This window comes from Vidua chalybeata (assembly GCF_026979565.1).
Source record: "Vidua chalybeata isolate OUT-0048 chromosome W unlocalized genomic scaffold, bVidCha1 merged haplotype SUPER_W_unloc_1, whole genome shotgun sequence".
NCBI lineage: Eukaryota > Metazoa > Chordata > Aves > Passeriformes > Viduidae > Vidua > Vidua chalybeata.
In genome coordinates this window covers 793,258-865,346 of record NW_026530320.1, presented here as the reverse complement: position 1 = coordinate 865,346, position 72,089 = coordinate 793,258, and positions in this window count along the sequence as shown.

Sequence of the window (72,089 nt, the reverse complement as noted above, 5' to 3'; positions counted from 1 at the left end):
AGACTCGCAAAACTGCGGTTAACTCTATAATTTGTGAAGAACCTTCTACTTCTTCAATATCTGATTCCCATTTTTTTGTCTCTGGGTTTTGCCAAGCAATCACAGATTTTTTTAGACTTCCCTGAACCATCTGTAAAAAATATGATTGGATCAAGGGGTGCATGACTTCTTAAGGGCTTATGAATTAATTTTAGAGATGAATTTAGTAGCTCATGTTTTGGACAATTGACCAAAATTTTCCCTGTAAAATTTTCTAGGGCAAATTGCATAACCTCTGAATTTTGAATTAAGCATTCCAAATAGATGGATGTGACAGGCAGAAAGATCTCTGCAAAATCCTTTCCTGAAAGGGAAAACATTCGTGATCTGGCCTTTATAATCAATTGTGATATAATTTCAGGGCAAGTTGTTATAGTTTTACCCAGCTGACGAGATAGGAAAACCCATTCTAAGATTATCAGATGGTCCTTCTTCTCTAGATCCCACTGGAATATTAGACCGTGAAGATGTGGACTCTCCCCTAAAACTGAAAACAAAAAAGACAAGTTAAGATTATACCGATGAGCCTGGAGTGATTGGATGGCTCGCATCACTTTATCTAAAGCATTTTGGGCTTCTTTGTTGAATTCTTGTGGTGAGTTTAAAGCTGTCTCCCTTCAGTAGATCAGACAGAGGAGCTAAGTCCTGGTTTGAGATGCCTAGCAGTGGACAAAGCCAGTTCAGAGTCCCTACCAGCTGCTGCGCTTCATTCAGTGTTTTTGGATTTTTCTTTAGCTGGAGTGGTTGTGGAGTTACAGTCTGTTCTGTGATCCTGTATCCTAAATATTTCCAGGGAGGAAGTGTCTGTATTTTCTCCTTCGCTACTGTGAGTCCTGCTTTCTCCACTGCTGAGATGACCTAATCTGTTGTATCCTGCATTGATGCTTGGCCCTCAGATTCTGGGGGGCTATCTCCGGTTCCCACGGTCGGCAGAGTGAGGGAGTGCCGTCCCAGGGTGTGGCAGGGATTTCGGGCAGAGAGGCAGACTGAGCTCGGCCCACAAAAGGGGAGTGTCCCGCGTCTGATGGGCAGGAGCTTAGTGACGAATCGGAAAGGGAAACCTGGGACTCCGAGGATGGAACATGCCCACGAAGGCCAGAGCTCGACAGTTCTGAAATATGGCAGTGGCCACGTCTACCTTTGTTCTCACAGACCATGGATTCAGCTCGGCTTTTTTTCCATTGCACTACCAAAATTCACCGATTTTGCGCATCTGAGGTTACTTTTGCGAGGAAACTAAGGGGATTTCTTCAGGTTAGGTGTGTTATAAATTGAGGCGAATAATTTGTTCAGCCTTTCGAGAGTCAATAAGAAATTTATTGGTTACAGCAAGCGATGGCAAGCAAACAGCGCTGGGTGCAGCCGGGGAGTCAGCGCCAACGGCTCACTCTGGGTGTACTCTGCGCTTGCGCCCTCTGTTGCTAGGGGGTCTTCTTTTACTCTCTGGTGGTCGTTTGAGGAAGGCTCCTCTCTTCTTCCTCGGTGGAAGTCCACGGCCCTGTAATGGTCTTTTCCATATAAGGTTATATGTTATATGCGCCTAAGCTCAAATCCTGTTATCTACACAAGGTTTCCCCTTTGGTTTCCTGTTATTTACACAAGGCTTCCCCTTTTTGTCTTGATGAACAAAGAGTCTTTTCTAACTTATCACTGGTGGGTTAGGAGAGACGGGTTGCAGACTTGTCTGGCCAGGACTTGCCTGTGTCCCTCTCGGGGGTGGAGGAGGAACGGGACAGGGAGCGGCTGGCCTTGTCGGCTCCCGCCTGCCCTCCCGGGGTCTGTGTGCTTCAGGGCAAGTTGGGAACAGGGTTGGGGTCTCGGAATCTCTGCCTCCCCTCCTTTCTTTCTGCCGCAGCCTGCGGTCAGCTATCTCTCTGCTCGGAGGAGTTTTTTTGTTGTCTCTAGCTTGTTTTTCACTTTCCAATGTTACAAATTGCAACACTGTCCTGAATATTGGGCGTAACTTTAAGCTGGACTTCTTATTCTTTTCCATACTGTATAATCTAAGTCCCACAGTATCCCAGAACTTTAGGGTAAGCGTCTCAGATGTATTTAGAGTCGGGAATTCTGTGGAAACCCATCTAATGAGTTTCTTAAGCTGTTTCTTCTCAAATTTTACATCTTGAATTTCTAATTTGTAGTTCAGGAAAAAAAGATCCTGCTCAGCTACAGACAGCTTGTTTCCCGTTCTTTCTTACTCACCAAATGATGGTTTTCAGAGAAGCTGTCGTCCTTGATCTCCTCCCTGGGTCTGGAAATGCAGTGGTGTCTCAGCCTTGGCTCAGCCAATCGCAGCTCTCTCTGAAGACGTCCTTCAGACTTTCACAGGGCGTTCTCCAACCCGTGTCCTGGTTTCAGCCCCTTCTCACCGGCTTGGGCTTCAGTCTGAGAACCCCTCTGATGGCCTCAGATCCTCCATAACCTGGGTGTTTTTTTTTCTTTTTGGTGCCACAAAAGCCCCAGTCGCAGGCCTGCTCCCCAAAACGCCAGACCAAGGAAAAATGTCCTATTTTGATCGAGGGCAAATAAAAAATATCCCGAACTATGTTCCTCAGTATGAGAAATCATCTGTCCAGGCGCCAAATTATGCTTTTTCTCTTCAAGCCAGGTCTTATAAGCTCTCAGAGACAAGCATTATACCCTTGATAGCTCAGCTACCTCAGGTGGCATAAAAGTAGCAGGATGGCTCCTGTGACAGGGTTGGAAACAAAAAGTTTTAATAAAAGGCAAAATAAAAAAGCTCTATACAGAGAAAAACTGAGCCAGGGCAAGAAGTTCTTGCTCCTGCTAAAACACTTGACAAAAGCAATTTATTTCTTTTGTTTTCTTCTTTTTCTAGGGAATTGCTTAGGTGGGACTTTTTGGCTTCTGTCCAATTAGCTATCCTTAAGTTTGAGGTGAAGTCTCCAAGGTCCTATGAGGTGTCTTTTAACCAAATTGAGGAGAGAAACTTGTGGGCTTTTGTCTTTTTTAAGGAGACAAAGGGTAACTTTTTTACTCTGTCAACAGGGGGCACATTCCTACAGGCCTTAAGGCTAGTTCTTGCCCTCCCCTTGGTGTTTTACTCACGACCTTTTTATTTACTTGTTGACCTATCACACACCGTTCAGTCACCTGCTTAGCTATCCTGAAAATTCCAATACAGCCCCAGTCCCTGAGAAATTGATCACTTAGCACTTGGGTACCCCAGTGTATGTCCCATGTATGCCTTCCAGCATTTTCTTGGCAAGGTGTTTATTCAATATTTGCCTCCCATCTGATAATCTCCATTTCCCTTCTTTATCTTTCTTGGCTCTTATTTTAAGGAGTTCTTCCACTTCTGCCCCACTAAACACCGTGACTTCTTGTATTTCTCCCATGGGGGTTAACACTATCATTAGTTTTTCTGTCCCTGATTCAGCTCCATTTTTAGCTTCTAAATACACTAAATTGTTCTCTCATGCCTTTTGAGTCCCCCCTTTTTGATGTCCTTTAACATATACCACCTCTACTTCCTGTGGTAATTGTAAGGTTTCTAACACTTCTAAAACAAGTTTTTTGTGAATCAGTCCCTTTCCCTTTGAATTTAATAGCCCACTTTCTTCCCAAATTTTTCCAAAGGTATGCACTACTCCAAAAGCGTATTTTGAGTCTGTATATGATGTTCCCCTTTTCTGTGCTAATATTTCCAGAGCTGGTTTTAGGGCATACAACTCACATGCTTGGGCTGACCAGTTGGAAGGTAACTTTCCCTTTTCTATGGCTACCAACCCTTCATCTACTATAGCGTACCCCGATACCCAGTGCCCCTGGATTACCTGTGAAGATCCATCAATGTACAATCGTTTCCCTCCTTGGAGTGGTTGATCCATTAGGTCCTCTCTTTCTCTAGTTTGATAGTTTATAACTTCTAGACAATTATGTATTAATTCCTCACCTGGTTCTCTAGATAAAAACTGGGCAGGGTTGAGTTGGTTACTCACGATTAGCTCTAAATCACTATTTATTATGATGGCTTCATACTTCAACACTCGGGAATCTGTGAGCCATTTCTCAACCTTTTGGCTTAGGATACTTCTGAGTGAGGAGTATATACTTTCAGTTTTCCCCCAAAGGCTAATTTTTTGCTTTCCTCTACAAGTACGGCAGTTGCTGTCACCACCTGAATGCAGGTTGGCTATCTCTGGCTGACAGGGTCTAGCAGTTTTGATAAATAGGCCACTGGTTTCTTGGATCCTCCCCAGTCTTGGGCTAGTACTCCATGAGATACCCCTCTTTCTACATCTACAAATAGATAAAAAGGTTTGTCTAAGGCAGGAAGACTCAGTGCTGGTGCACTGACTAATTTTTGCTTTAAAGCTTCAAACTTTTGCTCATCGTCTTCTTCCCACCTAATCTCTTCTTCTACTACCTTTTCATACAAGAACTTGATGGCCTGTGTGTATCGTTCAATCCATAGCCTACAATATCCCAACAAGCTTAGAAACCTTCTAACTTCTCGCTTAGTTTTTGGCTGAGGGAGTGAGGCTATTCCAGCAATTCTCTCAGGGTTCAGCTGCTAGCTCCCTTGACAAATCACATCCTAAGTATTTTACTTCCTTCTCTACAAATTGGAGTTTCCCTTTTGATACTTGAAGTCCTTGGTTCCCCAGAAAATTTAACAATGCTATGGTGGATCCCCAAACTTTATTTTCTTCCTGTCCTGAGAGAAGCAAATCATCTACATACTAGATGAGCTTTATCTCAGGTTTGATGTAGAAGAGTTGTAGTACTTCTCCCAAGGCTTGGCCAAATAGGTTTGGGGATTGGGAAAACCCTTGGGGTAACCTAGTGCACCGATTTTGTTGCTTCCTCCCAGAATCGGGGTCCTCCCATTCAAAGGCAAGTATATCCCTACATTCCCCTGCCAGTGGACATGCCCAAAAAGCATCTTTTAGGTCTATCACACTAAACCACTGGTGTGATGGGGGGATGCTACTTAGTAGTGTATAGGGGTTAAGCACTACTGGGTACCGATTCACTGTTCTTTTGTTTACTTCTCTTAAATCTTGGACAAGCCTATAAGTCCCATCTGACTTCTTTACTGGTAATATGGGTGTATTATGGGGGGACATACATGGTTCTAAGGTCCTGTCCTCAAGTAGGTCCTGGATCACCGGCCATAGTGAATTGTGGTGAAAAATCAAGACCCCACAATTCTTATAAAGATTTGTAGGGACGGTATGCTTATTTCAGCGCTGGATGCATGTAAGGGATTTTTTTTCCCTTTCAAAGGACATGCGTGCCCCTGAAAACTCCTGATCCTTTTTTATTACTCTACCTAATTTACATATTCATAGAATTTCACAATAGGTTCATGCATATTCATTCTTCTGATTTCACGTTACACTTACAGCTAGTTACACTTGTACTCAGTTTTTGTCAGAAAGTACAGAGAGAACTCCTGGGTCACTCTGCGCTGTCTGTTTCAAGGTCCGAGGAGTCTTTCTTATCTGTTATCTCTTTAGCTTGGAAATTCGCATTCTTTCTCCTTAGCTGGGGCAGTTTTGCTAGTGCTGCAGTTACTAGCCTAAACAGCATATTTTACTTATATGTTAGCAAGCTCAAAGTGGCACATTTCACCTAAATCCAAATGGATTTTTACCTTGGTAAATTTTTACTCTGTCTCAATAGTCCTCATCTCCCCTCCATGGTGAGTGGATATTGTCGTACCTGGACTGGACGGCTCTCATTAACTATTTTTATTACTATTGGTTTCATGTTCAATTTACCTCGATTATTTGGTTTTGCCCTCACCATCTCATTAATTTTGTCCTCTTCCCTTAATTGGAGAAGCTTAACCACCACTTTTCCTTCTTCTGGGAGTACTCCAATGTCTAACTGCACCTGTAAATCCTGCCCTAATAGATTGCACCCTGTTTCTGGAAATAATAGAACATCCCCAATTCCTACTTTATTTGCCCCATCAAACTTTACTTCCTTTATAACTGACACCTTGAACCCTTCCCCTTTTGTACCTACTACTTGCACGTTATCTTGACTGTTTTTGCACCCCTTTAGGATTCTACAAACACAAGTTCTTTCAGTCCCCCATGTCTACTAGGAATTCAAATTCTTCCTCCTGGGGGCCTATTTTAAAGGTTATTAAGGGCTCCTGATGGTATTCTATCCCCAGGAGGGAGAGGCCCTAGCCCCTGATCTTCCGCTTCTCCTTTTTGCTCAGTCTCATAGACCCTCAGGTCCTTTTCCCTCTGGGGGCAATTCTTTCTGGTATGTCCACTCTCTTTACAGTAAAAGCAAACTGGTCCTAGGTTCTCCCATCTCCCAAACTCTCCTTTTTGTTTCCAGTCCCAAGGAGCTGCATCCCCCCTCCATCTATCTTCCCACACTCGGAGTCCCCTGCCTTACCTGGGTAGTTCTTTATGTGCTGGTTTCTATCCCTAATGGCAGTTACCATTACCTTGGCTTTTGCCTTGGCCTTCTCTTCGTCCTTCTTTACATACATCTTCTGTGCTTCCCTTAAAAGATCTTCTAACCTCCTTTCTTGCCAATCATCTACCTTTTCTAACTTTCTCCGTATATCTGGTCAGGCGTGAGTGACAAAATATATCTTTAGTAAGATCTGTCCGGCTACCGTGTCAGGGTCAACTCCTGAATATTGCCTCATATTTTTCCTCAACCTTTCTAACCACTCTGTTGGGGTTTCTTCCCTCTTTTGCTGCTCATCGAAAGCCTTACGGGCATTTTGATTACGTGGAGCTGCCTTTTTGATACCTCTTATAATCAATGTTCTATATTCCTCTATATCTTGCCGCCCCCCCAGTGCTGTTGTGGTCCCAGGCAGGGAGCACTATGGGCATTTTCAGATCCCCAGGAGGTCCTTGCACATGCTCCCTTTCCCATATCCGTATCCCAGCCGCCCGGATCATCTGTCTTTCCTCTGGTGTGAACAACATAGTAATTACTGATTGCATTTCTTTCCATGTATAAATAATGGACCCCAGAAACTGGTCTAACTGCTCCGCTAATCCAAGGGGGTCCTCTAATAGTCCTTTTAATTCCTTTTTAAACAGTCTTACATCAGAGGAACTGAGAGGTACGGTTACAAATCTAATTCCTCCCTGTACGCCCCCCAGGGGTACTTCCCTCAGGGGGTACAGACCCAATGCTTGGCTCCCATCCTCTGATCTGCTTTCTTCTCTTTGTGCTACCCTGCTCCTGGTGTTCTGGCTACGCCCATCAGGGGGTAGGGGAGGTGCTGCTGGAGCTACTGGAGGTGGGGGGGTAAGTGGTCTAACGGGTCCCACTCTGTATGTTCTGCTACCTTAAACATGCTCACCTTCGAGGGTGCAGTTTCCCCTTCCCAGCAAGCAGCATATTCCCGCTCTTCCTGATTGAATGGTTTTTTAGCTCTTACATAGATGTTTAATGTTCTGCATATCCATCCCTTGTCTGACCGATATCTCAGCCAGTACACATGATCACTCATAATTTCCCTTCTGGTCCATTCCAATACGCAGTACTGAACCATTTTGCTCTCGTCCTTATCTCTGGTATTGGGGTCATATTTCCACTGGGCTAGTTTCCTTCCCAGTGGACTATCTGGGGGTATGCCCATTGGTTCCTCTTCAATCTCTGCTTCTTCCTTTGGGGATTTGCTACTCACCCATGATCCCATCCTGACCAGCAGATCACAGGTCTTCCCCCGACAAAGCTCTCCTTTCCAACCACAGGCCCTCTCGACTGAGCCCACCTCCCCCAGTCAGTCAATTACACACTCTCTCAGCAAGGCCTGCCTCCCTAAGAAGGGCGAGGGCAAGAGGGAAAAGAAAGAAACCTGGAAAGGAGGAAGGAGAAGGAAAGGGAAGAGAGAGAGGAAAAAGGGAGGAAAAAAAACAGGAAAAGAGAGATAAAAAAACCAAAAAAAAACCACTTTAACTCTCTTCTGAAAAAACCTATGGTCCAGGGGGCTTCTGTCTCCGCCCCGGCTCGGTTCGGCAGCTCCGCCCTGACTCGTCATGGCACAGCTTGGCTAAGGTCCACCCCTGGACCACCCCGGCTAGGTCACCACCAGCACCGTGACCACTCAGCCCGCCGGTGCTTTCCCCGAAACCACCGCTGGCTTACCACCGCTTGGCTGGCCCAGAATACGGCAGTGCTTCACGTGGGCCCCTGTGTTGCATCCTGGGATTGGGTTTTAGGGGTTCTTATTTGTGTTAGCTAGCCGAGTCCTGTGTACCCCCACGCTTCCCCCGTGTCGTTTCCCCCCCCCCACGGTTTCTGGCCCCATGCTGCCTGCTGTTGGGCTATCCCCTCTGCCGCTCCTATAACCACTCCCCCATCCAGCCCCGGGAAACCCCGTGTCTGCCGCCCCATCCCCACGATCCCACTCAGCCTGAGACTCGGTGCCCACCCCTGCGGGGTTCTCTGGTTGGTCGCTGTTCTACATCATCATTGGGGGGCAGCGTCTGCCCTCCCTATCACATCCCCTATATCATCCCGCTCCCTCCTGGGTCCCGCCGCCATTTCCCCCACGTGGAGTGGGAAGCGCGGGTCGCTACCCCCCCCGCACCGCAGCTCTCAGTGACAATAAAGCCTTCCTGCTTTCCTCGTGGGTGATCTGGACATTCCCATTCCTTCCCTCTTTACCTCGGATCCCGTAGCGCAGGTGACAGAACCCGGCAGACCCCAACCCGCGTGCCAGTGACAGCGGCACACGGGAGAGAAGCGGCAAACCCGGAAGTCCAGGGGGAGGCGGAGCCGGAGGGCATCGGAGCTGCACCAGACTGGGGAGAAAGAGAGAACGCCACACCCCCGCTCAACCCCCTTTGTGTGCACTGGTTCTATGCTGCAAAACCCTTCACAAACCCTTCAATCTCACGCATCCCACCAGCCATGGGGGAAAATCCCCGCTTCCCTCTTCACCATGCGTCCCGCCGTTCCCTCCAATCACCCAATATCCTAAAACTCCAATGGACCAGGACGGGTCTGGTATAGTACTGGCATGTAGTTCGCTTTCCTATACCAGAATTATGGAGTAATTATCTGGCTAAAAATAGTTATGACTTACCCCTCCTCTTTTCTTTACTCATCTTCATGTTGTCTCCAGGCTTCAGCCTGTGACCACCGGTGGCTCTGGGAGTGTCCGATAGACTCCGCCAAATTTGTGGCATGAGCGCACTTCTTTTCAAAAACTCTTAGCACCACCGGGGCAAGGTGTGTATCCTGGACTACCCCCCAAAATTGTGAGAAATGCCTACTCACTTTTCATAAATTTAGAAAGGTTTATTAAACCTTATCAAAAATACAACAGAAGACTGAATAGAGAAAATGTTACTGCGCTGGGAGCAAAGGATTTTCCCCACCATGTGCTCACCCACACAATGGAGGTTTCGCTTTTTAACCCTTTAGCCCCTCCCAAAATTCTGTCTATCGACTCCTTCTTCATGGTCCAGTGGTGGAGTTTACTTCCTCAAATCCTGATTGGCGGTCAGATGTCGCCATAGTGACAAGCTGACCCTCCCAAATGTCCCCACCCCAGCTGTCCCTTGATAGCAACGCAGGGGGTAAAACATAACTATAAATCTATAAAACTTTTCTTAACCTCTATACATTATATTTGTCTGTTAATTGTGAGAGTCAGCCATCGCATTACTCATCTATCACAACTGTTCAGCTAATCCAATGGGGTCCTCTAGTAATCCTTTTAATTCTTTCTAGAATATCCTCAGATGAGAGGGATTGAGTGGTACAGTTACAAATCCAATTCCTCCCTTCCCCCCACCCAGTGGTACTTCCCTCAGAGGATACAATCCTGTTGCTTGGTTCCTACCCCCTGATTTGTTTTCCTCTCGCTGTGCCATTCTGTTTCTAGTATTTTGACTACGCTCAACGGAGGGCAAGGGAGGTGTGGTGGGTGCCAGTGCAGGAGGAGGGTGCAAATAGTCTAATGGGTCCCATTCTTTACTCTTTGTTACTTTAAACTGGCCCACCCCTGAAAGTGGAATTTCCGTTTCCCAACAGGCAGCATAGTCGCTCTCTTCTTGATTAAATGGTTTCTTAGCCCTTACATAAATGTTTAAAGCCTGACATATCCACCCTTCATCTGACCCATACCTTGTCCAAAATACATTATCAGGCCTAATTTCTTCTTTAGGCCACTCTATCAAACAGTACTCTATCATCTTGAGCTCATTCTTATCTCTGGTGTTAGGGTCATATCTCCACCAGGCTAATTTTCTTCCCAGTGGGCTATCTGGGGGTATATCTGCTGACATCTTGTCACTTTCTCCTTCTCCCCTTGGGGATTGCCTACTTGCCCATAGTCCCATCCTGACTGGCCAATTACAGAGCCCACCTTCCCAATAGACCAATTACAGGCCCTCCTGACAGAGCCGGCCTCCGGAAGGCAGAAAGGCAAGGCAAGGCAAGGCAAGGCAAGGCAGGAAGGCAGGCAGGAAGGCAGGCAGGAAGAAAGACAGAAAGACAGAAAGACAGAAAGACAGAAAGACAGAAAGACAGAAAGACAGAAAGACAGAAAGACAGAAAGACAGAAAGACAGGAAGGAAGGAAGGAAGGAAGGAAGGAAGGAAGGAAGGAAGGAAGGAAGGAAGGAAGGAAGGAAGGAAGGAAGGAAGGAAGGAAGGAAGGAAGGAAGGAAGGAAGGAAGGAAGGAAGGAAGGAAGGAAGGAAGGAAGGAAGGAAGGAAGGAAGGAAGGAAGGAAGGAAAAATAATAAAACCCCTTACCTTCTCCCCAGAAAGCTGGAACAAATAAAAACCTGCCTGCAGTCCGGGAACTCCCATGCGACTGGCTCAGTCCTTCCACTCTTTTGCCACTGAGGTCTTGCACCCCGGTGCCTTTCGGCGTGTTAGGGCAATGGCCGAAAGTCCCCCTTTATGTGGGCTCCCGTGGCCTTGTGACTTTTTATGACAGCAGATACCGCAGGTAAGCCAGCGCAGTTTGGGCGCCTCGGTGCCTTTTGGCATGCTAGGGCAACTGTCGAAAGCCCCTCGCCACATGGGTTCCTGCGGCCCCACGGCTTTTTATGCTGGCAGATACTGCAGAGAAGTCTCTGCAGTTTGGCGCTCCTGGGTCAGCCCTGCTGAGTGCTGCTGTTCTTGGTACCCCTGAGTTGCCACAGGTAGCCCCGCATAGGCGAGCCTACGGTGTCGGGGCTTTTGTGAAGAGGCACCGATTGCCAGTCATGCTGTACGTGGCTGTGCCCCATGCTATCAAGCCACCGCCCCCCTCCTAGCTGTGTTGGCGGAGCTGGAGATTACAGCACTGGACTTCGGCGCTCCAGTCTGGAAATCCTGCCACTGGGTCAGCCCCCGATCCTCAGCGGCGCCGCACGCAAACCGTGCTCAGCACCACCACCGCTACCACTGCTGACCCAGTTCCTGCCGGTCTAACGGGCTCTGAGAGTTGCTGTGCCAGGTCCCCACTGGCTGTCACCCATGCAGGTTCCCTCCCAAGGCCTCCGAGACCCTGCAAAACTGAGCCTGCTCCAGACCTTCAACAGTGCCGGGTCCCCATCAGCCGCCACCCACGTGGCCTCCCACTGGGGCCTCTAAGACCCTCCCGCTCGCACAAGCGTGGTCAAACATTCCCCAGATTTGACAACCTTCAACCTGGCATCCCCTGGTGTTCTTGAGCCCCCCTAAATCCAGTAACTCTCAAGTCTCACACACACTCCAAGCACACTCTCGGAGTCTCACATGTGTGCAAATACTCACAATTTTTGTCTGCAGTTTTTTCCCCAGGGGGCTTTTTTCTTCCCCCTCTTCTTTTTCATTATTTAGTCCTCTGTTGCCCCTGGGATGTCAACCTGCAATCACTGATGGTTCCAGGAGAAGTCGATTGAGCCACTAAACTTGCGGCGGGGCGCGCTTCTCTTTTGAAATCTCCTATGGCCATGGAGACGAGGTTTATTAAACCTTAACAAAAATACAGCAGAAGACTGAATAAGGAAAAATTATAGCACTGGGAGCATGGAACTAAACCACCATGTGCTTGTCTACAAAATGGATGCTCTGCTTTTTATACTCTCGGTCCCTTCCAAAGTCTTGTCAGACAACTCCTTCTTTGCCATCTATTGGTGGAGATCACTTTCTTATAACTTGATTGGAAGTCAGGTGTTGCCATGCCGCGCCTCCTAGTAACAAGCCTGCCCTCCCCAAATGCCCCGACCACTGACAACAATATAGGGGGGAAGGGAAAGAGGACTATGGGAGGACATATTACAGTAACATAACTATACATTTACAAAACTTCTTTTAACATATACATAATATTCACCCCTTAATTGTGAGAGCCAACCATTACATTACTCATCTATAACATACTCACTTTGCAATTAAAGATCACAATGAAAATATTCTGGGCTTAGATGTTTTGAACGGTCAAACCCAGCATCTGCCAGATGGCACTGTGTGTTCCTTTGGTTCTAATATCAACCCTTACTGAGCTGAGAATTTGGAGTTTACACTGTGTGTACTCCGCACAGCACCTGTGCTCCCCAATTCAAAAATTATGAATGTAACACAGTACCCAGTTCCTGCTGCATCACGAAAAGAAGTTTCTGAGGCTATAGCTGATTTGGAGAAATGACAAATAATTTCCTGAGCACATTCTCCATATAATTCACCACTGTGGCCAGTGAAAAAGCCATTCAGGCAGTGGCGTTTTACAGTGGATTACTGGCATTTAAATGTCAACACAGACCCACTAACAGCTGCAGTGCCTAATATTGCAAATTTAACAGCTATATTACAAGCAGCTGCACACCCATGGATGGTAGTACTAGATATAAAACACATGTTTTTTATGGTTCTCTTACAAGAGGAGGATAAAGAGAAATTTGCTTTTACCTGGGGAAAGTGTACAGTATGTCTTCAACAGGCTTCCTCAGGGGTATAGACATTCATCCACAATTGCTCATGCTGCATTTGCTGAATTATTACAGTCTCACTTCCCCCCAGATGTGAAGCTGTATCAATATACAGATGATATTCTAATTGGAGGAGATTCCTGTGAAAAGGTGGCAGCAGTCATATGGGAAGCATTGCATGAGGCAGGAATTGAAAATCCCACCTGAAAAATGTCAAGCATCAAGTAAAGAAGTAAAACTGGGGTACTTGGTGGATAGCCAGCTGTACAGTAGTTCCTCCAGACACTTTAAAGGAAATAAAACAAATACAGATGCCCCAATCAAAGAAAGAATTAAGTACAAGAATGCGCCAAACAGGAAGGAATTCAATGGGTATTTCACACTGAGTACTACCCTCAGTCAAATGGAATCACAGAAAGAGCTAATGGCTTATTGAAAAAGAGCCTTAAACCACACACAACTGGGTGGGATGCTCGACTCCTCAAAATACTACAGCAACTAAATAATTTGTATGGGCCTACTGGACGTCCTGTGAGCAGAGCATTCTTTACAAAACCCGAATCAGGTGCTTCACCTCCCATTAAGGGGAAACGTCTGACAGCACTACAACCAGGACAACCTGTTATGGTAAAATTACCATAAATTGGAACTGTGCCTATGACTGACTAAACCTCATGGTCCCCTTGCTTGGGAAGTGTGAAAAACAGAATTTTAAAAAGTTTAATAAAGGATAAAAGAAGGACAAATTTCCAGCGCTGGGGTGCTTTTGGCAAATGGCCAAAGAGCACAAAGGTAGCTTAAAACCATGTTCTCTATATACAGTTACATTGCTGGAGTTACATGCATATTCATTAGTTTATACATTATTCAAACATTCCTTTGAGTTTTTGATGTTCCAGGAACTCTCTTGTTTGATTTTAACCTCTGAGTTGTCTGCAGGACATTCTGTAGATTAGGTCCATATATTTTATTTCTTCCTGTAGTTCTATCCTGTTGTTTCATACTCCCTGATAGTGAAGAGTTGATAAATCCTTCCCAGATGCTTATGCTGTTTTCTGTCACTGTTATCACTTAGAAAGGCCAGTCCACAGATGTAAGAAATAAATTAATTGCTTTACACCATTCTCTGAGTTAGTTACATAGAAGTATTTTAGTCTCTATTTTAACATTTTGCTAAAGTCTATGATATATTTATCACACTACTATTCATATGAACTATACAATGCATACATAAACTGACAGATTATACTGTACAAAAGCAGTTAAAGGTAAGCATAAATTGTACTATATCAAAATACTTGTGATGTAAAAAGCTAATCTATAAATGCAAAAGTCAATATTATATTATCATCTATAACAGGAAGCTACTGACCATAGTGGTACAAAACATAGAATCAGTGCACAGTGGATTTTTCCTTCTTTTTAATTAGGTAACCTGTCTGGGCAACCCTCCTTCCCCCTCAGACCTGTTTTATTCTTATTTTTCAGGGAATAATACTGATAGTGATGCCAGCACATCTCTACTGGAGATGAAATTCTTCTCCTCATAGATGAGATCAATCAGTACCAGAATAAACCCGACTGGATACAGGCACACCAAGCCCAACCCATGGAAAGAAGACCCTCACTTTTCCTGTCTCTAGTAGTCACTATGGTAACAGTTGTACCCACACTTAAGCCTGAATGCATTTCAATGACAATTGTTAATTAAGTAAGCTATAATTGTACGAATTTAGGAATCCCACCTAATAACATGAATTTGGCAGAGGGAAATTTCACCATAATATACAAGACATAACCTCCAACCACTGAATTTACTTCCTCAGTTTGCAATATACCTCCTTTGAGGAACAGAGCAGATGTTACAAGAAGCTACTCTGTGAGCATTACATTGAAATTATTGTGAATGCTCTTGGTGCAGGCCAAGCCAACACTGCTTATAGTCCTCAGCTGCATCCAAGTTCAACTGTGAATACATTTTACCGTAGCAGCAATTATAAAGCAGGGCTATGAAAATACATTGCCCACTGAAACGTGAATGGTAATCTGGAACAAATGGCAACCTGTTGATTCATGTATTATGTAAGAATTACAGGGATTTATTTGTGAAAGTGACACTATCAAGGCCCAAGACATTTGACTTGACACTGAGCAGAATGTTTATAATTTAAAAATGCATACTAATGAAAGTCCTGAAACTGTACTTATATATGCTGTGTCTGTATGAGAACTATTTGTGATTCCATACTTATAGACTACACCACTATAAAAATAAGCAATCGCTTAAACATTTGTATTTGCAATATTTCCAAAATTAGGGGATGCAACTTCAACTTTTCAGTTCCTATCACAATGCATAAATTACTGCAGTCCACCTACACATCCTATCAAGATTTACTACTCACTCCTATTGAATTAAACTCTACACTGATGAAAAAAAATTACTGCAGCACAATGACCCATGTGGACTACTAGATTACGTGAAGTGATAGACAGAGAACTCTAATCATTGTTCATCAGGATACTGAAGAAATACACCGTGTCTTGAAAAGAGTGATAAGAGATGGAGAACATCACTGGTGGGATATTTTGTTCAGGTGGTTATGATTTGGGGAAAAAAACCCTAACTCCACAACTTCTAAAAGTTGTAAAGCAAGTATGTTTATTTCAGAGCTGGACGCATGTGGGGATTGTTCCCCGCAAAGGACATGCGCACCCCTGAGAATTCCCTAACCTTTTTATCCCCCTTATTTGTACATATGCATAGAGTTTCAAAATAGGTTCTGAAATGAACAGGGCTAATGCCTTTATTAATGTTCAGCTCTTTATTAAAAAGATCAGCCAGGCAGGGGGGCTCAACACGGAGCTCGACCCCGTGGTTGTAGCTTTCCCAGGTGGCCAAAAGGAAGGAGGCGTGCAGAGTCTGTCACTGAAGTCCAGAGCAGCAGCTGTCCCTTCTTCTTTCCTTGTGGCACACCGGTGGCCAGAGGGTGAGGAGGCGTGGCATGCAGAGTCTGTTGCTGAAGTCCAGAACAACAGCTGGCCCCACTCCTTCCCTGGTTGCAGCACTAGGGCTCTCTCTCTCTCCCTGCTTCTCACAGCCTAGCCTAGTCTATTCTTTCTTAGGTGATGGCGACGGGTAAAAGTCAATCAGGGGATGTGTTTCCCTCTTCCTCAGCTAGGGCATTTGTCTAGACTCCTCTACTGTGTTCAGTTTTTGATTTATATTCCTCTTTATCTCCTAAAAATACTCCCATGATCCTAAGGGGTTTTTTATTTGCATGTTAGTCCCAGAATGGCAGCATGGAGGGGTGGGAGGCCAGTTATCTCCAGGTAGTTTAGGGAAAACAAACAGAGCAATTAGCTAATTAACATTTCAATATCAGTACTTAGCTAGAGTTAGTAGTTTTTTGTGTTGCCATGGGAACTAGGAAGGCCCTGCCCTCGTCTCTGGGGAACACCTGGAAACTGTTCATTACAGGTTCATGCATATTCATTTTACTGGTTTCACGTTACAAGTTGCAACTAGTTCTTATCAGTCCTTGTACAGAGAGAACTCTCTGGTCACCCTGACGGTCCCTTGCAGCCTCAGCTTTGGCTCTCGTCTTTGTTTCAAAGTTCAAGGGGCCCCCCTTATCTTCCTTTTAGCTTGGAAGTATGCATTCTTTTTCCTTGGCTGAGGCAGTTTTGTGAGCACAGGCTTTTTGCGAGAACAGGCAGTCTTGAGCACAGCACAGTTAACAGAATAAGCAAGTTAGAACAGCATGTTTCATCTATGCAAGCAAGCTACAGACTAAATAATTCAAAACAGCACATGTCACCTAAATCAGAAATGCATTTCTACCCTGTTAAATTTCGACTGTTTCAGTCACTAACCACAAGAAGAATTCTAGATCTAATATTGCATTCTGTTATGATCATGCTGATTTTTGTCTTATTATGCTCATTGTTAAATATTGTCTTTTATGCTAGAGTGTGGGTATTAGCCAGACAGGTGACACTATTGTTATAAATTGAGGCGAATGATTTGTTCAGCCTTTCGAGAGTCAATAAGAAATTTATTGGTTACAGCAAGCGATGGCAAGCAAACAGCGCTGGGTGCAGCCAGGGAGTCACCGCTCCACAAACGGCTCACGCCGTTTCCCCCTTCCCACAGTCTTTTTATACTCTCTTTCTTCCATGTCCGCTGTATCTCTGGGTGTACTCTGTGCTTGCGCCCTCTGTTGCTAGGGGGTCTTCTTTTACTCTCTGGTGGTCGTTTGAGGAAGGCTCCTCTCTTCTTCCTCAGTGAAAGTCCACGACCCTGTAATGGTCTTTTCCATATAAGGTTATATGCGTCTAAGCTCAAATCCTGTTACCTGCACAAGGCTTCCCCTTTGGCTTCCTGTTATTTACAAAAGGCTTTCCCCTTTTTGTCCTGATGAACAAAGAGTCTTTTCTAACTTATCACACTATCATGCAAACCTCATGGCATATATAAGACTGTTCTGTCAGAATCAAAGAAGTCATAAAAGGTAACCTGATCAAAACTTTCCCTTGCTTTATAATTGGAACATAATTACATCTTCATTTATAGGCATAGCGGCAAGAGGCATCCACACTGCCACTCTGAGGAGAAAGAGAAGTTGACTTTAGTAATTGGGTGGATTGTGGTGGTGCATTCCCCCCCCTTCCTTTCCAGGCTGCAGTGTTGTGGCAGGACATCTACCCCCCCCCCTCTATCATAAATAATTGGTGCATAAAGAGATAACCCAGGCTGAAAGGCCCAGCAAGGGGTCATCTCTGGCAACAAAAGGGCTCAGGCCTCAGCTAAGTATCAACATTTTAGTCTGGAAAGCAGATGTGGGAAGAGATAAAAGAAATATTCTTGACTAAGAGACACTGTTTTACAAGCTATAAAAGACACGCAAGTTATCACAGAGGCAGAAGCCTTCTACACACACACCCCAAAAGTGTGGGAGACCTCTCCCCAGTGTTTGGACACAGATTCTGTGGTTACTTTCTTGGGAATTGAGGGAAAGGATCTCGATGTGTCCCCCACCACCAATTGGATGGTAATGTGAAAAACAGAGTCCACTACTTAGAATTTTTTAAAGTTTAATAATAATAGGATAAAAGAAGGACAATATTTCCAGCGCTGGGGTGCTACTGGCCAACAGCCAAAGAACAATTATACCATTACATCCCTGAGGTAGTTGCATATTCATGTGCTTCATGCATTATTCAAACATTCTTGTGAACTTTCTGATGTTTTAGGAGCCTTATCTGCATGACATCCTGTGTGTCAAGTCAATATATTTTATTTCTTCTTGCATCTCCATCCTGCTGTTTCACATCCTCTGATAAGGATTTAGTATGTCCTCCTTAAATTTAACATGGTATTCTTTAATTGTCCTCCAGTGCTTTGGTTTGTGTCATGGTTATCTTATCATTTGGATGGGTCAGTCAGTGGATGGCCTTACACTGTTCTTCTTAGTTACAAAAAGCCTTTTCACACTTTTGTTTTGCTAAGGTCTATAGTACAATACTTCATCACACTATTATTTCTATAAGTGATACATAGATATTATATTAATTACACTACTATTTCTATGAGCAATACAGGGCATAATTAAGCTAATTATGTTATATTAACAAGCAGCTAAAAATAATTATAATTTGTACTATATCTAAATACTTATGTCATGTATGTATGTGATAATTCGTGCAAATTAAAATATTCTTATAAAAGTTTCTAAGGAAAACTAAAATAAAATGCACAAGCCAGCGATGGGGATTGCAACACTGCCTCGAAGCCACCTGGACAAAAGAGGGAGGGCTTCATTTGCAAGCTAATAGACGTGGCCAGCCCAGAGATGGATCATCCATCAAGGTGGTCAGAGGAAGGGATGATGAACACGCGATAAGTACCCGAGATCGAGATAACCAGAACCATCAGGAAGATACATCTGAATACCAAACTCGGGGATCACGGGTGATCATCACTCTCTGGACGGGTTTTGTTCCACTTGCCACAGTGAAAGAACTCCACATGAATGGGTACAGCCCAGAAAAGAAGAAAGGGACTTTTGCCCCAGGCAAGAAAAACCGTATAAAAATCGCTCGGACAGGACAGTCAGTGTGAAGCATAGGGGAACCTCTGCTGCAGTGGTGGAACCTGTGTCTCACCCAGCGCCGATCCCGGGCTCGGCACTGACCTTTTTGATAGTGACTTTTCATTGTTATTCCCTAAATTTATATTTGGACTATTTAATAAATTTCCTTTCATTAATAAATTGGAGCATTCCATTTATAACACTTATAATCAATAACAACATGTAAAAGCTAATGCATAAATGCGAAAGCTAATATTATCTGGTCATTTTTAACAATCCCTTCTCTTTGTTTTTTTTAACTGTATTATTTGGCTTGAGCTACAAATTTTGAACTTCTGCACTCTTGACATACTGATACTTTTCATAGATCTTAAATGCCTTGTTTTTATCCTCTTCTTTTCTCAATGCCATAATTTTGTTTTCCTCCTATGGTGTCTGACTTTGGATTGGTGGGTACTGTCATTAGTTGCATATTTTGGACCACATAAGTAATTAATCAAATAAAGCATGGAATCAAGCATGGAAGAAAAATTAGACCTGTTATTCCACATAGCACTACAAATCCTGCCCTCTTCCACCAGGATATTAAAAACAAATCTTCTATCTATCCTTTACTCATTATAGATTCCCATTTTTGGACTGGCACATGGGTTATTTTCTGGATGTTTCTGGCTATATCCAAAACGGCATCCCTGTAACAGCTTGAATTGCTGCTAGTAAAGTCCAGGGTAAAGAAGCAGAAAGGGCCTTTGCATAATATCCACAGATGTTTAATTCAGCCGCGCGGTGAGATGTTCAGAGTTCCCCCAGCACACACGTCTCAGCTCTGACTACCCCGTCTGGAGGGGTGGGGGGGGGGGGTGAACCTGGTCTCCGGGCAGTACAAAGATGAGAGCCAAACAGGGAATAGGGAGGGAGTGGCTCAGGGACATAGGAACAGACATAGGAACAGGGAAATGGGGTCTAACAGCTTTTTGAGGGAAGCTTCTTGTGTCTCCCTAAACCAGGGAAATGCCCCCCAGGGTCTCCATACATCCCCATTATAATCAATTTGTAGACAGCAATCCGATGTGTTAAACTTTCCACAAATCCCTCCTTCTTCTGCTAATAGTCTAATGCTAACCAATTTTGATACACTGCAGCTCTGGTTTGCCTTTGCTGGTTGACTATTAATTCCATTGCCCTGGCCGTTTCATTAGATATGATGTCTACAACTGCTTGGAGACTTATGATGGGATTTAACACATAAATTTGGGTTCAATATCCCCAACTCCCATCTTGTGCCCAGGTAGCTGGACCATATGTCCATATTATCAGTTGAGGTGGCCATTCTTCATTGCCCCACTTTTGGTATCCCCCAATTTCTCCAATTAGTTCTCTCTTATTTCTTTTTAAGACATTGTATACTGGTATTCCCAAATCATGTCCATCTTGGTTTGGCAAGAAGAAAAATCCTGGTTGTATAATTCCTAGAGTGCAACTTCCTTTCCATAGGGAAGGAAGTTCTGGATAAGCCCTTGTCCCACATATCCAAAATAAGCCATCTGGTGTTTTCCAGTATTCTTTTCCTTGGTTATTCATGTTTTCCCAAAATTTGGATATTTCAGGGATCCCATAATAGGGATTCTTTCCAGGGTCATTGCATGCGAAAAGTTTAATTTCCTTTTCATATTTACAATTCTTTTTCCTCTCCTGGGTCCAGTATTGCATGGGTTTTTCAAGGATCCACCATGTGAATTCTGATAGGCATCATCAGAAGCTTATCCCGGAAATTTTCATCTGACAGGATTCCAGCAATTTTCCACCGGTTCAGGGAAAACGGGATAATATGCTAAAGAAGACCCCCTTCCAAAGCCTAAGAAACTGTATAAAAATGAACCCCTTAGAACTGACCCTCAGAGACCTACGGGGATTTTGGTGTGATAGAGGCCAAGTCCTAAGTCTCCCCGACACTGATCCCCTGGCTCAGAGTCGAATCACTTTTGGCTTTCTTTTTTTCAAATTTATACATTGGTCATTTAATAAATTTCTTTAATCATTAAATCGGAGCATTCATTTATAACAAACTCTAATGAAATTGGTCATTCAAATGTTGAATTGGATTCTATCAAAAGCACAAAACCCCTGTCTCTTGAAAAGGGAGAAATTTCAGAACTCATGGGGGGAACAGGCAATTCAAACCCTTACACTCACAGAAAGAAAACCCAACACCTCTTTACAGCAGAGAAAGAACAAACCCAAAGGGCTAGATGTGAGTCAGCTACCCCTGACACATTCCTGCATTTCAACAGTTTCTGATTACCTCTATTACTTCTTTTAACTGTAGGACGAAAAAAACTTTGAAAATTTGTAGCTAACACTAAAGTTTGAAATCTCTTTATATACTCCTACAGAAGCCAAAAAACTAAATTTATATTTTAAAGAATAAAATTAAAATTGGCTAAACTGACTCTAATGAAAAGTGTTATATCTTACACTGCTAAAATCTCTTGTGCTATGTGAAAAATGCGTATTTTACGATTGGCTCTTTGCAAATATTAAAATGAATATTATATGTATAATGTTAGAAAGTTATGCTGTATTAATTCTCTTAAGTAGTGTGTTAAATATAGTTTTAGGTTATAATATAATGTTAAAATAGAAACACTGTGATGCAAGATATTTTTTTACTAGCTCAAGAAAAGGGATAAGATAATCAAGAAACTCTTCGCACAGAGATAACAGCGACATGAAACCTGAAGAGTTACGGCCTCCTTATCGGAAAAAACAAGCATTCTTCCACCTTCTCTCCATCTTTATGGAACCACCAGGATTAAGGGGAAGAAGTTGACAAAAACCAGAAAAAAATCTTAATTTGCAGGGAATTTATGCCTCATGTATGAGATATATGAATATGCAACAGGCTATTGTCTAAATTTTTATTGCTCTAATTTTTATTACTGTTGTTATACTATTAAACTTTCAAAAATTTTAAAACAAGTGTTTGGCGTTTTTCACAATTATGGTAGCAGAGGATGGTTTCTAACACCTCTCTGCCAGTGCCTTAGGAGAGTCAGGGTGAGGAAGACGTGTCCTGCCCTGTTAGGCAGCCTCACTCTGTTCCCCTGGTGTGACCGACAGACGCAGGTTACGATCCAATGGACAAAAGGGAGCAATAAAACAAAGAAAAGGGAAAGGATTCCCTAAAACCGCGGTAATTAGCCCCTAAGACTAAAGTGCACACGGAGAAGAAAGACCCAAGCACAAAGAATAGGTAAGTATTTGTTGGGACGGGGCAGATAAGGGGGAGATGAATGTGTGTGAATGAGAGGTGGGCTGGTTATCCCAGACCTGCCAAGTGAATGCAGTAGTCTCCCATGCTGCGTTTCCATCTTTTTTGTGACAAAAGCGGCCAGTAAAGAGACGAAGCGAGTGATAAAAAGGAGTGAGAGAATCCCCCCCCCCCCCCCCCCAAGAAACTGGGACTGGATTTCAGGGAAGAAGTGGAACCCCGTGGAGAGAAGAAGCCGAGGGTTTTCCTGGCATAATCCACTGGGGAAAAAAAAGAAAAAAGATAAAAAAGAAAAAAGAAGAAATAGTGTGGAAGGGGCCCCTAAAAATTCTGCTGGATTGAGGGATAAGAGTGCCCAAGAGCATCCAGGATTCAAACCTGCTGTATCGAGGGATTAACATTCCAAGAGCATCCAGGGTTGAGCAAAATTCTGCTGGATTGAGGATATGCCCAAGAGCACCCAGGGTTGGACAATACAGTTAGATTGAGCGATAAAAAGCCCAAGAGCACCCAGGGTTGGACAATACAGTTAGATTGAGCGATAAAAAGCCCAAGAGCACCCAGGGTTGGACAACACAGCTAGATTGAGGAATAAAAATGCCCAAGAGCATCCAGGGTTGGACAACACAGCTGGACTGAGGGATATCCAAGAGCACCGGGACTGGCCAGTAACACCCAGAAGTGTAATAGGTGAATTGAAAGTAAAAGGTACCTTGTTGTCTTGTTGTGTGTGTGAGGGTGGGTCCCGCACCAACAAGCCGTTTCCCCTGCGGGTGGGGGCTGAGGCAGAACCCGCAAAACAAGCCTTGTTCCCCCGGGCATGAGGGGGAAGGTGTGACTACAAGGTGTGAGTCACATGCAGCCAGCCTCAAAGGTGAATTGGCACCAGAGGCAACCAAATTCAGGGCACTTCCCGGAGGCCTGGCGGTACTGAAGCCCAGAGAGGCTGACCGCAAAGTAAGGATGGCACAGTATTGTAGGACCTTTTAGCACCGCGGCTGCTCAGGGTAGTTGTGTAACCTATTCCCCCGGGGAGGGGGGAGGTGGGGGGGGGGGTGGGGAGTCCAGATTGGGCAAGGTGCGGAGGTCCAAACCCCTGACTCCGAGGCTATCTCTAGGGAAGAGGGATAGCCAAACCTCGGGGAGGTGGAAAGGGTCAGGGTGGGGGCTTACACGATCCGTGATTCTCTGGCAACAGAAATCCCTTTGTGTAAGTCTAAGAGGATTGCAAACGTTTCCTTCCTCTGTGCAATAAAATAAAGGGAAATGTATGAAGTGCTGAACCTAAGTCAGTGGGAAACTTAGGGGTGTCAGTACTTAAGGTTCTGGGGGGTAAAACGCACCTGGGGAACGCCAGGTTTGCGAGGTATGCCCCCAGGCTCCCCATGCTCATGCCTGTCTGTATAAAACCTTACACAGTCCAGGTGGGCGAGAGAGATACAAAAAAAAACCCAAAAACTCGACCAGGCAGAAGTCGAGAAGTATGAATGAACAGGCCTGAGGGTGTGAATGTGTGTGAGTGAGTAAGAAATAAATGTAATGTAATGTAATGTAATGTAATGTGATGCAATGTAATGTAATGTAGATTGTTTACTTTGAGCTTTACTTTATCAACTTGGAGGGAGGTGTATTGTGTTGAATGGTATTAGAAGAAAAAGGATTTTTTGCATGGGTAGTTGAAAGAAGGTGGCATTCAGGTTGTTAGGGAAAGTGGGAAACAGAGGCATGGGACGAATACATAAGATCTTGAAAAATGTGACAGAAAACCAGTAAAAAAAGAAGAAAAAGGGAGTAAAAGGGTACCAGCAGAGATACCTCAAGATAGCCCTTGGAGGGGGGGGTTATGTTAGCTAACAGAGATACAAATCCCCGTACAAAGAGAAAATATAAGGTATGCAGTAGTTGATGGGAAAAACATGCAAACTATTGAAAAAGGGAAATTAACCTTAAACTAGTAAGCTCAAACTTGTGAATTATATGCTCTAAAAAGAGCACTGGAATATGTAACACACAAGAAAGGAGCTATGGATGCATTGGGATTTTTTTAGAGTAGCAAGGCAAGTGACTAAAAAATGTATAATTTGCCAAAAGATAAATTAAAAGGTGATGAGAAAAACAACATTAGGAGGTCGTGAGTTAGCTCTTTGACCATTTCAAAGTATCCAAGTAGAAGTTTAGATTGGTTAGGCTCTAAAATTTATTTATAAATTGAAAAGAACCGTTCAATCCAGAAGAAAGAATATGCTGTATGCTGGATGGGAGATTTTTCAAGAATAAAAATCTTTAAAGTATCAGAAATCACCGAGACAATGCAAGAAAAGAAAAAAGGGGGGAAAGAAAAGGGCTGGGAAGAGGAGTGTAATGAACAGTTTCCAGGTGTTCCCCAGAGACGCGGGCAAGGCCTTCCTAGTTCCCATGGCAACACTAAAAAAAAACTACTAACTCTAGCTAAGTACCGATATTGAAATGCTAATTAGCTAATTGCTCTGTTTGTTTTCTCTAAACTACCTGGAGATAACTGGCCTCCCACCCCTCCACGCTGCCACTCTGGGACTAACATGCAAATAAAAACCCCTTAGGATCATGGGAGTATTTTTAGGAGATAAAAAGGACTATAAATCAAAAACTGAACACAGTAGAGGAGTCTAGACAAATGCCCTAGCTGAGGAAGAGGGAAACACATCCCCTGATTGACTTTTAACCGTCGCCATCACCTAAGAAAGAACAGACTATATTAGGCTCTGAGAAGCAGGGAGATAGAGAGACAGAGAGAGCCCTGGTGCTGCCACCACGGAAGGAGCGGGGACAGCTGTTGTTCTGGACTTCAGCAACAGACTCTGCACGCCACGCCTCCTCATCCTCAGGTCACCGGTGTGCCGCAAGGAAAGAAGAAAGGACAGCTGCTGCTCTGGACTCCAGTGACAGACTCTGCATGCCTCCTTCCTTTCGGCTGCCTGGGAAAGCTACGACCGCGGGGGCGAGCTCTGCGTCGAGCTCCCTGCCCAGCTGATCTTTTTAATAAAGAGCTGAACATTAATAAAGGCATTAGCCCTGTCCATTGCAGGAGGAAGGGAGGAAAGAAAAAGTTTGGGATCCTTTGCAAGTGTTGCCTCCTCCGTTCCCACTCGCCCCCCCACCGCCCACGACTGCGCCGCCAGTCCCGGTTCCTGGCCCGGCTCCGGCCCCGCCAATGAATTTGTCTGCCCCAGTCCTGGCCGCCTGGCCCACGGACGCTCCACCAGCCATGCCAGGGGTCCCTCCTGCCGTGTGATCTGGGGTTGCCGCGCTGACCGCGCCGGGGGGGAGTCATGTTGGTCCTGGCCGTCCCATCCCCGGTTGTCCTGCCCGTGCCAGCTGCGCTGGGCACTGCCGCTGCTGTCGGGGCCGCCCCGCCTGCTTTGTCTCTGCCGGGAGCTGCTGAGTCGGCCGCCATCAGCCATGTGCGACTCGGTCTCCACCGAAGATCCCCTTTGGCTGTTCCGGCAGTGGACCCTACCTGCGCCTTGGAGGACTAAGCCTCGGCACGGATCCCTCCCCTAAACCCCCCTCCTGCCCTGCATTCCGTTCCCTCGGTAATCACAACTCCGGCTGTTCAGGGAAACTCTCTAGAGGAAGCACCTCCTGAGTGGGGTCAAAATGATGAGGAGTGGAGGAAACATAAGAATAATTATCGTAATTTGATAATCAAGGGAAAATGACAGCTAGAGTTTTAAAACTTGGCCAGGAAGATGAAAAAAAAAAAAAAAACACTAGGTAATCTGGGCTGGGGAAGGACATTGGGCAGGATTAGATATAGACCCTATAAGGGTCACAGTTGAGAGAGAAGATGGTCCTATATGTGTCCTATATCCTTAGAACAATGGGAAGGTTTGAAGCCAGTAATAGAAGGACTAATAAAAAATGCGACATTAGAACCTTGTATGTCTCCTCATAATACCCCTATTCTCCCAGTAAAGAAGCCTGAGGGGAACTATCTTTTATTATCTGGGGAAGCTGAAGTTGAGGTTAGAGATGGTATTATAAAACTTTTGAATTTTCTGCTGGAAAGAGGATTAAGGGTATCAAAAGGGAAACTGCAATTTGTAGAACCAGAGGTAAAATATCTTGGATACTGAATAAGTAAGGGTAGCTGGAAACTCAAGTATGAGAGAATTTCAGGAATTTTATCTCTTCCCCCTCCCTCTTCAAAGAGGGAAATCAAAAGACTACTCAGATTATTAGGATATTGCAGATTATGGATTGATGGGTACACACAAGCAATAAAATTTTTATATAGAAAATTTAAAAAGGAAAATGATGCTAAATTAAAAGAGTTGAAGTTAAAACTGGCCTAAGCAACAGTTTCACTAAGTACCTAAGTTCAGGAGTAGGGAGGAGTAAAGAGACCAGTAACTTGTTTTTCAAAGGTGCTAGACCCAATAAGCCACAGCTGGCTAGTATGTATTCAAGCTATAGCAGCTGCTGTGATCCTAGTAAAAGAAGGTTGCAAGCTTACTTTTAGAAGTAAACTAGTTGTGTGTACACCTCATGTGGTCCAGACAAGGGAAGGAAGAAAAAAGTTGAAAAAGGGGGGAGGGGTGATTGGCAGACTCACCTCGCCGGGATGTTGGAATGTAGAGTAATGATGTCTTGGTGCTAGAAGAGGACAAGGGTTTGAATGCAGTCTCTGCATAAAGGGCAGAGAAGTGTCTTAACACATGGTTGTTAGAAAGTTTTGCAATGACGAACTGGGGTCCGGGAAAAGTTTAGCAGAACGGGCCCTCCTTGAAGGGAAAAGAGGATATGTAGACTGAAGAAAGAGAATGTCAGGAGCATCCGGGGATGCCAGGTTAAAGATTGTCAAGGTTAAGAGGTGTTTGGTCACTCTTGTGCAAACGGTAAGGTCTCAGGGGCAGTGGCAAGGACTGATTCATGGGGACAAACCGGAGAGGCCACTGCCAGTGTTCTCCCATCCAGTGGAAGCGGAGCACTGCGCGGTTTGCGTGAGACACCGCTGGGGGTTGGGAGCTTACTTGGTTGTGCCAGGGTCCCGGAAGGTGCGGGGTTGCTGGATGCACTAGCCGCTCTGGCGGCTGTGCTGGGTGCGCTGGGTGCGCTGGGTGTGGATCGTGCAGGTTTGCAGCTGAGGAGTGGGCTGGCTCTGTGGCGGAACTACCAGGGGTGTACCAGCCTGCCGGGGTCCTGAGACCAGGGGGGTAGCCTCAGCCCCAGCAAGTGAGTAGAGAAAGAGGGAGAGAGAGAGAGGGCGAAAGGTGTTATAAATTGAGGCGAATAATTTGTTCAGCCTTTCGAGAGTCAATCAGAAATTTATTGATTACATCAAGCAATGGCAAGCAAACAGCGCTGGGTGCAGCCGGGGAGTCAGTTTCCCCCTTCCCACAGTCTTTTTATACTCTCTTCCGTGTCCGCGGTATCTCTGGATGTACTCTGCGCTTGCGCCCTCTGTTGCTAGGGGGTCTTCTTTTACTCTCTGGTGGTCGTTTGAGGAAGGCTTCTCTCTTCTTCCTCGGTGGAAGTCCACGGCCCTGTAATGGTCTTTTCCATATAAGGTTATATGTTATATGCGCCTAAGTTCTAGTTACACAATCAGCTTAAGTCCTGTTATCTACACACGGTTTCCCCTTTGGTTTTCTGTTATCTACACAAGGCTTCCCCGTTTTGTCTTGATGAACAAAGAGTCTTTTCTAACTTATCACAAAAGGGAGGTGAGGTATGCCCCCAGGGTGCCCATGGCTGTCTGTAAATTCTCCGCCCCCCCCCCCCCCCCTCGGCAAAGTGGCAGCAGGGGGGGAAGGCTGTGAAAAAGAGGGAGAGACGACCACCGCTAAAGATAAGATCAAGGGAGACATAGGTGACTCTTTTTAAGCAAGATTTCTTTTTTCTTTCTGGTTTTTTTTTTTTGTTGTTGTTAAGAAGAGGAGGCTTTTGTTCTGAAGAATGGGTCTGTAAGGCTAAAACGGTTAAATGTCACCCAAAAAAGTAAAAAGCAAGAGATGTGATACATCTCGTGCTAAAATTGGCCTGGTCTTTCTTATTTAACTAATTATAGTTCACAGGAAGAAGAATTTGCCTCTGCAGCTATTAGCACAGCTGGATACAAGAAGAAGAAGAGGCAGCTGTAGAAAAAGCTTTTAGTTAAACCCAGAAAGTTTTGAAGAAAACTAATGATAAAAGTTAATGCAGTGTTGTCTTTCTTTTAACACTGTGTTATTAAGAAGTCCTTTCCGGGTACTACTAAAGCAGCAATGCGAACCACGGAAAGAGGGTGAATTCATGCCAGCAAAATCAAAGGACTTGTGAAGAAACTTGAGGAATGGACTATCACATCTAAACTGGGTGATACCAAATTGACTTTCAACTGGGACTGGATGGTAATGGTTTGGGAAGACCCAAATGATCCAAGGAAGGTACAAAGAATAACTTCTAACTGAGAAATAAGGCAAAGCTTACATCACTGGTTTTAAGCACTGCCTGAATAAGCCCTGAGACGCCTCCGACACCTCCTTGGGAGAGGAATACTGCCACTTCAAACAGGAAGATCAGGACTGTTTTAGTCAAAGAGTTCTTATATTCTGGCCTTAGCCTGTGACTTGCACAGGGAAGAAGGGAAATTACGGTTAGTACTATACTGTATACTTTGATTCATCCCAATACTGGACACGCTAGCTGGGTTATAAGTAAATGTTTTAATTGTGGGAATAATTAGTATTGTAGTTCACAAAATCTATGTTCTCGTTGCAAGAAGTATCGAGTACTGAATCTATCCCCTATACAGACAGAAGTCAAAACAACTGAATTAATAACTTTGTTTTGTGGATGGGAATTTTTAGTGCCTGTTGACTGAGAGATACCTGATGAACAGTGGGAAACCACAGTCAAGGAGTGACGAAAACTATTTGCCTGGAAATTAGCTAAGAGAAAGTGACAAGAAAATAGAAGGCAAGACCAGAGTGGCTTCTGTATTCGCCGCCAAGAAGATCAAATACACCTGCTGTGGGTTGCAATCCCACAGGCAGGGAAGGTGGGAGTATAAACTATACTGGACCTCTGTCATTCCTTCTCCTGTCACTCTTTTTTTTTTGGTCTTTTCCCTATTGGGATATTGACAAAGCCATGCCAAAGGTGTTACCAAAAGCATTACATGGAAAGAAACCAAAGTTCCTTTTTGTTACACACACCCATGTCAACAGTCACTGTTATAACCCATCCAAATTAAGTACCTGCAGGCAAAATGGGGAAAAATATTGGATTACAAGAAACTTAGGAAAAAGTGGTAATAGATGGGGCATTGAATGTCCGAAAGGAGAGAGATGAATTTGTTTCACATTTGATCTTAGAGATATAGTCCAAGATTCGGTAAAAAGGCAATTAGTAAACAAAAAGGAAAAACCAGCACTGCAATTTAGCTCTGTATTGACCCCAAATTATATACTGAATCGTATTAGAGGAATCCAAGCAGCTATAGAGAAGATAACAAACAAAGCTGCTCAGGCATTGGAATGAATATCAAGTCAGCAAAGCTAAACAAAAACTGTAGTGTATCAGAATAGGTTAGCCTTAGACTATTAATTGGCTAAAGAAGGGGGTGTTTGTGGAAAATTTAGTATATCAGATTGTTGAAAATAGATGACAATGGGGAGGTCATCCTGGGGAAAAAAAAAACCAAAACCCAAACAAAGGATATCAGAAAAAATAACCCAGGTACCGGTCCAAAAATGGGAAAACAATGTTAAAAACTAACTGGTGAAGTAATGTATTGAAGATGGGATAGTGGAAGAAATTAGGATTCTTCCTTTTATGTGTTACAACTGTTTTGATGTTTCTTCCTTGTATAATCCCATGTTTTATTTGATTACCAACATAGTCTAAAGAATTCAAGTGGATAAGAAATATTGCTCAAGCCAAATGATTTATAAAGAATAAGAGGGGGGATTGTGAAAAATGTGTATTTTATGATTGGCTTTTCGCAAATATTAAAATGAATATTATATGTGTAATGCTAGAAAGTTATGCTGTATTATTTCTCTTAAGTAGTGTGTTAAATATAGTTTCAGGTTATAATATAATGTTAAAATAGAAACTCTGCGATGTAAGATATTTTTTTACTAGCTCAAGAAAAGGAATAAGATAAACAAGAAACTCTTCGCACAGAGATAACAGCGACACGAAACCTGAAGAGTTATGGCCTTCTGTCCTAGGGTGACGGTATGGTGCTTGTATCCCCAATCATGTGTTCTGTTTATGCCTGATATTATGTTCTCTGCCTTCAGGACTGACTCTGAAAAGTGAAGGTTTGTTTTGTCTTGTTATCAGCCGGCTCACCTCACCCCATGGTCTGTGTCTAGGAGAGGCTTGCTTGCTTGTTTGCTTGCTTGCTGGCTTCCTTGCTTTCGCTTTGCTCTTGCTTTTCCTTTTGCTTATTAGTTGGTTTAGCTAGGCAGTCCAATTTTTACCCTGGACTGTTTCTTTTTCCCTTTCCCTTTCCTGAATATCATCTGAACCTTCTCTGGACCAGGACCTCGGAAACACCAAGAAACGCCGAAAGTCTGCATTTTGTGATCTGCAGCAGCCATCCCCAGTGCCGGAGACTGATACCTGGGAAACCACTTCTAGGAGAGACTTTCTGAATTTGTCATCTCTTCAGAACGGTGAAAGGGGTTTTGCCATCTGGTGTTGTTTTTTGTGCTGGGAAGTGTTTTGCTTGTTAAATAAACAGGTTTTTTTTCCACTTCTCTCTAAGGAAATCCTTCCCAAACCAGGTGGGGGAGGGGCCGTGAGGGGTTTACTTTCTGGGGGGCTCCTCCTGGAGGTTTTCTCCCAAATTTGCCCTAAACTAGGACACCTTCTTATCGGAAAAGACAAGCATTCTTCCACCTTCTCTCTGTCTTTATGGAACCACCAGGATTAAGGGGAAGAAGTTGACAAAAACCAGAAAAAAATCATAATTTGCAAGGAATTTATGCATCATGTGTGAGATATATGAATATGCAACAGGCTATTGCTTTTAAGGGTTATTCCTTTGTTCACAGGGCATGCTTTTCGTGGCTTAGTGCCCAAGAGCATCTGGACATCCATAATTCTTTGTTTTATTGTCCTTAATGGTCCTAACTCTGATTGTCTAAATTCTTATTACTCTATTTTTTTTTTCACTGTTTTTATACTATTAAACTTTTAAAAATTTTGAAACAAGCGATTGGCATTTTCACAGCTACTTAAAACTCTTCTGTTTGACTAATAAAAAAAGGCAAAAATAAGCCACTGTTTAAAACTGATTCTTAAAACCTGTTATAGATATATATTTGTCTTTGTTTGAAAAGACAAGAGCCTGTGAAGGAAGGCAAGGGCCTCCCGTGAAATGGAAAAGGTAAACTCCCTCCCTCCAAATTACCACAATTTCAAAATAAAAAGGCTCTCAGGCAAAGATATGGGAATAACAGTTCTTTACTAGGAAAAAACTAAATTTAAAAAAAAATTGTAATTAGTACAAACAAAACTACTGATAGAGTCACAAACCTGACACCCTGATGAGTCAGGGTGTTAGTGATAGTCCAGTTAAATGGTGGCTGCTCCTCCTGCTCCTGGAGTGGCAGAGGAAATCCTGTTGAAGCGCTGATCCAGTAGAAGGGTGTAGTTTTCTCTGAAGGTCTGGTGATAGAGTGGATGGGCCTGGTCTTCCTCTGGGAATCCAGTGAAGAGGCTGAGGCTGAGTTGCTGTCTCAAGAAATGCTGATTTTATGCAGGTAGGGATGCTTGGCTCCTCCCTCTGGGTGGAGCATCTTACAATGGGATGATGTAACTTTATCAGTCATGCCATTCAATGGCACATTAACAGAAGATATCTCTCCAGAGGGAGACATTGTTCTTGGAAAAGATAAGAAAACTGCCCAACAGATGGCAAATAGAATATATGCTTATTTTGCAAGCCAGGACAATATTATAATATTGGCTTTTCACAAATATTGAAATGGATTTTATATGTGTGATGGTAAAGTAACTTTGTTATAAAGATATAGTTTGTATTTCAACTGTTTATTAAGCTTAGACATAGTGAGATAGCTAGGCTTGTGTTAAAATGCCTGCTTGCATGGGATAACATCTAACTGTGAAAAATGCATATTATATGATTGGCTCTTCGCAAATATTAAATTGAATACTATATGTATTATGGAGGGCTATTTTGTAATATTGTATTAATTCTTTTTAAGTAGTGTGTTAAATGTAGTTTTAGGTTACAAGATAATGTTAAAATAGAAACTATGCAATGTAAGATTTTTTTTTACTAGCTCAAGAAAGGGATAAGATAATCAAGAAACTCTTCACACAGAGATAACAGCCACGGGAAATCTAAAGAGTTACGGTCTCCTTATCAAAAAAGACAAACATTCTTCTACCTTCTCTCCATCTTTATGGAACCACCAGGATTAAGGGGAAGAAGTTGACAAAAACCAGAAAAATTCTTAATTTGCAAGGAATTTATACATCATGTATGACATATATGAATATGCAACAGGCTATTGCTTTTAAGGGTTATTCCTTTGTTCACAAGGCATGTTTTTGGCAGCTTAGTGCCCAAGAGCATCCAGACATCCCTAATTCTTTACTTTTTATTGTCTCGTAGTGTCCTAATCCTCATTGTCCAAATTTTTCTTACTCTAATTTTATTACTGTTTTTATAACTATTTTATTACTAATAAACTTTTAAGATTTTAAAAAACAAGTGACTGGTGTTTTTCATAAAATGAATACTATATGCGTTATGTTGGAAAGTTATGCTGTATTAATCTCTTTTAAGTAGCGTGGGAAATAGAGTTTTCAAGCTATAGCATAATAATAAAATAGTAACTATGTGATGTAAGATACTTTTTGTAACAAGCTCAAGGAATGGATAAGATAACCAAGAAATTCTTTGCATACACATAACAGCAACAGGACATGGAAAATTTCAAGAGAAGCATTATTGCCTCCTTATCAGGACTATTCAGACTTTTTCCAGACTTCTAGGAGCCAAAAAAATTGATTTACAAGATGGGGGGGGGGGGGGGGGCAGGCAGAAACTAAGCGGAAGACATCCTTTGAAAAGAATTTTTGAATCATGTATGAGATATATGCATATGCAACAGGCTATTGCTTTTAAGGGGTAATCCTTTGTTAGCAAGGTGTGCTTTGTGGCATAGCAAAGCACCCGGACATCTGTAATTCTTTGCTTTTTGTTGTCTTTTATTGTCCTAACTCTGTCCAAATTCTTATTGCTCTAATTTTTACTACTATTTTTATAACGATTTTATTACTATTAAACATTTAAAATTTTAAAACAAGTGATTGGTGTTTTTCACAATTTGGTGCTGTAACTCAGATTCGACACCTCACTGCCGAAACCTCAGAGGATTACGAGTGACGGAGGCACGCCCTGCCAAATTTGGCAGCCTCGCTCTGTTTCTTCTGGCATGATCGGCAGACGCAGGGTCCAAGTGGTGGACAAAAGAGACAATAAAACAAAGAAAAGGGAAAAGGCCCCCTAAAACCCTAGTAATTGGCCCCCTAAGACTAAATGTACATGAAGACTCGGAAAGGAAAAAGGATTCTAAGTAACTTTTCTGGGGAGCAGATACAGGGGGATGAATGTGCGTGAATGAGAGGTGGGCTGGTTATCCCAGACCCGCCAAGTGAGTGAGAAGTCTCCCATGCTGCAGTTCCATCATTTTGCGAGAAAAACGGCCAGTAAAGAGACAAAGCGAGAGATAAAAGGAGTGAGAGAATCTCCCGGGGTCCCAGGGAGGGGTTGGACCCCTCGGAGGAAGGGAGCAGAGGAGTTTCCTAGCACAATCCACTAGGAAACGGGATAAAAGGGAGGGGCCCCTAGAAATTCTGCTAGATTGAGGGTCTAAAACCACACAAGAGACTCGGGAGTGCCAAACTCAAGACCATCTTGGCTTAAAAGCTGCTAGGATGAGAGTAGCAAACTCAAGAGCATCTAGGCTTAAAAGCTGCTCAGTTGAGAGTAGCAAACACTAGAGACTCAGGGGTGTGGGATCCAAGAGCACCTTGAAATGGCCAATAACATCTGGTACCATATTGTTGTCTTGTTGTATGTGAGAGTGAGTCACACGCAAAATCATCTTCAGCTTCCCGAGCAGGTGGGGGGCTGGGGCAAAAGGTATATGTGACCCACAAACAAGCCATTGTTCCCCGGGCGTGTGGGGGGCCATGGTGAGAGTGAGTGACATGCAGACAGTCTCACAGGTGAACTGGCACCAGAGGAGACCAGATTCAAGGCCCTTCCCAGAGGCCCGGCGGTACTGAAGTCCAGAGAGGCTGACCCCAAGGCAAGGGGGGCTACAGTATCACAGGACTTTTTAGCACAGCGACTGCGAGGGGTAGTTGTGTGGCCCACTCCGTCAAGGTATGGGGAGGGGGTAGGAAGTCCAACTTGGGCAAGGTGTGTAAGTCCGAACCCCTGACTCTGAGGCTATCTCTAGGGAAGAGGGATAGACAAACCTCGAGGAAGGTGGAAGGGGTCAGGGTGGGGGCCTACATGGACAAGTGATTCTCTGGCAACAGGGGTCCACTTCGTGTAAGTCTAAGAGGTTTGCTAACATTTTCTTCCTCTGTCCAATAAAAGAAAAGGGAAATTTACAGAGTGCTGAACTTAGGTCAGTGGGGAAACTTAGGGGTGTCAGTACTTAAGGTTCTGGAGTGTCGAAAAAAGGTACCTTACATAGTCCAGGTGGGCGAGGCACCAAAAAGCAAAAACTCGGCTAAGCAGGAGTTGAGAAGTATGAATGAACAGGCCTGAGGGCGTGAATGAATGTGTGAGAGTGAGTGAGAAATAAAAGTGAGTAAATGTAGGTGAATGAAAGTATATGTAACGTAGATTGTTTATTTTAAGCCTCACTTTATCTCCTTGGAGGGAGGTGTATTGTATTGAATTGTATTATGAGAAAAAGGGGTTTTTTTGTAGTGGGAAGAAGGTGGTATTTAGGTTGTTAGAGAAAGTGGGAAACAGAGGCAGGGGACAAATAGATAAGATCTTCAAAAATGGGACAGAAAACCAGTAAGCTGTTGTCCTAGTTTAGGGCAAAATTTGCGAGAAGACCTCCGGAAGGAGCCCCCAGAAAGCAAACCCCCCACAGCCCCTCCCCCACCTGGTTCGGGAAGGATTTCCTTAGAGAGAAGTGGAAAAAAACCTGTTTATTCAACAAGCAAAACACTCCCCAATACAAAAAACAACACCAGATGACAAAACTCTTTCACCGCTCTGAAGAGATGACAAATTCAGAAAGTCTCTCCTGGGAGTGGTCGCCCAGCTATCAGTCTCCAGCACTGAGGATGGCTGCTGCAGATCACAAAATGCAGACTTTCGGTGTTTCTTGGTGTTTCCCAGGTCCAGGTCCAGGTCCAGAGAAGGTTCAGATGATATTCAGGAAAGGGAAGGGAAAAAGAAACAGTCCAGGGTAAAAATTGGACTGCCTAACTAATAAGCAAAAGCAAAAGCAAGCAAGCCAGCAAGCAAGCAAGCAAGCCAGCCAAGCCTCTCCTAGACACAGACCATGGGGTGAGGTGAGCCGGCTGATAACAAGAGAAAACAATCCTTCACTTTCAGAATGAGTCCTGAAGGCACAGAATATAATATCAGGCATAAACAGAACACATGATTTGGGATACAAGCACCATACCGTCACCCTAGGACAGTTGTGTAGAGGAAAAAAAAGGGGATAAAAGGGTAGCAGCAGACATACCCCAAGATAGCCCTCTGGGCGTTATTAGCTAACTGGGATTAAAAAATCCTTGTACAAGGAGAAAGGACAAGGTAAAGATGATCCAATTTTATATGAATGGGCAAAGAAGGAAATAAGATCTGACGATGTTTATTGGCCTAGATACGGGGGTTTTTTAAGTTTGGATTTGTCAGGCTCTTAATTTATTTGTAAATTCTAAAGAACTGTTCAATCAAGAAGAAAGAGAATTTGCCGCATGCTGGACGGGAGATCGTAGTGTTATGAACAGTTTCCACGTGTTCCCCAGAGACGCGGGCAGGGCCTTCCTAGTTCCCATGGCAACACTAAAAAAACTACTAACTCTAGCTAAGTACCGATATTGAAATGCTAATTAGCTAATTGCTCTGTTTGTTTTCTCCAAACTACCTGGAGATAACTGGCCTCCCACCCCTCCACGCTGCCACTCTGGGACTAACATGCAAATAAAAAAAACCCTTAGGATCATGGGAGTATTTTTAGGAGATAAAGAGGACTATAAATCAAAAACTGAACACAATAGAGGAGTCTAGACAAATGCCCTAGCTGAGGAAGAGGGAAACACATCCCCTGATTGACTTTTAACCATCGCCATCACCTAAGAAAGAACAGACTATATTAGGCTCTGAGAAGCAGGGAGATAGGGACAGAGAGCCCTGGTGCTGCCACCACGGAAGGAGCGGGGACAGCTGTTGTTCTGGACTTCAGCAACAGACTCTGCACGCCACGCCTCCTCATCCTCGGGTCACCGGTGTGCCACAAGGAAAGAAGAAAGGACAGCTGCTGCTCTGGACTCCAGTGACAGAGTCTGCATGCCTCCTTCCTTTTGGCTGCCTGGGAAAGCTACGACTGCAGGGGCGAGCTCTGCGTCGAGCCCCCTGCCCAGCTGATCTTTTTAATAAAGAACTGAACATTAATAAAGGCATTAGCCCTGTTCATTTCAGTAGGAGAATAAAACTCTTTAAAATATCACAAAACCCCGAGACGAATCAAGAAAAAAAAAAAAAGGGGGGGGGGGGATAGGAAAGGGCTGGGAACAAGAGGAAAAAAAAAAAGAAAAGAAAGAAAGCTCCTTTACAGGTATTACCTCCTCCATTCCCGCTGCTGCCAGGGCCGCCCTGCCTGCTTTGTCTGCGCCGGGAGCTGCCGACCCAGCCGCCATGAACCATGTGTGGGCTATCCACGCTCTGTCTTGGTTTCCACCGGAAGATCCCCCTCCTTTGGCGGTTCCAGCAGAGGACCCTGCCTACACCCTCCCCTTGGAGGACCAAGCCTCGGCGCGGATCCCTCCCCTCATCCTTCTTCCTTCCCGTCCTGTTGCATCCCGGAGTTTGGTTTTAGATTAGGGTTTTTAATTTATGTTAAAATAAGTCAAGTTCTGTAATCCCGCGTTTCCCCCGTGTTGTCCCCCCCCGCGGTTTCTAGCCCCATGCTGCCTGTTGCCGGATTCTTACCCCTGTGCCGCTCCTGTAACCACCCTGCTGTCCGGCCCCGGGAAACCCCGTGCTGGCCACCCCAAGCCACACGATCCCGCTCTGGCTGAGGCTCAGTGCCCGCCCCTGCGGGGTTCTCTGGTTGGTCGCTGTTGCTGGCGTCACCGCCACGGCAGCCGCCCCTATTGGCCGGCAGGCTGTGGGTCCTCTCGCCCGGCCCCTCCATAAAGCACTATCCCGCCGGCAGTCAGGCGCCATTTTCTCCCATGTGAGTGCCGGGAGCGGTCGCGTCTTTCCATCGAACCGCGCCACGTGACCAATAAACCGTTCCTGCCACGCACGGAGTAAATGGACAAATTCCTTACCTCTTTGCCGGGTCCCTAGCGCACGGTAACAGAGGCTGGCCAGCCCATGCCCCCAAGACACGGAGCCGTGTCTGGGAACCCGCGTCAGCGAACCCCGGCAGCACGTGGAAGCTACGCCACAGCCGGGCTCCCAAGAGCCGCATGCAGCCGGGGAGAGCAAAAACCCACGCCGCACCGTCCCTGCCCTGGGTCCCGTTCCCTTGGTAACGACAGCTCCTGCTGTTCGGGAAAACTCTCCCTGAAGAAGATGTACCATATCGAAACACAAGAAGCTCAGTTAAAAGACAGCCCCCACCGATCTTTCCTCAAAACATGGGAGAAAGGTTATAGAGGATAAAGAACAAAAAGAGTGGGATGAAGAGATTGGTTTATTTCCACTAAGAGAGGTTCCAGTGGGAGGGGGTGGAACGAGGTTTGTAAATGCCCTTTTGACTTCTTCTGAGGTCAGAAATTTTAAGAGAGAAATAAAAGGAATTTTGGAAGATCCCATAGGCACAGCTGAGCAATTAGACCAATTCTTAGGTCCGAACATTTATACTTGGGAAGAGATGCAATCTATAATGAAAATAGTTTTTTCTCAGGAAGAAAGGCAAATGATCAGAGCTGCTGGGATAAAAATTTGGGAAAGAGAAAACCAGCAGCCCCCCCCCAGGAGATCAGAAAATGCCAATAGCACCTCCTAATTGGAGTCAAAATGATGAGGAAGGGAGGAAACAGAGGAATTATTATGGTAATTTGATAATCAAGGGAATAAAAGAGGCAGCACCCTGAAGGCAAAATGCTAAAAAGGCTTTTAAGGGACAGCAGGGGAAAGAAGAAATTCCAACTGAATGGTTAGACAGACTTAAGAGAAATATGAAACAATATTCCAGAAGAGACCCTGAGACTATTGTGAGACAAACTCTGTTAAGAATTAATTTTGTCACTAATGCCTGGGCAGATATTAGGAAAAAACTAGGAAAAATGGACGACTGGCACAAAAGATCAATAGATAATTTAATAAAGGAAGCTCAAAAGACTTATGTCCAGAGAGATGAAGAAAAAGATAAAGTGAAAACAAAAATTTTGTTAACCACTATGTGAGAAAGCAATTTCCAGAAGAATCTAAAACCCTCAGGCACCATTCCCAGACATAAAAGTTGTAGAGACAGGGGAAAGGAAAATAACAGAACCCCAGTACAAACCAAATCTCAGGAGCATTCTCAAAATGTCTGTTTTTATTGTGGAGTTAAAGGACATTATAGAAAAAATTGCCCAGATCAGATAAAAGATCTGAAAATCTCCCAAGAGATGGGCCCAGAAGAGGAATAGGGAAGTCATAGGCTCTATTTTCTGGGGGACAAATACCATCTGGATCCTGTGATAACTTTAAAAGTGGGGCCCCAAGAAGAAAAATTAGAATTTGTGGTAGACACAGGGGCAGAAAGAACCTGCCTGTTAAATATTCCAAAAGGTTATAGTGTAAGCAAAGACACTGTAAAGGTAACAGGGGCAAGGGGAGAGAGATTTACAGCTCCCGTCATTAAAGATGTGTCAATTAAAAGAAAAACTAGAATTTGGATGGAGGATGTCTTATTAGTCCCTGGAGTAGGTAGCAACTTATTAAGAAGAGAATTACAGATGTTATAAAGTAGACCAAGGAAGATGATGTTAAATTAGAAGAATTGAAGTTAAAACTGGCCTCAGTACCAGCTTTAAGCTTACCCTCGCTAGAAAAACTCTTTCATCTGTATGTAAATGTGGAAAACGGGGTAGCTCATGGAGTTCTGGTTCAAGAGTGGGGAGACGTACAGACACGGGTAGCTTATTTATCAAAAATGTTAGACCCAGGAAGCCACGGCTGGCCAGTATGTATTCAAGCTATAGCAGCTACTGTAATCCTGGTAGAAGAAAGTTGTAAGCTTACTTTTGGAAGTAAACTAGTTGTGTGTACACCTTTTGCGGTCTGAGGTGTGTTGAATGAGAGAAAAGATGAAAATATATGGAAGGAAGAGAGAAGCTGAAGAAGGGGGAGGGATGGTAGGCAGACTGGGATGTTGGAATGTGGGATGATGAAGCCTTGGTGCTGGAGGACAAGAATTTAAATGCAGTTTCTGTATGAAGGGCAGGGAAGTGTCTTAACACATGATTGCTTGGAGGTTGTTCAGTGCTGAATTGGGGTTCGGGAAGTTTTAGCAGAACAAGCCCTTCTTGAAGGGAAAAGAGGATATGTAGACTAAGGAAAGAGAATGTCAGGAGCACCGGGGGATGCCAGGTTAAAGATTGTCAAGGTTAAGAGGTGTTTGGCTGCTGTCGTGCGAGCAGCAAGGTCTCAGGGGCTGCGGCAAGGGCTGATTCATGGGGACGAACTGGCGCGGCAAGTCCCAGTGTTCTCCCACCCTGTGGAGGCGGCACAGGGCGCGGTTTGCATAGGGCGCCGCTGAGGGTTGGGAGCTGGCTTGGTTGTGCCAGGGTCCCAGAAGGTGCGGGGTTGCCAGATGCACTTGCCGACCCAGTGGTGGTGCTGGGCACGGATCGTGCAGGTTTGCAGCTGAGGAGTGGGCTGGCTTTGTGGCGGAACTACCAGGGGTGGCTCCCAGCCTGCCAACATCCCGAGTCCAGGATGGTATCCTCGGACCTGGCAAGTGCCGCCGAGGCCTGAGAGAGAGAGTGAGAGGGAAGCGAGGTGGGGGCCTCACCCCCTGCCTCCCTCCCATGCAGGGGCTGTCTGTGAGAGACAGCCTTAAAAGCACTGCTGTGAAAAGAGGGAGAGGGGCCAGCACTAGAGATAAGATCAAGGCAGAGATGGCCTTAATCTCTTGCTGGCTCTCCAAACCTCACAAAGTTGTTTATTTTTAAAGCAAGATTTCTTTTTTTCTTTCCGTTTGTTTCTTTTCTTTTTTCTTGCTGTTAGAAAGGGGCTGTTCTGAGGAATTAATCTGTAATGCTAAAATAGTTAAATATTGCCCAGAGGGTAAAACAAAATATATAGAATTCATCTTGTGTTAAAATCAGTCTGGTCTTTCTTGTTTAAGTAATTGTGGCTCACAAAAAGAAGAATTTGCCTCTGCAGCTTTTAGCACAGCTGTATACAAGAAGAGGAGAAGGCCATGGGAAAAAAAAAAAAAAGCTTTTTGCTAAACCCAGAAAGTTTTGTCACTGTCCCTGTGCTATCAAAAGTCTTTTTCAGGTGCTACTGAAACAACAATCCGAACCAGGGGTGAATTCATGCCAGCAGAATCAAAGAACTTGTGAAGAAACCTGAGGAATGGATTATCACATCTAAACCAGGTGATACCAAATTAACTGTAAAACAGGGAATGAGTGGTAATGAACTGGGAAGACCCAAATGATCTAGGAAATGTACTGAGCTTATATCAGTGGTTTCAAGTACTGCCTGGACAAGTTCTGAGGTGCCTCCAATACCTTCCTTGGGGAGGAATACTGCCACTTCAAACAGGAGGATCATGACTGTTTTGGTCAAAGAGTCCTTATATTCTGGCCTTAGCCTGTAACTTGTACAGGGAAGAGGGGGAATTACAATTTCCATCAGTGCCATACTGTATACTCTGTTTGACTCATCCCAATACTGGACACATTAGCTGGGTTATAAGTAAATGTTTAAATTGTGGGAATAATTGGTATTGTAGTTCACAAAATCTGTGCTCTCGTTGCAGAAAGTGTTGAGTACTAAATCTATCCCCTATCCAGATAAAACTCAAAGCAACTGAAGTAATAACTTTGGTTTGTGGTTGGGAATTATTAGTGCCTGTTGAATGAAAGATACCTGAGAAATAGTGAGAAAACATAGTTAAGGAGTGTCAAAAACTATTGGCCTAGAAATTAGTAAAAAGAAGTGGCAAGGGAAGAAGAGGGCAAGCCTGGGTTGACCACTGTACTCGCCACTGAGAGGATAATATACACCTGCTATGGGTTGCAACCCCATAGGCAGGGAAGGTGGGGGTATAAGCCATACCAGACCTCTGTTATTCCTGTTTCTGTCACTCATTTGTTGTCTTTTCCCATTCGGGATACTGGCAAGATCGTGTCACAAATGCTACAGAAAGCATTACATAGAAAGTAATCAAAGTTCCTCTTTTATTACACACACCCATGTCAACAGTCACTGTTATAACCCATCCAAATTAAGTACCTGCAGACAAAATGGGGAAAAATATTGCATTACAAGAAACTTGGGAAAAAGTGGTAATAGACAGTGAATTGAATGTCCAAAAGGAGAGAGATGGGTTTGTTTTACATTTGATCTTACAGATATAGTCCAAGATTCGGCAAAAAAAGCAATTAGCAAACAAAAAGGTAAAACCAGCACAGCAATCTAACTCTGTATTGGCTCCAAATTATATACTGAATCGTATTATAAGAATCCAAGGAGTTATAGGGATGATAATTGTTGTATTGTGTTTTTATATCTCTGTAACAGTTCTGTAATGGTTTGCCCCTTCACCCCCCATTTTCTCCCATTGGTTCCACCCCGAGCTTTCCCACCTTTCCCTCAATGCCAATCTCCCTGAAAATGCTCAGTCATTCCCCTGTACCCTCCCTGGTACCCTGTCCATCACTCAGCTCCTCATCCCACTCTCCCAGAATCTTCCACCTTGCGCATTGAGTGAGTGGACGAGGGCCAGGGGTCCCTCCCTTGAACTTCCCCCATTGGTTTGTGTGTCTGTCTGTCCCTCCGCCTTCCACTCCCCCGAATCCCCCATTGGGTGGTGGGCGTCTCTTCCCCCTGGTTACCACTCCGGTACTTAAGTCGATTGCGAGAGCCTTGAGAGCGCTTTTGGCTGTTGGGACAATGGCATTCGGAGCTCCTCAGAGCTTGCATTAAACTTGAGACCTTTTCCCCAGCCATGAGTCAACTCTCTCATTACCTCCTCGGACGCCACCTCTCCTCCTTCCAAGGCAGACAGAGAAGCGCTCTGTCTTAGCCGCTCCCCGAATCTCATCGAAAAACAGGGGAGTGTCCCCTGCAGCTGACCGTGCCTCGGCTGGGCAGGCGAAGCCTGGGAGTTTCAGGGCAGGCACAGTGGCAGTAACAAACAAAGCTGCTCAAGCATTGGAATTAATATCAAGCCAGCAAAGCCAAACAAAAACTGTAGTGTATCAGAATCAGTTAGCTTTAGACTATTTATTGGCTAAAGAAGGGGTGTTTGTGGAAAGTTTAATATATCAGATCGTTGAAAATAGATGACAACGTGGATGTCATCCTGGGAAAAAAAAAAAAGTAAAATATATTAGAAAAAAATAACCCAGGTACTGGTCCAAAAATTGGAAAGCAATATTAAAAACTAGCTGGTGGGATAATGTATTGGGGATAGAATGGTGGAAGAAATTAGGATTCTTCCTCTTATGTGTTACAACTGCTTTAATAGTCCCTCCTTGTTTAATCCTCTGTTTTATTTGATTACTAGCTTAGTCCAAAGAATACAAGTGGACAAGAAATATTGCTCAAGCCAAATGATTTATAAAGAATGAGAGGGAATTGTGAAAAATGAAAAAAAAATAATATTATATGATTGGCTCGTTGCAAGTATTTAATGAAGTATTAAAATGGATACCATATGTGCTATTTTGGAAAGTTATGCTCTATTAATCTATTAAGTAGTGTGGTAAATATAGTTTTTTGACTATAGCATAATATTAAAATAGAAACTGTGAAAAATGCTAATCACTTGTTTTAAAATTTTAAAAGTTTAATAGTAATAAAATAGTTATAAAAATAGTAATAAAAATTAGAGCAATAAGAATTTGGACAATCAGAGTTAGGACAATAAAGGACAATAAAAAGCAAATAATTACAAATGTTTGGAGGCTTTCCTCTTGAAAGCATGGCTCGCTGACAGAGGATTAACCCTTAATAGCAATAGCCTGTTGCATATTCATATATCTCATACATGATGCATACATTCTTTTCAAACAAAGGGTGTCCTCTGGTTATCATCAACTTCTTCCCCTTGTTATGTGTATATGGGATAATTCGTGCGTATAAAATGTTCTATATATATATCTTATATTTTATGTTGGTAAGAAACATTATTATAAAAGATTTTTAAGTGCACAAATTAGTGTCAGAGATTGCATCGCAGTGTCAAAACCACCTGGACAGGAGGAAGGAGAACCTCAGTTGCAAACGAATGAACGTAGCCAGCCCGGAGATGGGTCGTTCCCCAAGGTGATCAGAGGAACGCCGGGATGATGAATTATGTTATAAATATCTAAGACTGAGATAGCTGGAGCCATCGGAGAGATACATCTCAATACCAGATTCCGGGAACTCAATCATGGATGTACATCACTCCCCGGACATAGTTTTGTTCAGTTCACCACAGAGGAAGTACTCCACATGAATATGTGAAATTCTGAAAGGAAGAAAAGGGACTCTGCCTCAGGCAGAAAAAACTATAAAAACCGCTTGGACAGGACGGTCAGTGTGAAGATAGGGAACCCTATGCTGTAGCCGTCAGACCTGTGTCTCACCCAGCGCCGATACCCGGGCTCGGCACTGACCTTTTGGTGGGATTGTGGGTATCTCGGACCGAATTTTGGTCATGTAATAAAAAATGTATTTTTTATTAAATATTAAATTTGGCTCAATAAATTTTAACTTATAACACCCTTAATCCTGGTGGCTCCTTAAAGATGGAGAGGAGGTGGAAGGATGTTTGTCTTTTCCGACAAGGAGGCAGTAACTCTTAGGTGTCTTGTTGCTGTTGTCTCTGTATGAAGAATTTCTTGATTATCTCATCCCTTTCTTGAGCTAGGTAAAAAAAATCTTACATTGCATAGTTTCTATTATAACATTATAACCTAAAACTATATCTACCACACTACTTAAAAAGGATTAATACAGTACTACAAAATAGCTTTCCAACATAACACATATAGTATTCAATTTAATATTTGCGAAGAGCCAAACATTTTATATGCATTTTTCACAGACACGGTGTGATACAAGATACTTTTTGTAACAAGCTCAAGGAATGGATAAGATAACCAAGAAATTCTTTGCATACACATAACAGCAACAAGATTCCAAAATTTCAAGAGAAGCATCATTGCCTCCTTATTGGGACTATTCAGACTTCTTCCAGACTTCTAGGAGCCAAAGAAATTGATTTACAAGATGGGGGGGGGGGTGTGCAGAAACTAAGTGGAAGACATCCTTTGTTTGAAAAGAATTTTTGAATCATGTATGAAATATATGCATGTGCAACAGGCTATTGCTTTTAAGGGGTAATCCTTTGTTAGCAAGGTGTGCTTTGGGGCACAGCAAAGCACCCGGACGTCAGTAATTCTTTGCTTTTTGTTGTCCTTTATTGTCCTTGTAATGAACAAAGTTCCCAGTGTTCCCAGGGACGTGGGCAGGGCCTTCCTAGTTCCCATGGCAACACTAGAACGACTGGTGGCTCTAGCTGAGTACCGATATTGAAATGTTAATTAGCTAATTGCTCTGTTTGCTTTCTCTAAACTATCTGGAGATAACCTGCCTCCCCCACCCACGCTGCCATTCTGGGACTAAAATGCAAATAAAAACCCTTGGGACCGTGGGAGCATTTTTTAGGGGATAAAGACACCCATAAATAAAGAACTAAACACAGTAGAGGGGGCTAGACAAATGCCCTAGCTGAGGAAGAGGGAAACACATCCCCTGATCGACTTTTGCCCTGTCACCATCACCTACAAAAGACTAGGCTAGAGTAGGCTGTGGGAAGCAAAGACGAAGAGACGGAATTTCCTGGTGTTGCCACAAGGAAAGGAGAGGGAACAGCTGTTGTTCTAGACTTCAGCAACAGACTCCACACACCTCCTTCCCTTTTGGCTACCTGGGAAAGCTACAACAGCGGGGGTGAGCTCCATGTTGGGCCCCCTGCCCAGCTGATCTTTTTAATAAAGAGCTGAACATTAATAAAGGCATTAGCCCTGTTCATTTCAGTCCTTACTCTGATTGTCCAAATTCTTATTGCTCTAATTTTTACTACTATTTTTATAACTATTTTATTACTATTAAACTTTTAAAATTTTTAAACAAGTGATTGGCGTTTTTCACACAATGAACACAGGAGGACACCTGCTACAGATATGCCAACTATCAGCACTCACTGTCTGAAGAAAGCACGGATAGTTTATGGTCTTGCAGCCGCCCGCTCCGTACTTCCTCGGCTGCTGACTAGAGGGGGCCCCGGCCCTGCCCGTGCCGGTAGCAAGGTGGCTCCGCAGCCCGCGGGCAGGCGATGGAGCGCTGCAGGCAGCCCAGGGGCTGCGCAGCAGTACGTACCATGAGGGGGGGAGCCACCAAGAACCATTTTACACCTCCTGCAGAGCTGCAGGGGGGCACGGAGACCCCGCAGCAGGTCGCTGCTGTTAGAAAAATTAATCCACGATGCCAAAGGTTTATGTCCAAAAAGGAGACAGAGGAGTCCTGCAACTTTATTCAAATAAAGGGAGAGGTCATGGGGCATTTCCCATAATGTTATAGATACATATTATAATATTGGCTATTTGCAAATATTAAAATGGATTTTATATGTGTGGTGTTAAAGTAACTTTGTTATAAAGATATCGTTTGTATTTCTGCTGTTAATTGAGCTTAGACATAGTAGTGAAATAGCTATGCTTGTGTTAAAATGCCTGCTTGAATGGGATAACATCCAATGAACACAAGATGAGGACACCTGCTACAGATATGCCAACTATCAGCACTCACTGTCTGAAGAAAGTATGGACCAAGGCCCAAAAACTGGAAGTGATAAGGAGAAGGAGCCAAAACCACAGCCAAGAAACATGCATGCTCTGAAAAGGCGGACCCATGGAGGGGCCATGTAAAATAGTTCCTGGAAAATGTAAACTAGTTTATGGATATGCATAAGGGTCTATGAATATGCAACAGGCCAATGTAATAGAAAAGGTATTTAAGGGGTATCCCCAAAGGTAAGAGTGTGGTCTTGGCTCAGTGCCAAGATGCACTCGGCTGTAATAACCTTTGCTCTATGGTCCTTGTGTCCTATTGTCCTTTATTAAACTTTTTAAATTTTCACAGGAGAGTGAACGTGTTTTTCACAAACCTAATCATGGTACAGAGCCTTTCCACTGTGGGTGTCCCATGTGCATTTACACATAGTAGTTTGTGTGTTGGCTGCCTTCACGTGAATGCCAAGTTCCCTTTTGGGGGGTAAAATTCCTGAATTTTCTATAGTGTCCACGGGCAGAGTTTGCTCAGATACTTTAGCTTTCCTTTTAGTGTCTGTGTGTATATGTGGATTGCCTCTGTGTGTGTGTGTGGCTGCCATGTTCCAGACAGCCAGGAAAGCAGCTTCAGAAATGCAGTCTGGCTGCTGAAGGAAGAGACAAACAGTAGAAACTCCTCCTGCCTGAGGGACAGATCAAACCAGTTTCCTCTGTCTCTCAACCCCCAAGCTCTGCCTGCTTGCAAAGACAAAAATTTACATACCAAAAGCAAAGCCAACACTAGTGATATCTCACTCTACAGCAGAATTGGTTAATGAATATCTCTGCCTTTGCCTCAAATTCCAAAATAAGAAGTGTGAAAAACGCCATTCACTTGTGTTAAAATTTTTAGAAGTTTAATAGTAATGAGAATAGTAATAAAAATTAGGATAATAAAAGACAATAAAGAGCAAAGAATTACAGACGTCCAGGTGTCTTGCACTCTGCCACAAAGCACACCTTGCTAACAAAGGATTAACCCTTAAGAGCAATAGCCTATTGCATATTCATATATCTCATACAGGATTCAAACATTCCTTTCAAACTAGGGTGTTTCTGCTTAATTTCAACTCCCCCCCTCTTCTTGTAAATCAATCTTCTTTGGTTCCTGGAAGTCTGGGCTTTCCCCGATGAGGAGGCAATAATTCTTTTCTTGGAATCTTGGTGTCTTGTTGCTGTTCTATCTATCCAGAGAGGATAATGTGAAGAATTTCTTAATTATCTTATCCATTCCTTGAGCTAGTCACAAAAATTATCTTACATCACATATTTTCTATTTTAATATTATGCTATAGCCCGAAAACTGTATTTACCACACTACTTAAAAGCGATTAATACAGCACTACTTAAAAGAGATTAATACAGCATAACTTTCCAACATAACACATATATTGTATTCTTTTTAACATTTGTGAAGAGTCAATCATATAATATGCATTTTTCACAGAAGTGTTTGATTTACTGACGCCTCAGCCAAACGCGTTGATGGTAGATGGAAGTACAGAGCAGTGACTCTGACTATTGAAACAGGAGTGGAAGTGATAGAGGAAGGATTAGGAAGAGTACCGGTGGAAGAATTGAAAGTGGTAGTACTGGTAGTAAAAAGAAAAAGACTGTATATAATTGTGTTATAAATGAATTAGTCAATTTAATAAGTAAAGGAATTTATTAAATCAAATCAAAGTAAAATTGGAAAAGCCACAAGCAAATCAGTGCCGAGCCAGGCGATCGGTGCTGGGTGAACTGGGTTGTTGTGATGCACTAAATAGTAATTTAGTTGTTGTTTTGCACTGGGTGATTGGGAATTTGCATTGAGTAGTTTTTCTATTGCACTATGTCACATTGGTCTATTCCACACACCTTTCCCCTCCCCCCTCTAAGGCTCAGGTGTGATGGGCTCTCCCTGACCTGCTCTCCCCTCCCCTTCTCCTCACCTGTGTCCCATTGGATGGGGCCCCGTGGCTCTGCCCCACCCATTTTTCCCTGGGCTCAAAACCCCCCTGGAGAACACGCTCTCTCTCTCAGACGCCATCAAACACCTCGGCCTCTGTTACCCCCTGAGGTGTTGCCTGGATCTGAAATGGCTCCTGACAATAGACAGGATCTAGTCCCGAGGAGAAGAGCACCTTTCGTCTTTTACCTGTGTCCATGTAGGATTCCCACCCCATGATCAGAGGGGACGAAAAGGGATTTCCTACACTGGGTCTGGACTAATGCAGCACTGTACCCTAGCAGTTCACAAGGTACTGATTTTACAGTGTCTTTTTTATACTGTTTCCAGGCTTATCGGGATTCTGGGGGGGTCCTCCTGTTTCCTTTTGTCCTTTTTCACATATTCATGCATGTTCTTTCCTCGTGGTGCTTCTAAAAAGAGGTTTTCCTGGAATACTGTAATTGCTGAAATCCTGTTAGACAGTAATCACCTCGAATATCTTGTTCCGGTGACGAATATTCATCTTATCGTTCAAGGCATATCTTCAAGACAGAATAATCCTTCAGAATAACCATCTTTTGAGACAGGAATTCATCCTGTGTATAGTGCTCTTTCCCCGTCACTTGGTTCCATTAAAAAGGATACTGTATTTTTTAGTCCTGAGTATGAATTTATTCTAAATCATATATTACAATTGTGTTAGAGGAAGTGTTCAATTGACAAGTGAATGGAAAGAGGTTTGACAGTGTCCAGGGTTGGCTATATGATGCTTGTATCCCCAATAGTCTGTTCTGTTTATGCTGGATAATAAGTTTTGCACCTTTAAGACTTGTTCCGAGAGAGAAGGGGAGACAGAAGAAGTGCAGAGTTTGTTATCAGAAACTGCACTTGCTGCCCCGCATCCTGCTCTTGGACTGTGTTGTCTGCGGACAGACAGATAGCGAGACAGAGCTCTCCTTTGCTTTTAGTTAGTTTTTAACTAGTTGAGGCAAAGAAGTTCCCTGGACTGTGGGTTTTCTTTTTCTTTGGACCTGTTTAAACCTGCTCTGGACTGAACACCCAGAAGGGCACCAGCAGCTCGCACCTCTGGCCCACTGGACCAGGCCTGGGCCGTGGCATTTCCAGCACCAGCAGGACTGATAAGAGACTGAGTGAGCCCAGCTACAGCCCACGAAGGAGACTTTTCTGAGTTTGTCATCTCCTTTGGAGTGGCAAGAGGTTTTATTGTTTAATATTGTTCATTTTTTGTGCTGGTGAATGCTTTGCCTGTTAAATAAACAGTTTTTTCCACTTTTCTCCAAGGAAATATTTTTCCCCAGCCAGCTGGAGGAGTGGCCACTTGAATTTGTTTTTCTAGGGGAAACCCCTTTAGAGGTTTTTCTCCCAAAATTGCCCTAAACCAGGACAGACAGAAGAAAGATTTGAATGGTTGTTTTTACAGATTCAGTCCTGATAAATCCATATAGGTTGAGTTAAAACTCATGCAAAAACCCCAAACGTTACAAGCCTATTGTAACAACAAAGTGGATCAGCTGAAAATTTATCCTCAACACTGATATCAATTTAGTAAATGATTAAACCTTATTTTTGCATCAGAAAACAAAGGCTGGCCAATGACCAGGAGGATGTGTTAAGATATTCTCACACAGTGTCCTCAGTGCCAGCTGAGGCTTGAACAAAACCACCCAGACCTGGCACCACCTTTACACATCAAAAGTAATAAGACACTTTAGTCAACCTGGAAAATAAATTATATTGGACCTCTGAAAACATCTAATGATTACAAATACATACTAACAAGTATAGAAATTATATGTGGACTATTAAAGGCGACAAAGAGCAAGTATGCCAATGCAAAAACTACTATCCTAGGGCTTAGCAACTGGTTTTCCAGTCTCCCTATCCCAGAATCTATAGAGTGACAATGGATCACACTTCAGCAGCTGGGTGATACAAAATTGGACCAAAAAGGAAGGTATCAAATGGATTTTCCATATACCTTATTATCCCCAGGCAAATGGGATTGTGGAGCATGCCAATGTTTTACTAAAACATTACCTTAAGCCACACAAGCCTGAGTAGGATAAAAGACTACCTTCGGCAGTGTACCAGATAAACGACCGATAGGGACCGATGGGCAGTCTGGTTCACAAGCTTTCCTGAGTCCTATGTCTTTTGAAACAACTCCAAAAAACAAAACTGAAACTTTTCAGACTAACTTAACAGTGGGCCAACCAGTCACGGTGAAGTTGCCTCAAATTGGAATTGTATCTATGACTCTGACAGACACTCGAGTGCCAATGGCCTGAGTGGGTACTGATTCTAATGGCCACCAACACAGGATTAGCTCCCGATGGTATGCCCCACATTCTAAACTGTCCTTGTTTCTGTAATAAACCTGGTTTTGCTCTGAAACAAAGCAAGTTTCTCAATGAAGCCTCACAAAACATTCCTACACTGCCCCCATGTGACAACAGTGAACATAGCGCTGAGTTTGCAACTAGAGGCCAGAAAGGGAACCATTACCATAACTCTTTCTAAAAAATATATCTCTTATTGCTTAAGTTCTGTTGTTTTGATTTCTCTAATAACCTTGAATGTTTAAGTATACACTCACTAGACAAAATCTAGGTGTATATCCAGACGTGGAACAAGAAACCATTCAAGCAACAATGAAAGGACTGTCCACTACCTGCAGAGCTGTGAAAACGACTGAAATTCCTGGCCTACTGTTGTTACCTCTTTCCCAACCTGGAAATTAAACTCGAGATAATTTTATTAAGGAGGTAATATAAAAGGAGATCTTTATTTGAAGGCCTTCAGTGGCAGTTATGGAAAGATGTCCACAAAAGCCCACTCCCTCCAGGGGTGAATACATCTTTATAAGTTTTAGGAAATTAGCATAATTGATAAAAAGCATTGTGAAAAGCGACAATCACTTGTTTTAAAATTTTAAAAGTTTAATAGTAATAAAATAGTTATAAAAACAGTAATAAAAATTAGAGCAAGAAGAATTGGACAATCAGAGTTAGGACAATAAAGGACAATAAAAGCAAAGAATTACGCATGTCCGGATGCTCTCGGGCACTAAGCCATGAAAAGCATGCCTTGTGAAGAAAGGATTAACCCTTAAAAGCAATAGCCTGTTGCGTATTCATGTATCTCATACATGATGCATAAATTCTGTCGAAACAAAGAACTCTGTCTGATCAGTGTCAACGTCTTCCTCTTAATCCTGTGGCGTCTTCAGGGCCGAGCGAGGCAGGAAGAAGTTAATTTCTTCTAATAAGGGAGGCATAAATTATTTTTCTCTGGAAGATTTAGGTGTCCTGTGGCTGCTATTTGATGCAAGTATGTCGCAGTGCGCTGTCGTATTGTGCTGGTCAGGGACAGCAGGGGCATGACCTTCCCCCCGTGAGCTCTGTTATTCCCAGTTATCGCTTGGTCCGGCTCAGGAACAGATAACGATGACATGGGACTTGGGGTAGAACTGGGTGGATTTATTAGGTCCAAGACCTGGGACCCCAAGACAAAACTTAGGGGGTCTGCAGAGGGTTTTATAGGGGGAGTGGTATAGGGCAACCAACCAATGAGGGCATGGCAGGAGAGGAATCTAGGGTAGGACTAGCATTCTATAAACCTATCAGGGAGAGCAGGGGAGGTGGATAATACAAAGTATCAAATGGGGTATCGAATATCACAAGATAGACAAGGAACATTCTGGAAAAAGGGGTAGGGATAGGGAGGATTGACAACTTGGGAGGGAGGAAGTTAGGGAAGGGCTTGGGGAGATTGGCAACTCGGGAGGGGAGGAGATTAGGGAGGAAAATAGTGGGCAAACACATACTTAAAGCAAAAACCACACCACAACATCTCCTCCTTTTCTTTTTAAAAAAAGAGAGGGGAGAGTCCTGGTGTTCAAACAAATTGATGAAGGGTATGGGTCTATGACAATACAACATTCATATAACAGATACAGCAAATTTTCATATAATGGGTACTCTACTTTCACAGCATATAACAATTTACTAAAACAACAGAGAAGATTCAGAAACTATCAGGAAAAGGATAAACGTATCATTGCTATACCATATAGGATAAAAATCTTCTTCACAAATATGCTCATTATAAAATGCATAAAAATCCTCATGAAGCGCAGGTGGATCCGAGGTATGAAGCACAGCGGAATTTGGCGTATTGGGATTTCTGGGGCTTGACGAGTGACTGAAGAGAACTGATTTTAAATTCCGCGTAACACAAAGTACTTCAGGGGGCCAATCATCTTGCAAAACACGGTCACTGAAGTATTACGGCTTGGTGGTCCCCGGGGGTCCGTCTGGCCCCGGGGCCGCAGCCGCCGTAGGTGTCCCAGATAGCACTGTGCTGATGAGGCGCAGCCTGTCAGGGCTCCCCAGCTAGCTCCGAGCCGCTGGCTACTTTGCGAGCACTTGTGGAGTGATTTCAGCTCTTAGTGATTTCAGCTCTGTGCTAGCAAAGTGCCTCAGCAGACGCAGGGATGGAGAGAGGTGAAGGCTGTGTGGAGTTCTGCGGAGATGTCTTTATTGGCAGCTTCTGCAAAGGGTTCCAGTGACAGCTCTTCTGTTTGAAATGGGCAATGGTATGGGTTTATATAGGCTGTTGAGGGATCAGGATTTGTCCTATGGCTGAGGTCGAGGAGAATACGACCTATAGCCTTACAGAGATATAACAGGGGTCTGATGTGCGGAAGAGGGGCAGCTCTGTTCCACTCATCATGACTCTGCATTTCTTATCTTAGGCTAGTGACCACCATGGAGGCCTTGCAGGGCCTCTGACTGCTACAACTCCACTTTCTGTATTTAGTAAAAATGCATATCCTATAGTTCTTTTGAAACAGTTGACAAGGCATGAGAACATAGTTAACACAATGACAATTACAACAAAATTCCCTTTACCAAAGATGCAACCCATCCCGTTAATCCCCATTGACCGAAAAGGTCATTGACCCAGTCTCGGTTGTTTTCTACTTTTAAGTCCTTCACAAGTTCCTTCAGTTTCTGGATGTCTGCGTGGATGGATTCTGAGCGTGAAGAGATGTTGAAACAACACATCCCTTCAACATCTTCGCAGCCTTGTCCGTGAGCTAGCAGTAGAAAGTCGATCGCTGCTCGATTTTGAAGTGATGCATGTCTCGTGGTTTCTTCTTCCTTTAAAAGATTGCTTAGGGCGGCAGAGGTAGCATTGGCTTGCTTGCTGAGCCAGCACCCTAAGTGGTTTATTTCCTCAAGAGCTTTAGCTGCAGCTACCCAGGGTAGGAATAGGGAGACTGCAATCCTTTTTGTTTTATTTCAGTCGTATAATTTTGGATCGCAATTTTCATCAAATTCTGTGTAGGATCTTTTGTGGCGTTTTAATTCGCTTTCTTTTTTCCAATTATGTAACAAGGTAATATTTGGAGTGAGGGTGGAAAGTTTTCCAAGGCTACAGGGACCTCCCTGAAGGCTGGAGGGAATCCCAGCCCATACTCGGTCACCACAGATGAGAAACGTTCCCTTGGGTAATACTTTGGGGTGGAGAGTGGATACAGAGATCACCTGAGCAGTGTAATTGCACCAATCCGGATAGTTATAGGCTTTGTTAATGGGTGATACATCCTTTCTGTATGTGTTTTTTGTCTGGTCAATTTCTGGCCAATTGTTCTTTGGACGTCTAAAGTAAAATTTGATGCAGTATGTTGCCTTGACGGACCCCAACAGGTCCAGTTCTTGGGGTTCCTCTTGAGCACTGGGCAACATTTTTGTCCACTCGTCCCAAGTATCTACCATGTTGGGTCTCTTACCTGTGGTGTGAAGAAGCTCTGAATTGTAGGCGGGCCAATCATCTGCTACGAATGGAATCCCTACTAAACATGTGGAAAGTGGGTTATCAATGCTTCCCATGGATTGTCGCTTCTTGTCTCTCCGACTTCCTTGTTTTCGCCCGGCTCCTCTTTCCCGGGGCGCTGGCTAGGCGCTTCCGGGAGCCGCCGGAGAGAAGCAACAAACACCTTTGGGGGTTCGTTTGATACAGGCAGAGCTATTTAGAGACCACGATCAAGACCGGGATAAAGAGACTCAAGAGATTGGACACTTGTGCAGTCCAAAGTAGGTTGTATTTGCTCGAACGCCGCATGTACAAGTGACAATGGTCTGGGGTCGAGTTACAGGTTTTATAGGGGAAAATAAGAGATAAGGTGAAACCAATAGAACAATGCCCAGTATGAATACATTATAGGTAAAATCCAATGGGAATAACTTCAGGGCGAAGGATGAATACACGTAAAAACACAGAATAGAAACTCCAGCTTTAGGTTTAGGAAACAGAAACTCCCATTTCAAATTCACAAAGCCTTTTTGCTCCGTTTGCATAGCTGTGCACTACAACAATGGATAAGCACATGTTATCCTGTTTTAATGTTTTCGCTAATGTTACCCAAGCATTGTGGCTAGGCTGTGGGCTAATCCAGCCGTAGGCATACGGTATGTTGAAGAACATCCAGGCAGCGGTGAGGACAGCACCGATGGAGATAATTTTCATCTTTGGATAAGGATGGGGCTTCTGATAGGGAATATAAGCAACATTTGTTATCTTTATGGTGGTAGGAGAGGGTTTTCTCCCTTGTTCCTTTCCTCCTTTCCTTCCCTCCCCCTTTATTTTTTTATTTTTTTCTTTTTTTCTGTAAGCTAAGGATGGGGGAGTGGGTTAGAGGTTTTTGGTAAGAGTTAACAATTTAGGAAGGGAAAGCAATAGGGTTTTTTAGGGTAAACAAAGTTAATAACATATCATTCAGAGAACAATTTGTGTTCAGGCTGTTTCTAGCTTATGGCTTAACTGCTACAGCAGAATGTTTTTCCACTTTCTGTTTTGTCAGCTGTCGCGTAATGGGATGGTCTTTTCTTCTGTATGTGGACATTCGGCGACATCTTCGTCTCCAGGCAGAACTTGTCTGATTTTGAGGAGGTCTTGTATTTGACTCCGGAGAATTCTTGTCACTCTTTGTGGGAGTAGTGTTTGCAGTGCCTAGGTATGGTTTTATGTTTTTTCCTGGGTACCATCTTGGACCCGATGGTAGTAGAACACACGCATACCCTCTACCCCAAGTAATCAACTGGAAACGCCCAGAAATGTGATGTGTTTCCGGGTCCTTCACTAGCACTGGTGGTTTCTCAGTGAGCTTTGCTTGGGTGGTATTTGCAAAGTGGCGAAGTATTGGCAGGTCAGGCTCTGATGTTGTACCATTTAGGAAACTGATGACGTAGAGAGCCTTGCAAAGTCTCTCAAGTGGAGATATGACTTTTGTCTCTCGTAGCTGCTGATTGAGGACTCTTTTGAGGGTTTGATGTGTCCTTTCCACGATTGATTGTCCTGTGGGATTTGCTGGTATACCTCTCCTGTGTTCTATTCCCCATTCACTGAAAAACTCCCTTAATTTTCGAGAGGTATAGGCAGGTCCATTGTCCGTTTTGATTTGTTTCAGTACTCCCAGGGTGGTGAATGCAAGGAGGAAGTGCTTTATGGTGTGCTGTGTAGTTTCTCCTGGATGAGCTGACGCAAATATTGCTCCCGAAAATGTGTCGACCGATCCATGCACGTATTTTGACCTTCCAAAAGGTGTGAAGTGAGTTACGTCCGTCTGCCACAGCTGGCAGCTGTTCAGGCCTCGGGGGTTGACTCCTGTCCCCATCGAGGGTATCTGGTAATTTTGGCAGTTCGGGCATGTGGCGACAATAGCTTTTGCTTGATCTTTTGGAAGCTTGAACATTCTGATAAGGGCAGGTACATTTTGATGGTAGAATGCATGTGACAACTTTGCCTGGGCAAAGATGTCAGGGACGTTAGCAGTTTCTATTGCCATGGCCAATGCATCCGCTTTCCTATTCCCTTCTGTGATGAAACCTGGGAGATCAGTGTGCAACCTCACATGCATTACATGGTAAGGTTTCGTTCTGTGAGAGATTAAGTGTGTGTGGTAGATAGGGACAGGCGAACGGAAGATCTCGGGATGTGACGGAAAGCTAGACCCTTCCCCCCTTCTTCCTGCTATAGTTAATCAATTACCCCCAAAGCATGCAGCCCCTCCTAAACTCAGTAGTTTTCCACTCCTTACTAACCCTAGCCAGACCCACCATCCCCTTCTGACGTAGTGAAGCCCCCTTGACTATTTAACCCCATGAGATAAGATAATAAACGCCATTTGACCATCCACCACATTGGTGTCTGTGCATGTCTGTGGCCCGAGTGACCCGGGTGAGGCCGGGTTGCCGTGCTGTGTCTTGAAACCAGGTCGCCCGCCTTCTCATCAGAAGGCTACAAGTGTGTTAGTGCCAAAATCAATTGATGTAACTTTGGATTGGAAACCTCTTTGGGAAGAGCGTGTTCTGCTCTCATAGCTATACCTGCAACATATGCAGAATCTGTGACCAGATTAAAGGGTTCGTCTTTGAATTTCTCAAAGGCTCTGACAACTGCTGCTAATTCTGCAATCTGTGGAGATCCCTCCACTCTTTGGATATCAGATTCCCAATTTTGAGTCTTAGGGTCCTTCCAAGTCATTACAGATTTATGGGATGACCCTGAGCCATCTGTAAAGATTGTTAGAGCTTTGAGAGGTGTTTTACTTTGGACTAATTTTGGGGTCAGATTAAAGACTGCATTAAAAAGTTTGTGGTTTGGGATATGAATGGAAATTTGGCCTGTATAGCTGTCTAGGGCAAACCGAAGGTTTTCATTGGTCTGGAGTAAATGTTCCAGATCCCCAGTGGTTAGTGGCAAATATATGCATGTGAACTCACAACCAGAAAGGGAGCGGAGGCGAGTTCTGGCTTTTTTTATTAAATGTCCCATTATTTCCTGGAAGGTAGTAATTGTCTTTGAAGGTTGGTTGTTTGTAAAGATCCATTCCAGTATCAATAAAGGGTCTCGGAGTTGAAGATATCATTGGAAGATCAGTCCATAGTACCGAGGTGCTTTTCCGAGGATGACGAACTGGAAAGGCAGCTTGGGCTGGAAGCGACAGGCTTGGCGTGAAGACAGGGCTTCTTGGACCTTGGCGATGGTGTCTCGGGCTTCTGTTGTGAGCGTGCGTGGAGAGTCTAGGTCTTCGTTGCCACGAAGAAGGTTGAACAGGGGAACGAGGTCCTCTGTTGTAATTCCTAGCAAGGGGCGTACCCAGTTGATGGATCCGCACAGACTGTGTAAGTCTCTCAAGGTTTTTGGGTTGTCTCGGATAGCAAGCTGCTGGGGTACGATTGTCCTTTCTCGGATCGGGAATCCAAGATAAGTCCATGGGTTGGTGTATTGTATTTTGTCCTCACGGATCTCAAACCCGGCTTTTTCTATGGTTTCGATTGTCCCTTTAACTGCTTTTTCTAGGTAAGTTTTTTCTGATGCACAGACCAGGATATCATCCATATAGTGGTAGATGATTGCATCTGGAAATAGGTTGCGAACAGGAGACAGGATGTGAGCGACGTACCACTGCCATATGGTGGGTGAGACTTTTAGTCCTTGGGGGAGATACAACCAATGGTATCTTTTGAGTGAAGCCTCTCTGTTAAGAGAGGGAACGGAAAAAACGAACTGTGGAGCGTCCTGGGGGTGCAGCGGAATGCTGAAGAAGCAGTCCTTAATGTCTATGATGGCAAGTGTCCAGTCTCGGGGTATCATCGATGGTGAAGGCAGTCCAGGCTGGAGGGCACCCATGTCCTCGAGTACCGCATTAATTTTGCGAAGGTCATGGAGGAGCCTCCACCTGTCCGTCCGAGGTTTTTGCAGTATGAAGACTGGAGAATTCCAAGGGCTGGTGGTCTCGACGATGTGACCTTTGGCGAGCTGTTCTTCCACAAGGGCTTGTAGTGCGCGCAGTTTTACTTTAAAGAGGGGCCACTGGTCAGTCCAGATTGGGTCTTGGCATTTCCAGGTGAGCCAAGGTGTATCTGGTAGTGCGCGCTCCTCAGTGGCCCCAGTCAGAAATCCTGACTGGGAAGACGTAGGGAGGCCCCCCACTGGGAAAGAACATCCCTTCCCCAAAGGGTGATGGGGGCTCTTACCACAAATGGGCGGATGGTTGCCAGCTTGCCTTCCGGCCCTTCAACAAGGATGTTGTGCTTGCTTTGCATGGACACTGTGGCTCCACCGATCCCTGAAATCATTCCTGCTACTGGTTGTAGTCCCCAGTGTGCTGGCCATTCCGAGCGAGCGATGATGGTCACGTCCGCACCGGTGTCCAGCATCCCTGGCAGGTGAAACTTTTCTCCTCTGTAGGATAGACCGCACACAATGGTAGGCTTACTTGATCCCACAAGTTGTGCCCACATCACTTTCGGATTGAGAGGAAGCTGTTCCCTGTGATTCTTTGGGAGTAGAAAGGCTTGTGCGATAGGAGTTCCCTTTGAAAGAAAAAATGGTAAGTCCGTGCAACACAGCTGAACAGAGATTTCTTGTCCTGGGTGCACTGTTTGTACCTCTGGAATGACCAAGATTTCCTCTGGGCCGTGGAGAGTGTCCCCTATAATTAAAATGTTAAAAGGACCACCTTTTGGCCCATGCTTGCCTGTGGGAACACAATAGACATCCTTATTATTAAAGTCAATGGATAAAGCAGTTACCAACTGGCGCCGTGTTCCCATCTGTATCTCTCCGTGGGTTGGATCTTCTCCACATGGCCTGGAATCTGCTGGGATGACGCGTGACTGGATCTGGGTGGCTTTTGATTTGCTGTCTTTGCGCGGGGCCTGGCCGCGCTCTGCTGGAAGTTTCCCGAACGCTGCTGGTATCGCTGCTGGTTCTGGGGTCTTTGGTAGGTGTTACGGGGGTTTCAGGTAGGTGACCTGTCTGGACAGTCCTTCATGAAATGTCCAAATTCCCCACAGTAATAGCAGCGGTCCTGGTCTTTGGAAGTTACTACTGCATACACACCAGAAACTCCTTCTGCAATACCCTTAGAGACTGCTTGGGCCACTGTGTTTTCAGTGGACAGATGGCGTGTGCAGCTTTCCACCATTTGCTCTATGGTGGCTTCTGTATCCAAGGGTAAGGCCCTCAGAATTGTTTTACATTGTTCGTTTGCATTTGACAAAGAAAGCTTGCACAATAGTTCTTTTCTTGCTTCTGTGCTCTCTATCTGTTTTTCCAGAGCATCTTTAATTCTGTCTACAAACTTGATAAAGCTTTCATCTATTCCTTGTTTAATACTAGAGAGGTGTTGGGTAGGGATAGAGTCATCTGGGGTAAGAAGCAATGAGGTTTTTGCTGCAATAGCCAAATCTTGTAGTGCTGCCTTAGGTAAGGTGTTAGCTTGGTCAGAGGGTTTCTGTAAATCCCCTTCTCCGGCCAGCTGTTTGACTGTAAAATCTGGCTTATTTGCATCTTGAGCATAGGTGTCTGATAATGTTTTTAATTGCCTTTTCCACTGTCTTTCCCATAGCATATATTCTGCCGGGGAAAGAAGGCAGTTGGCAATGTTTTTAAGGTCATGAGGGACCAGAATATGTGCCGAAAGAAGCGCTTCAAGGAAGTTTCTGAAAATATGTGAACTTCTACCATGTTCTTTGGCTACATTTCGTAGTTGTATCAATTCTTTATTTGTGTTAGGTTCCCACGTTGTTCTAGTAGTGGCCCCCCCTCTTTTCCCCTTTATATAATTTACTGGGAAGGCAGTAATTCTCTGAGCTAGTTCCCAATTTCCTGCCTGAGTCGCTTCCAGTTTTATTAAAGCCCATGGATCAATTTCGTCTGTGTCAGATTCAGACTCACTGTTCTCTGATGAGGTGTGGTCAGCAGGTGCTCTATGCTTTTTTGGGCGTGTTGGAGCGACCTTTTGCAGGGGTGTGGGAGACTGGACAGAGTGTGGGGGGTTGCCGTTAGGTGGGCATTGAGGGTGGGTGAGTGGATGCATCGCTTCGGAATGCAGGCAGGGGAGAAGGGGGAGAGAGGAGGCGGTGGGACTGGGGGGTGCTGCTGCCGCTGGCACCACGGCAGACAGGCAGGTAGGGGTGGTAACGGGGTGGGGAGAGTTGCAGCGGTGGGCGGGAGAGTCGCGGAGGCAGTGGGGAGAGGAGGGGACGCGGCGGGCTGCACGGCGGTGTTGGGGCAGGGCGGAGCGGACCCGATCGAGACCGACACGATTGTACCCGAGTGTGAGGCAGGGGTGCAGTGCCAGCACCGTGCTGTGCATTGTGTAACCGAAGGAGCTGAGTTCTGGCTTGCTGCATCTGTAATGGAGGCGGAGGGATGGGGGGAGGTGGAGGGACGGGCGGGCTCCGTGGACCCCGCGGGTGCAGGAAGGGTGGGTGGGGGCAGCGCGGTTCCCCTGTTCCCCATCTCAGGAAGAAGGGAGCCGACAGAGAGAGGACTGTTATCTGAGAGATTAGATTTTGGAGGATCTGCTATAGGAGATAAGTTTGGAATTTCCTCAGCTGCTGTTAAGCTGCTTGTGTTAGCTTTTTCCACCGCTTTTGCAATATAGTGAAAGAAAGGCAGAAATTTAGTAACAGAAAAGTCTTCTTTGGTTTGGAAATGATATAGTTTTGTCCCTAAGGAGTCCCAAAAGGAGTCTGAGTTAGTCATGCTTATGTTAGTGTCTGGAAACTGAGAAAGGATCCATGTTATAAATTTTTTCAATTTAGTTTTTGAAAGATTGCCTTTAGAAAAAGGGAAGTTGTTAGCATTTAGGATTTCTAGGATTGGTAAATATATATCTCTCTCGTTCTGGGATTGTTTTAATTTGCTAGAGTTTGATCCCATTGCTGTAAGTTCCCTTGCCCCCCCAGCAGTAAAAAGGAGGAAAAAAAAGAAAAAAAAAAAACAAAAAGTGGACCCAAGTTAAAAGCGCACAGAAAGGCTGGTTTAAACTTACACTTTTGTTCAGCCGAAACTGGGTCAGAAACTGCTGGGTGGGTGGTCTGTTCTGTCCAACTCCTGAGGACTTTCGTCCCAGATGGTGATGTTCAGGTTTGTTGGACACCTCTTGCAGATAGCTTCTTCTATAACGGAGAAGTTACCCTCAGAGGGTCGTGGCGGGCCGAGGCAGTAACGATCCCCGAAGGATGCTGCTCTCAGGAGTACCAGGATGGCCATTCTCCCGTTCGGGCTGCCACGTATTACGGCTTGGTGGTCCCCAGGGGTCCGTCTGGCCCCGGGGCCGCAGCCGTCGTAGGTGTCCCGGATAGCACTGTGCTGATGAGGCACAGCCTGTCAGGGCTCCCCAGCTAGCTCCAAGCCGCTGGCTACTTTGCGAGCACTTGTGGAGTGCTTTCAGCTCTTAGTGATTTCAGCTCTTAGTGATTTCAGCTCTGTGCTTGCAAAGTGCCTCAGCAGACGCAAGGATGGAGAGAGGTGAAGGCTGTGTGGAGTTCTGCGGAGATGTCTTTATTGGCAGCTTCTGCAAAGGGTTCCAGTGACAGCGCTTCTGTCTGAACTGGGCAATGGTATGGGTTTATATAGGCTGCTGAGGGATCAGGATTTGTCCTATGGCTGAGGTCGAGGAGAATACGACCTATAGCCTTACAGAGAGATAACAGGGGTCTGATGTGCGGAAGAGGGGCAGCTCTGTTCCACTCATCATGACTCTGCATTTCTTATCTTAGGCTAGTGTCCTGGTTTTGGACAAATTAGGGGAAAACACCTCCAAAGGAGCCCCCTATAGGAAACCAAACCCTCCGCAACCTCCCCCCCACCACCGGGTTCGGGAGGAATTCCTTCAGAGGGGAAGTGGAAAAAACTTGTTTATTAAGGCACAACAAAAAACACTCCCCAGCACAAGAGAAATAGCCCAAGATGACCACAGATGTTTTCACCAGTCCAAGGGGGTTGAGCTGTATCTCTCTTCGCCGCAGAGGGTACGCAGCTTCTTTCGCAGACCCCGGGGAGCTCCTGCCCGGAGTAGGTCCGATGTCTTCGGTGGGGGGGGGGGGAAGGGAACAACGGAAACCGGGAAAAAGGAAAAAAAAAATGGCAAAAAAGCAAGCCAGCGAAAAGCAGAGAAAAAAAAAGAGAGGAAAGCAAAGCCAGCAAAGCATGCAGCCAGCAGCAAGCAAAAGCAGCAAGCAAGCTAAGCAGCAAGCCAGCAGCCAGCCGGGGGGGGGAAGGAAGACAAAACAAACTGAGGACAGGGAACAGACACCACGATTGGGATAATGAGCATGAAAATGTCCTGTCCCCACGACAGCTAGTGACCGCCATGGAGGCCTTGCAGGGCCTCTCACTGCTACATTGAAGGGTGATGTAGTTTTACTAATTTTATTTTTCATCTGATGGCTGCGTGGAAATGGTGGACATCAACTTGATTGTGTGGCTCTTCCTTCTATAATACATAACTCAACAAATAAATTATTTCAAAATTGTCTAGAACATAAAGGACAATTGCATAATGCAAAAAAACTGGTTTGAGATGTGGGGAGTTGATTAATAAATCAATATTTAATTTCTACTTCTAATACTAAATGGTAGTAATATAGAAATCAAAAGGAATATCAGGTAGCATATGGTTAGGGAAATGGACAGGGAACTTGAGCAGTCACCTCTGCAATTCCAAGAAATAATTTTATTTTGACTGTTTCTTTTTATTTTCATTTAACTGTTTCTTTTTACTTTCCTTTGATTGTTTATTTTTATTTCCATTCTGATGAGAAGAAGCTTTAGACCATGGACAATTTTTTACTGTGTGTCCCTTCGTTTTGCATGTATAGCAAATTTTGATTTCTGGGATGGGCAAACATTTGCCCAATGTCTCTTTAAAATATGTTCTAAATTGTACCTTTTGTTTCTTTTTTACTTGATTATTTATTGCAACTGCTGAAGCTTGCAAGTCTATGATCCGGAAGGGTTTTTGGAGAGGCCTCGAAGGATCAAGGGCTTTCGGAAGATCCCCCCAAAAATTGAATGCCAATTGAATCAGATTTTGATTTAATTCACAGGAAAAACCATGATTGCATTGGTGACTGCCGCAAGTAGTATGGGGTATCGGTGAAGTGATTGACCTGGGCGCTGCCATCTTGGGGGGAAACAAAACGGCGACCTCCTGGTCTGGGTTTCCAGCTCCACCTTCCTCCAAAAGAGTTCCCCCGGACAGGGGAGTGGTCTCCCAAAGATGGGACCTCCCGTCAGAGGAGGAATTGGAGGAAGGAGTAGGGGGTGGTCCAGCTCCGCCTTCTGACAAAGGGGACTGGCCTCCTACACACAATTCATGTAGTGGCCTCTGCGGAAGGGGTGTGGCTGGCGGTAAGTTTGGGGCCGGAAAAGAAGGGCTATGGTGGGAAAGTGGGCTCCAAGCGGCGTGGCCATCATCATCTTGGAAAGGGGGGGCTGGGTATGCTGCAGTTCCCTCGTAAGGCCTGAACAGTGTCCGGCATGGCACTTGGGATGGCACAGCCAACGCCATCTCCAAGGGAGGATAGGGAAGGGTTTTGGGAAGTCCGAGGGACAGAGGGTACGGGGGGCTTCACAGAAGCCACAGGGGAACTTACAGGGGAGGGGCCCATCGCAACAAGATCTTGACAGTATGTGTGGATGTCGGGGGCCTCTTTAATAATATTACATTCTCCCCTATACTTATGAACGTGCCATCGTTTGGTGGAAAATTTCTGCCCCATTCTTGTTTTTTCTACTCTCTCAGCCCTCATGGGATGCCCAAGCTTTTTGGAGGAGAGCCCAGCTTTGGGTAAGAGAGAATAGAACACACTCTCCTGATAAGTGGAGGGTACCCTCAGGAAATGTTCCAACCTTTTGGGGAAGCGCCCTGATGTTGGAGAAGTGGAGAGTACCCTGTGGTCTCCGCAAGCTTGGCCACCAGCTCTTGGAGACTAAACCCACCCACCGGGGATATGCCCTGCTTCGGCTCACTTACCCTCGGAGCGCGGGTGGAGGCGTGTTTCTGGCCATTCGCCTTGAGGATCCAAGGGAGTGACAGTGGAGATCCCCTCGGATCAGCTTCTTATCAGGACACGCTGGCCCTGGAGTCGTTCTCCTTAGCCAGTTCAGGAGATGGCTTCCGTGGTGGAATCGCAATTAACTGGGGACTTTTTCTTTCTCAGCTTGTCACCGCCAGGGACCTGGGTGGTCCCGGTGCTTCAAGGCCCGTCCCCGGAGCCTTGGGCGCAGCCACGGTCAGTCCCTGGTGTGCCCATCCCAATGCGAATACCTTGCCCCGCAGAGATCCTGGGGTCTTCCCTCTCACTGCTCAGGGCCCTGACTCAGCTTAGTGTGAGCCATCCGACAAGCCTTCTCTCTCCATCCTTTGGGTAAGTCCGCCCCCTCAAGGAGCCCGATGGCAAGAAGAAAGTCAGGGGAGGAGAGCACGTTGGCAAGGACGAGAGAGTCCCGGAGCCTCAAATTTGCCGCTCAGATCCTCTTAGAGTCCAAAGCAGAGCTCACTGATCTTTGTCGTTGGTGTTCCTTTCCCTTCTTCTTCTTCAGTGAGGCAGGTGCCCCCACAGATTTGCCCTTTTGTTTTGAAAGACAAAGGAGTGAACCATCCTCTGCTACCATATGTCGCAGTGCACTGTCGTATTGTGCTGGTCAGGGACAGCAGGGGCACGACCTTCCCCCCTTGAGCTCTGCTATTCCCAGTTATCGCTTGGTCCGGCGCAGGAACAGATAACGATGACACGGGACTTAGGGTAGAACTGGGTGGATTTATTAGGTCCAAGACCTGGGACCCCAAGACAAAACTTAGGGGGTCTGCAGAGGGTTTTATAGGGGGAGTGATATAGGGCAACCAACCAATGAGGGCATGGCAGGAGAGGAATCTAGGGTAGGACTAGCATTCTATAAACCTATCAGGGAGAGCAGGGGAGGGGGATAATACAAAGTAACAAATGAGGTATTGAATAGGACAAGATAGACAAGGAACACTCTGGGAAAAGGGGTAGGGATAGGGAGGATTGACAACTTGGGAGGGAGGAAGTTAGGGAAGGGCTTGGAGAGATTGGCAACTCGGGAGGGGAGGAGATTAGGGAGGAAAATAGTGGGCAAACACAAACTTAAAGCAAAAACCACACCACAACACAAGTACCTCATTCCTTTCTTCCCATGTACGTAGTTTCTATTTTAGCTACAAAAGCTCCATTGTAACTACAAAACTACATTTACCATACTCTTAAAATGTTAATACAGCACTACTAATCAATATAACATAATACATATAGTAAATATCTGCATAGAGCCATATAATAAGCACTTTTCACATGCACCAATTAGGAGGATAAGTGATGATGCGATTCCCGCTCAGGTCAGGCCCCTTCTCTGGAGTCTCCCCCTCAGCACTGGCTGCCCTTTGTCCATGAAAATGTATCTTGAGGAGTTGTTCTCGGCCTTGGTTCCCAGGAAGAACCAAGATAGCATTGGGGCCTTGCATCCCCCCCAGGGGCTTGGAGCTCTGGAATTTGTTTTGTCTTTCTGCCTAGGGCAGTACCTCAGATATCTGAGTTAGGCCTGTAACTGAGTTATAGTTATGTTATAGGTAAAAATGATCAAGCCGAATTAATAATTAATAAAACTGATTTTTATTTCGCGAGCGAGATTCAATCTAAGATAGCCACAATCACAAAAACAGTGCCGAGCCCAGGATCGGCGTTGGGTGAACACAGGTCCGACCTCTACAGCATCGGATCTCCTATATTCACCCAGACTGTTCTGTCCGAGCAGTTCTTATACCGTCTATTCTGCCTGAGGCAGGGTTTCTTTTCTTCTTTTCAGAGGTTCACATATTCATGTAGTTTCTTTTCTCTGAGTGTCCGGGAAGCGATGTATGACAATCATCGAGTTACTGGAACTCAGCATTGAGATGTGTCTTCCTGATGGCTCTGGCTATCTCAATCTTAGATATTTATCAAGTATTCATCACTTGGGTGTTCCTCGGATCACCTTGGAGAAGGACCCATCTCTGAGCGAGCCACATTCATTCGCTTGCAAATTAGGTCCTTCTCTCTGCTACCAGCTGTGGTTTCGAAATACCGTGAAGCAATCTCTCCGGCTCTGGCTTGTGTGCTTAAGAAATCTTATAAGAATATTTCTTACCAACATAACATATTTCATACATCTATTTCTCATAAGCACGAATTATCCAAAATACACATAACAGTTATAAACTTAAATGCTGCTAAGTGTTTATTCTTTTGCTAAGTTGTTAAACATAAGTTATAATCTAAGTGTTGCTAAGTGTTATTCTGTTAAATTGCTACGTTTGAAGTTATAAGTTAGGTTAAATATTGTTGTGTTATTAAGTTATAAATTAGTTTTAAGCTATAAGTTAAATGTTTTTCCTATGTTAAATTGTTAGGCTTAAGGTATAAGTTAAAGTACAGTTAAGTTTGAATGTTGTTAAGCTTTTAGGCCGTGTTCCTTTTTATTCCTTGCCCTCGCTGTCTTTTGACACCTACGCATACACACCCCCCTAGATAGTTCTCAGTTCATTTCTGTTTTGATTGCCTGGATTTTGTTTGGGTTTGTTGTTGCTTGTTTCCCCTTGTTGTGCCTTAACTGTCCTGTACGTCGTAGAGTGAATCTTGCCAATGAACTTGTTGTGCTTTATCACTGAATATTAAATCTGAATTTTGCTTATACCCTTGCAGTGAAGGTAGAAGGACTTAACTCCTGGATTCATTGCACATGAATTAAGAAGGATCTTCACTCACAGAGGACAGTGGAAAACACTGAAACCCTGTGGCTGAAAATTTCAAAGACATCTGTAAATGAGTAGTGAAATGTATAGACTAATGTTTATGGGATTTTTTTGTCTTTATGGGGAGGGGTCAAAGAAAATTTAGTATTAATTTTAATCCAATGGTTTGGTAAATTGTGTAATCTGTCCCGCATTACAGCCTGCCTCCCTTTCCCTGGATCAGCAGGGGAACATATTCCTTGGGGAATTATCTCTATAAATCTGTCAATGGTGATTCAATATGTTAATCTGACTAATGCAATAGCAAAGGCAAACATCACCCACTATTTGGATGAGAAGAGATGTAGGCAACAAGGAGATGGTATTCTTGAGGATCCGATAGCTTGGAGGCCAGAAGATAATAGAAATACTTTTGGGAAAAAAGGAGGTAAGGAATGTTCAACAGGGTCTCATAATCTTGACCAAGATTTTCTAGATTTTGCTTTAGCAGCCTCAGGAGACCAAGCAGCCAGGTTGTTAGATTTATGTATTACTAAAAATCACACCCAAAATGTTTCAGACTTGCCAGTGTCAAACTCTAGAGCAAGCCTCATACCTGGATGAAGCCCTTGGAAGGACAATGGAAATACTTGGGGAAGGTAGAATGATGTCTAGACTGGGGAATCACACCTATGTATAACCTAAATAAGAGTCAATACAGGTGTAGAGAAAAACAAAACTATGAAAGCTGGTCCAGCACCATAAGCTGGATGGCCAAATTAGTTTTAAATTGCAGTATCCAACCTTTAAATTGTGTTAAGTCTCTGCAAGTTACTTCCCCAGGTTACAGTGTCTGGACTACTTCAGATGGATATTGGACCACCAGACTCCTGCTTGGACCAACCACCTGGAAAGTTACCTTAGGATTGCTAACCTTATGCCCAACTGAGAGAAGAAGCCCCATAAAAGTCCAGTGTTAGGTTGCTCATGGCGGGGGGGGGGGGGGGAAAGGAGACAGAAACACAACTCATCCCCGATGTTCATGTGGCACGGAGCGATTTATTTTCCACTCCCTAAAGGGCATTTTGAACGACCCGGTCTGTATATTCTCATTGGTCTGAACTTCACACCCCCTCGGGATCTAGCCAGTGGAATGCTTGCAGCTTCATAAGAGATCTGATTGGGAGAAGCCCCTGTCAGTCAATCCCGGGGCTTGGTAGCAAGCTCATATATGCTATCTGGTAACAGCCCAGTATTGGAGTAAGGTAAAATAAGACACCAAGGAGGAATGGACAGGGCCTTCAACTTCCACGCAGTTCTTACAGAGTCTTCTCTTACCAGGAGCCATAACTCTAGAAAATAGGATTTTGTTATTTAATCTAACTTGGCAAATAAAGAAACTATCCAAAGCTACAGAAAGGGGATTTCAAATTATAAATAGTCAAATACTAAACTGACATTACAAAACAGAATGGCCTTGGATCTATTGCTGGCTAAAGAACAAGGGATTTGTGAGTATTTAAAACTAGATAGAGAACACTGCTGTGTGTAGTGAATGAGGGCATTGACACTCTTGTTTCCAGCAAAGGCCTTTTATACTGTACAGCTATGCAAGGCTTTTATACTGTGCTAAAAATATTCTATGCAAGGTTTTATACTGTGCTAAAAATACTCTGGCTAAAATTATTCTTGTTAGCATTCTTGTTAACTAAACAAATACACACTGTCCGCATGCCATATCGCCTGTGTTGCTGTCCACACGCTGCTTTGACCAATTAGCACTTTGATCAGGCGTTGTCCACGCGAAGCTTGCATAACTTGTTCTTGTCTACATGTCAGCTATACATATCCCAAAGTGCTTTTTGTGAATCATCAGTGAACAAAAGTGAACAAAGGCCCTTTACTTATTCCGTAAGACTTTCCTTGTCTCCCACAGTTGTGTACACACCCCAAATGTAACAGAAGATCCCCAAAACCAACAAAATATGGCAAGTTGCTGAGGATAGCAATGCTATATAAAAGTCCTCTGAAACTAATTGGTTCAATAAAATTCTTCAAGGAATAGGAGGATGGTCCCTGTGAGGATGGCTGGCTGAAATACTGTAAACCAACATAATTTTAGTTGTAATTGTAGTAATTATAGGTCTTGCTATTGGCTGTATTTGCAAAATGATCAATCAAAAGCTTGCTGGAATGTATACGGCTATAGATAGAGTTGAAACTTATCAAATGGCCTTAAGGAATTTGAGATGTTTCAAAGGGGGGAATTGATACCAAAAAGTTTAATTCAATTTCTACTGTGGCTGTGAACTTTTAGCAGAGAAGCTGTGAACTTCTAGCAGAGAAGACACTGTGTCTGCAGACCTTTAGCAAAGAAACAAGGCATGCAGAAATTGCTACCCAAGCAAGGGTGTTGGAAAATAAAGAGGAGACATCTAGATCAGGAATGCAGCTACAGCTGTTTTCAAGGACTGAGTTTGGGAACTTGGGGAACATGAGGGGTTTATGGTAATGAGGAAATTATAATATGCATGTAGTGACTGTATATTAGCAACACACTTATAGAAATCGGGGGGCATATTAGGAGGAGTTATCCCCCATGCACTTCCAGGTGCCTGAATAAATAATGGCTTCTTTAACACAAAATTGGTGTTAAAGAGCTTTATTCAACTGATGCTAGCCACTGGAGTTTTTAGCTAGCTCTTTCAGAACATCAGCAGCCACGTGTTGCATGAATTCACCAAGACCTGAACTTCAGAGCTGCCGCTCTACAGTGGGATTAACTTTACCAGCATCAGGGAGAAAAGTAAAAGAGTCGAAGGATGCTCTCTGCCTGATCTCCCAATAGTCTTTTAATCCAGAGATTCGGAAGCAAAAGAGGGCCAGACCAGCCCTCCAGGGGTTTATAAACAGGCCAAAAATGGTGGGTGGGTACAAACAGCCAGCCAATGGGATAACCTCAGGGGAGGAGTAAGGGGAGTGGTTTACATCAGGGGTGGATACAATTTAGGGAGAAACCAACTTGGAACATAGGGAGGGATTTGGAAGCAACCATTATCAGAGAACCCGGATTACGAAACTGAAAGCTGGGGTAACACAAACACTAACGGCAACATCTTCCCCTATCTTTTTCAAAAAGAGGAAGGGCCAGGGTTACACTCTGATTTTGGGCATTACTTGTGCCACCATTGAGGTGGGAGACTGTCATCAGGAGAATCCTTAGTATCGGGGTTATTGGCTGTTGCATCCCGGGTTTGAGTTCAGATTAGGGGCTCTAATCTTTGTTAGATAGCCAAGTGCTGTGTACCCTCATGCATCCCCCGTGTTTCCCCCCACCGCGGTGGTTAGCTCCAGGCTGCCTGCCATTGGAGCTTCCCCCTGTCACTCCTGGAGCCACTCCCTGCCCACTCCTGAGGATTCTATGTCCGTCACCCCGTTCCCGCAATTCCACTCGCCCCGAAGCCCCGTCTCTGCCCCTACCGCATTCCCATTGGTCCTCGTGGCCACTTCATCGCCACGGCACCTGCATTCATTGGGCGGGAGGGCTCCTGCTCTCCCTGTCCCACCCCCTATATCATCCAGCTCCCCCCCGGTCCCGGGCGCCATTTCCCCCATGCGGGTGCTGGAAACGTGGGTCGCGGCCCCTCTGCCGCAGCCAATAAAACCTTCCTGCTTTCCTCGTGGGTGATATGGACATTCCTTCCCTCTTCGCCTCGGGCCCTCACGCGAGCGCCAGAACCCGGCAAGCCCCGGCCAGCGTACCGTGGCAGCGGCATGCAGGAACAAGCGGCGAACCCGAGCTCTGGAGGGAGGCGGTGCCGAAAGGCACCGGAGCTGCCCGGAGCCGGGAGAAACAACGAACTGCCGCAAGTGACACCCAACAGTGGAGCAGGCAGAGAGTCACCACGGAGCACCTGGGAGCCGTGCGGGGAGAGCTGCCGCCGCCGCGAAGCCACGCCACCTACCAGCGAGCCCCGCTGACAAGACGAGCGAGCGCGGTTCGCACGGAAAACCGCCGCCGCCATCGCAGTCGCGGTCCGCGCCAGAACAGTGCTTCGTGCTGGACTGAAAATGGGAGCAGAGTCTCCCCAAAGTAAGTCAGTGAAGTCTCCACCACCCACAGGAAAGCACGCTGTGCTTTTCCCGCATGGGACTGGAAGCACAACCTTTCACGGCCACGGAAAGCCAAAGAACGGATGCCTCCTGAGAGCGAAAACCCTGGTAGCAGTTTTATTTGTGAAGATTCCGGTTTGTTGAGTATTTAGTGGCGGGGGGTACCCAGCTAATACTCCCCTTCACGTGGGTGGGCTTTGCTGCGTTTCCGAGGGTACGGAACACGCAGCGCGCAGTGTGAGCGGCAGCCGCCGGGGTCTCTCGCATTTTTTGGTGTTTTCTTCAGCTTTTTTTACAGCAGGGGTGAGGTAGTGTGGGTAGAAATAGTATGGGGACCATGCTAGCTACCCAACAGAGGGAATTCTATACCCAAGTTAAGGGAATTCTTTCAATGAAGGGCTCCTACCCCAAAAGTTCAGTTAAACAGTTTGTACGATGGCTGTACTTTTCCTTCCCATGCGTAACCATGGAGGATGCTCACAAAATGGAGTTCTGGGAGTGGGTAGGAGCCAGGTTAGCGGAGGGAATTGACAAGGATCCCTCCGTGAAAGACTGCTTCCCCAAGCTCCATCTGTTAATATCAGAAGTTGTAAAAACAGAGTCCGCGCGGGACGCGAGCCGGGAAAGAAAAAAGCCATCAGGAAAAACTGTTGCTTCCCCTGAACCCATTTCCCCACCTTCCTCTCCTACCCCTTCTTCCCCTAACCCGGGTAGGCACGGGGGAGTACTCCGCCGCTCTAAGGCGCAGGGCAGCTCCACAAAGGTGGACCATGCTCCTGGCTCCCCCGAGCCCCCCGGTGTCCCTGCCTTGGCGAAATTAGCTACTTCGCTGAGGAACCGACCCCAACCCCCTTTTCCAATCCCTTTTTCCCAGTCAGAAAT